General features: G+C 38.0%; 1 protein-coding gene and 2 long non-coding RNA genes across 4 annotated transcripts; 1 reads left to right on the forward strand and 2 right to left on the reverse strand.

The window, feature by feature from the left end:
* The first annotated feature begins 38,932 nt into the window (after positions 1-38,932).
* Positions 38,933-40,621, forward strand: LOC140975838 (uncharacterized). The gene is made up of 5 exons (XM_073439768.1): positions 38,933-39,100; positions 39,177-39,617; positions 39,706-39,960; positions 40,048-40,292; positions 40,417-40,621. The coding sequence occupies exons 2-5, from the start codon at positions 39,366-39,368 to the stop codon at positions 40,619-40,621; spliced, it is 957 nt and encodes a 318-aa protein (XP_073295869.1). The 5' UTR covers positions 38,933-39,100; positions 39,177-39,365.
* Positions 40,622-44,302: 3,681 nt separating this feature from the next.
* Positions 44,303-45,803, reverse strand: LOC140975930 (uncharacterized). 2 transcript variants are annotated; one of them, XR_012175077.1, is made up of 6 exons: positions 45,692-45,803; positions 45,492-45,614; positions 45,015-45,403; positions 44,809-44,932; positions 44,674-44,726; positions 44,303-44,572 (listed from the first exon to the last, which is right to left on the reverse strand). It is a non-coding gene; the product is annotated as an uncharacterized lncRNA (long non-coding RNA). The 2 variants fall into 2 exon arrangements; XR_012175078.1 differs by having other exon boundaries at positions 45,486-45,614.
* A 1,040-nt stretch (positions 45,804-46,843) lies between these two features.
* On the reverse strand, positions 46,844-48,390 carry LOC140975931 (uncharacterized). The gene is made up of 3 exons (XR_012175079.1): positions 47,680-48,390; positions 47,484-47,589; positions 46,844-47,389 (listed from the first exon to the last, which is right to left on the reverse strand). It is a non-coding gene; the product is annotated as an uncharacterized lncRNA (long non-coding RNA).
* Between the last annotated feature and the right edge of the window lie 23,699 nt (positions 48,391-72,089).

Below are 72,089 nucleotides of genomic sequence, written 5' to 3' on the forward strand. Positions count from 1 at the left end.
CATCCGCTACAACATTCGCCTTCCCTGGGTGGTAACTAATAGTCACATAATAGTCTTTGACAAGCTCTAACCACCGTCTCTGTCGCATATTAAGTTCTTTCTGTGAAAACAAATACTTTAAACTCTTGTGGTCTGTGAAAATTTCACACTTTTCGCCATACAAATAATGTCTCCAGATTTTCAGGGCGAAAACCACAGCTGCCAGCTCCAAATCATGCGTAGGATAATTCTTCTCGTAATCCTTCAACTGGCGAGAAGCATACGCTATAACTTTACCTCGTTGCATCAACATTGCACCGTGGCCCTTCTTCGACGCATCGGTATAAACAAAAAAGTCCTCTGAACCACTGGGCAACGCAAGTACTGGAGCTGTCGTCAACTTATCTTTCAGCTCCTGGAATCCTCTTTGGCATTCATTGGACCACTCAAACTTCACAGTCTTCCTCGTCAGATTGGTTAACGGCAGGGCAATCTTGGAAAAGTCTGAAATAAAACGACGATAAAAACCCGCCAAACCAAGAAAATTGCGTACTTCTGGTACAGTGGTAGGAATAGACCACTTCTGAATCGCCTCTATTTTCACTGGATCAACAGCTATACCATCCTTCGAGACAACATGGCCTAAGAAAGAAATCTGCTCTAACTAGAACTCACACTTCTTCAACTTAGCATACAACCTCTTCTCTCTCAGCAACTGAAGAACAACTCTGAGGTGCTCTGAATGAAGCTCTCTGGTCTTGGAGTAAATCAAAATGTCATCGATAAAAACAATGACAAAGCTATCCAAATACGGCTTGAACACACGGTTCATAAGATCCATGAAAACTGAAGGAGCATTAGTCAAACCAAACGACATCACAAGAAATTCGTAATGACCGTACCTGGTCCGGAACGCCGTCTTTGGGATATCAGACTCCCTAACCTTCAACTGATAATAACCAGATCGCAGATCGATCTTCGAAAACACGGTATCCCCCTGCAGTTGATCAAAAAGATCGTCTATTCGCGGCAACGGATATTTATTCTTGATAGTTACTTTGTTGATCTCTCTGTAATCAATGCACAGTCGCAACGACCCATCTTTCTTCTTAACAAAAAGAACCGGAGCTCCCCAACGCGAATAACTCGGCCGAATAAAACCCTTATCTAATAAATCCTGCAATTGCGTCTTCAACTCTTTCATCTCTGAAGGTGCCATTCTGTACGGAGCCTTAGAAATAGGAACCGTACCTGGAACTAGATCAATCACAAACTCTACATCTCTGTCCGACGGTAAACCCGGCACATCATCCTCAAATACATCAGAAAACTCTCTCACAACATCAATATCATCAATATTCAACTTCACAATTCTATCCATATCCACAATCGAAACCAAAAACCCATCACAACCTCTAAACAACAACTTCATAGCCTCAAGACACGAAATAAAAGGAAGGACAGCGAAGTACCTGCACTGGCGAGCATACCTTCCTTATTTCCATCATCTGCAAATTTCACCGTCTTAGCAACGCAATCAATCACTGCACGGTAAGTCGATAGCCAATCCATGCCAAGAATAATATCAAACGCAACCATCGGAATAACAATCAAGTCGGCATAAACAACTCTCCCATCAATTTGAACAGAGCACGCATACACAATAGATGTTGGGCACAACACATCTCCCGAAGGCAAAACAACATTAAACTGGAGGGGAATAAAAGAAGAAACTATACCCAAAGATCTCAAAAATAGTTCAGACATAAAAGAATGAGTAGCACATGTATCAATCAATGTCATAGCTACTCTGCCTGAAATTAACATAGTGCTAGAGATCACAGAAGAATCATGGTTTATACCTTCCTTTGTCATGGTAAAGATACGACCCTGCACATTCTCTTTACTCGAGCCTCTTGGACAATCCTTGGCTATATGGCCTGCAGTGCCACAACGGTAACAAGTATGAGTACCACATCTGCACTCTCCCCGATGATGTCTACTGCACTTGGGACACAATGGCTTCTCAGGATCAGATGGAACTGTCGGTGGTTTAGGACTCGGCTCCAACTTGCCTTTCCCTTTAAAATGGTCCTTTCTTCTTTGGCTCGAACCTTGACCTCTTTGAGCAACAAACTGCTGCATCGCCTGTCTCTCTCTGGCAATGTCTTTCTCATCTTGTTCGGCCAACAAAGGCTTAGACACAATCTCTTTGAATGTCACCGCCTTCGACATATTGATGTCCCTTCTGATTTTTGCTCGAAGGCCTCTAATGAAATGAGCACCCTTGTCTTTGTCATTGGAGGCAATATACGGAGCAAACAGACAGCCCTCTTCAAACTTCTGAATATACTCATCAACATTCATACCTCCTTGACGAAGCTCTAAAAAATCAGTCACCTTCCGAGCTCGAAGTGCATCTGGGAAATACTTGTCATAAAAAAGATCAGTGAACTCTTGCCACTTCGATGCTGGAACATCAACACTTACCTTGGTAGCATGCCTCCAAATGCGTGCAGCTTTGACTAACATGAACACTGCACAACTGATTCTGTCCTTATCTTCATAGTTGAGATGATCGAAAATCGCCTCAAGAGCTTTGACCCACTCTACAGCCACCAATGGATCAGAGCTTCCTGCAAATTCCGGCGGATCCATTCTCTTGAAAGCAGTAAAGATCCCATCGGTCCCAACTGCCTGAGCAACTTGGCCTCTCCCTTGACCTCTACCTTGGCCTGTTCCTTGCAAACGTAACAACTGTTGGATCTGCTCACTATGGACCTTAGCTTGCTCTTTCAGTAACTTGCCGAACTCATCGACAACTCTAAAAGAAGAACTATCCTCACCCTCTAAAGCCTTTCTCTTAGGAGGCATACTCCTACAATGTGCTCACATAATACATATAAACCAATAATAATAATTAGATGTAGAAGAAGACATATCCGGACTGTTGAAAGTAGACGAAGTCATATGCATTAGTCCGAAGAACGGTGCTCTGATACCACTAAATGTAACCCGTCTGACACGATTTCATAAAATAACAGCGGAATTTAAAATTTTCTTTGAAGGGATGAAGGATTTAAAATACATTACAATATATAAACAAAAGTTAATACATGATCAATCAAATGAGGCAACAAAATACAAAACATCATTTTTGTAATCATGTCAAAATACTTGCAAAATAGTCTTCTTCCTTCCCTCTCTTATGCATATGACCCCGGCTCCAATCCACGTCCCGACTCGTCGTTCTTATCTGCATCACATGATATAACTGAAATGAGTATAAAACTCAGCAAGTGGAACTCTTACATAGCAATGTACATATACCATACTCTGTAAAACGTGGCTTTGAAATCATTAAATACCAACAACTCTGAAACATGAATATCATAGAATGAATAACAATAACGATGGTATTTCTCTTTTCTCTGTTAGATTGATATCTATATAGTATCTCTGTCTCTGTGCCTCTATCCCATCGATATGAATCGATAACTCTGAGGGATATAAGCCTATGGTCGTTGATCAACTTATTGCATGCAATCTCTGACTATGTATCTATCAATCCAATAAAACATTTGAATTCTCTCTTTGGCATTAAAACAAACACTTTGAAGACTCTATTTTCTTTTGTATTCCCTTTAACATAGTTGAGACATAAGAATTTCTCTAATATACAACAAGGTGTATTAATACATAGCATGAATCAAATGGAAAGGAATAACACTTTAAAACCATTGAAACATAATACATATATTATCATGTGAGCTCAAGGAAACGAATTCCACTTACAACACTTGGAACCTTGAATCTATACCCTTGGTACACAACCTACAATAATAAACCATAGTTTGCACCATCAATAGCACAATAATCACAAACTCATACAACTAAATCCATAAAACCAACACAATCAACAAACCCATGATTTCTCCCAACACCAAAACCAAGAATAAACTATACCACAAGCTTACCTTAGTTTTTTGAACCCCAAAAGAACCTTGCTCACACTTCAAAACTCCCCCAAGATACTTGAATCAAAGGAAGGAAAAGAAAGGAAATGGAACCCTAGCTCTCCCAAGGACTGAAGAATCGAGAATGAGGGGAAAGAATGAGAAAAATGAGACCAACTCATCCATTTAAACACTTAAAATCTCGAAACACGCTTCTACTGTTCATGCACCGCGGGTGCGCTACATACCTCACCGCGGGTGCGATGTGCCTTTGGCACCTCAACCAAATTTCTGAAATCGACGACCGCGGGTGCGGTACCTATCCCACCGCGGGTGCGGTGTCTCTTCGGCAATTCCACAAATTCTGCAATAAAGACCGCGGGTGCGCTGCACAAATCACCGCGGGTGCGGTCTGCTCTCAGCCAAAACAACTCTATGCAACAAAATCGAATCGCAACGCTAATACAACACAACTACCCATCAACTAATATCAACAATACCACAAAACAATAATAACCAACAATACTATGACCCATAATCACAACTCTTAACATCTAAATCAAACTTAATCTTAACCAAATAATCCATAAACATACGAAATCTTAAACTGTACCGTTCACCAGGCTTGGATATTGCAATTAAGAAGCTTGGGTAAATGAGAAAAACGCTTCGGTCGACTCGAGACTTTTTAGCTTCTTCAACATTTAATGTCATCTGTCTATAAGAAAGACGATAGAGATACAATGTGAGATAATAACAGTTCAATACGTCGGCTTCAAGTAATTCTGATGCATGCAGCAGTACTCATGTTCAAGTTACTGAACAATTAAGTCCATATTTAGAAGAGTTGAACAAAACAATGGAGGAATATGTCTTCACGAAAGTGATGTCAACATGGTTCAAAATTCATGATGCAGAGGATAAGTAGTAGTGGTGCTGCTCCTTCTCGTTCTTAAGCAGCAACAGCAAGAAAATACATTGATCGTTTGAAGTCAGACATGTTACAGACCTAGTTGATGACAATGTTCTGTTACATGCAATGTTATGGAAGGAATGGCATGTAATTGAGAAGATTTCTACAACTGAATCATTTTCTAGAATCCAAATTTATGAGTTGAATAATTGGATTACACAGTGGCAGGATTCAGTTGGTTCTAAGTTATCTTCTGTAACATGGAATCGATTTTATTGTTAATAAAGTATCATTTCCAATTTGTTGTTGTGTTCTTATTTTCTGCAAATAATTTTATTAGTAAAATAGCATCAATAATAATTTTAAGACAAGTCAATTAAACCAAGAATATTTCGAAAGTAAGAAAACTTAGTCTCGGGTAATGATTTGGTGAAGATGTCAGCTGCTTGTTGCTCAGTTGAGATATATTCCAGTCTGATGTCCTTCTTCAAAGCATGATCTCTAATGAAGTGATGCCTGACATCTATATGTTTGGTCCTTGAGTGAAGAACTGGGTTATACGTGATAGCAATCGTGCTTGTGTTATCACAGAATATGGGCGATTTATTTGTAATTACTCCATAATCTTTCAGTTGTTGCTGGATCCAAATCAGTTGTGCACAACAACTACCAGCAGCAAGGTATTTTGCTTCAGTTGTTGAAGTAGCTATGGATGTCTGTTTTTTGCTGAACCAAGAGATGAGTCTGTCTCCTAGAAACTGACAAGATCCACTTGTACTTTTGCGATCAAACTTACATCCTGCATATTCTGCATCAGAATATCCAACTAAATTGAAAGTAGAGTCTTTAGAATACCATAACCCAACATTTTATGTACCCTTAAGATATTTCAAAATTCTTTTAGCAGCTGAGAAATGTGATTGCTTAGGATTTGCGAGAAATCTAGCACACATACACACAGCAAATACAATATCAAGACGACTGGCAGTTAGGTACAACAATGAACCTATTCAACCTCGATATAATGTCGCCTCAACTGATATTCCCCTTTGATCAGTGTCCAATTTTACTGATGAGCTCATGGGAGTATTTGCAGCTGAACATGATTCCATGCCAAATTTCTTCAGCAGCTCCTTTGTATATTTAGTCTGACTGATGAATATACCATTCTCCAGTTGCTTCACTTGCAGTCCAAGAAAGAATGTCAGTTCACCCATCATCCTCGTTTCAAACTTATCCTGCATTAGCTTAGCAAACTTTTTGCATAATTTGAGGTTCGTTGACCCAAATATGATATCATCAACATAAATTTGAACTAATAAAATGTGATCATTCTTAGCAAATTTGAACAAGGTCTTATCAACTGATCCAAGAGAAAAATCATGATCAGTTAGAAATTTTGAAAGAGTTTCGTACCAAGCTCTGTGAGCTTGTTTCAGACCATATAAGGCTTTGTTCAAATGGTAAACATGATCAGGAAAAACATGATTTATGAAACCTGGAGGTTGTTCAACATATACTTCCTCTTGTAGTTGACCGTTCAAGAATGCACTCTTTACATCCATCTGATATACCTTGAATTTCTTATGTGATGCATAAGCAAGAAAGATTATGATTGCTTCCAGTCTTGCAACTGGAGCATACGTCTCATCATAGTCAATTCCTTCTTCTTGCCTATATCCTTGTGCCACTAATCTTGCTTTATTGCGTACAACTGAACCGTCTTCGTTCAGTTTATTTCTGTATACCCATTTTGTACCTATAATAGTTTTTGAAATTGGTCTTGGAACTAAGTTCCAAACATTGTTATAAGTGAACTGATTTAGCTCTTCTTGCATTGCATTCACCTAGTTAGGATCAGCAAGAGCTTCATCAGTTGTCTTCGGTTTTAGTCATGAAACAAAAGCTGAATAGATAAATAAATTTAGCATTTGATTGCGAGTTCTTACTGGATCAGATGGATTTCCTATTACTAGTTCAGGTGGATGTGATTTTCTCCATCTGTACTCAGTATTTGTTGTATCAGCAATTTCTTCAGTTGGTAACTGAACATAGTTTTCAGTTTCAATTGGTGCTTTGTCAACTGGTATTTGAATGTTATCATTATGCTCTGTCAACTGGTTATCAGCAACGACTTCCTGCACATCTGATTGGTCCAGTACTTCTGGTTCAGGTGTTTGAAGTATGTTTTGATATCCATGACTTTCTTCTGGGTCATCATCTTCCAAACAGATATCTGTAAATCGATCAACTAGCTCAACTTGATCAGTTGGCTTATTAGTTATTTCAGTTTCATCGAAATCAACATGAGCAGATTCTTCAACATTTAGGGTTTTCTTGTTGAAAACTCTATAGGCTATACTAACTGATGAGTATCCTAGAAATATTCCTTCTGCAGATTTAGCATCAAACGTTTTTAAATAATTTTTGCCATTATCAAGAATAAAACATCTACAGCCGAATATTTTGAAATAAGTAATTATACTTTTTCTTCCATGCCAGATCTCATATGGTGTTTTTATATGATTCTTATTAATCATGGATCTGTTCTGAGTATAACACGCAGTGTTTACTGCCTCTGCCCAAAATCTTTGAGAAATACTAGAATCAGCAAGCATTGTTCTGGCAGCTTCTTTAAGAGTCCGATTTCTTCTCTCAGCTACACCATTTTGCTGAGGAGTTCTGGCTGCTGAGAGCCCATACTTAATTCCAGCATTTTCTAGGAAGTTTGAAAGGGTTTGATTGATGAATTCAGTTCCTCGATCAGATCTGATTCGATCAATTCCAACAGATTTTTCATTTAAAAGTCTTTTGAAGAGCTTTATCAGTTGTGCAGCTGTTTAGTCTTTGGATTTGAGAAAAATAACCCAAGTAAATCTTGAAAAATTGTCTATGACCACCAAGGTGTATTTCATTCCCCCTAAGCTCATGATTGGTATTGGACCAAATAGATCCATATGCAGCAGTTCTAAGCATCGGGAAGAAGATTTATATCCCTTGTTTTTAAAAGAGGATCGTACTTGTTTACCAAACTGACATGCTGAGCAAAGTTTTTCTTTTGAAAAATCTATTTTGGGCAAACCAGTTACAAGTTCATGTTTACTCAGATAGGCAATGGATTTAAAGTTTAAATGATTTAGTCTCTTATGCCACAACCAGTTTTTAGATGATTTGGAAGCAATAAAACAAACTGGTTCATAAGTTTGATCATTCCAACTGACTTTATATGTGTTTCCACAACGTTTGCCAGTCAGTATAATTTCATCAGTTGAAGTTTTGACTAAACATGAATTTTTATCAAATTGTACTAAGAGTCCACTGTAGCATAACTGACTGATGCTAATCAAGTTATACTTCAGGTTTTCTACTAATAGAACATCTTTAAAAGTAAAGTTATCATTGATAAGCTTACCCTTACCCACAGTTCTACCTTAGGAATTGTCCCCGAAACTGATGTTTGGACCAGTGTATTTGATCAGTTGGGATAATGCACTTGCATCTCCTGTCATATGTCGCGAGCATCCACTGTCCAACTACCATATTGAGTTCTTGTTTCTACCTGTTACCTGCAATCACACATATAATATAACTTGGTACCCATATCTATTTGGGTCCTGCACTGATTAGTCCCTTAGGAATTCACACTTGGATTAGTCTAACAGACTTTCCAGTAGCTGTATTCCAAATGGTTTTTCTCGGATTTTGTGTGCGTGGTGTGTAGTGTACAGATGATACAATATTTGTTTTAGTTTTATTCAACTGATTGTTCGGTCTATATCTCTTCTGAACTGGCTTGCAGTTATAGTAATTGAAATAGCTATTCGAATAGTTCTTGTGAGACCTCTTTAATGACTGACTTTGTGAATCAGTTGAGAATTTTTGATTATAAGCAATCCCATATCTTCTAGCCTTGTTCATATTCTCAGTAGGTTGCGCAATCATTTTACTAGGCTCAATTTGTTCTTGTATCACTGCTGTTTTGACAAAATGAATATATTTCTCTTTGTCCATTTTTGGCTTAGGTTGAGTATCATTTGGATATATTTCTCCTTGAGTGTTGAACCCTAAACCAGTTTTATCAGAAACTGATTTTTGTGAATTCTGCATCTCAATCAGTGCAATAGATGACTTGTTCCAAGACTGAATGAGCTCAGTCTGTTTTAAGTTTTCAAGAAACAACTTCTGGATTAATGACTGATTTTTATTTCTCTCTGCTTTTAACTAAGCAATTTCCCTTTTTAGACTCAACCCATCAACTGATTCATCAGTTTTGGTTTTATTGTTTGTGAGATCAGTTTGCTTTGCTTTGATATTTTCAAATGATGATGCAAGCTTTTGATACTCATTTACCATGTCATGTAGTGTTAGAATGAGTTCTTCTCGTGTGAAATCAGTTGAGCTGAAATCAAATACCTGTTGGCTAGATGATTCTTCTTATGCATCATTAGCCATTAAGCACTTGACTTCTTCATCATCACTAGAGCTGCATGAGCTTTCTGGTTCTGACTCCTCACTGTCAGTTTCTGCCCATTTAGATTTGTTTTCTTCAGCTAAGAGTACCTCATGTTTCTTTCTGAAGGACTTCTTATCTTCCTTGGGTCTTCTTTTGTGCTCATATGATTTATTTCTTCTATCAGTTGAGCCTTGACTGTCCTTCTTGGGTTTAGGACAATCAGCCATAAAGTGACCTGATTTGCCGCAGTTGTAGCAGGCATTTGATTCATCTTTGGAACTGTTCCTTTGGTATGGCTTCTGGAAGTTTCCTTGATTCTTTCTCATGAACCTTCCAAATTTTTTGATGAACAATGACATAGCATCACTGCTCAACTGATCAGCAGATTTCTCGACTGAACTGATTGGTTCTGTTCTGACAGCAGCTAGAGCAGTTGTGGCTGCAGGGGTAGATGGTTCTCCTTCTCTGGTCTGCAGCTCAAATTCATAAGCCTTTAAATCAGCAAACAGATCATGAAGTTCAATCTGGTTCAGATCTTTGGACTCCCTCATTGCCATGGTCTTGACATCCCATTCCTTGGGAAGACCTCTCATTACCTTTAGTGCAATCTCTTTGTTGGTATACACTTTTCCAAGTGCATTTAACTCATTGATGATACTGCTTACTCTTTCATCATACTCGTGCATTGATTCTCCTGCTTTCATTTTGATGTTATCAAACTTTTGAACAGCAAAATAAAATTTATTTTCTTTGGTTTGATCATTTCTTTCACACAGCTGGATCAGCTTTTTCCAAATTTCTTTGGCTGTCTTACACAGCTTTATTTTTCTGAAGGTTACTTTGTCCAGCGTTTTGTACAGAATGTCTTTAGCCACATTATCAAGATTTGCTTTTCTTTTATCTTCAGTTGTCCATTCATCTCTGGGCTTTTTTACTCTTTGTGTTGCCCCTTCTGTTATGGCAACTGTTGTATTTGTTTTTAGAATCTTCATGGGTCCATCCGTTATGACATACCACATGTCATCATCTTGTGCAGCTAAATGAGCCTGCATTCTGATTTTCCAATCATCAAATTCTTCTCTGGAGAACATAGGAATTTTGTTGAATGAAGTCATGCTAGCAAGTTTATAGATCAAAAGTATTCAAGAACAAGATTCAACTGCTCTGATACCACTTGATAGGATTGATTAACGAAACAAGAGTGTTTAGAAGGGGGGTTGAATAAACACTCACAATTAAAACTGATCTTTCGAGTTTTGAGTTCAGTTTGGTGAGAAACTGATTCTCGGAATCTTGTTAGTCAATGACAATCAGTTAAACTAAAGTAGTTGCGGAAATTAACTGACTGAAAGATAGAATACAAAACTGAAATAAAAGACACAATGATTGTTTCTTGATGTTCGGAGATTTCAATTACTCCTACGTCACACCTTCTATCTCAAGGATAGGATTTCCACTAAAAGACTTTGATCGAATACAAGATTTGTACTGACCCACTTCAGTTTGGACTTATCACTGCCAAAAACTGAAACTCTTAGTATTACAGAATGTTCTCGGTGCGTAACTGATCTTAGCACTATCGAATTTAACGATTATTACAAAGTGCTAGTGAGCTCAAATTGTAGCCTTGACTGCTACAAATAAATCAAGTGAGTGTGAGCTGATATTTTGACAGAGTAACAGCAAGCTTTGAATAGAGAGTTTGTGCGCACCCTTTTTCAGCAGATCTTCTATCATATTTATAATCTTCCCTTTCAACGGTGACTTGAGATATATTTGAATCTTTGTATCCGTTTATTGCCACTTCATCATTCCTTGGGCATTGTTTGCTTCGTTTATTGTAATGCGGCGTCTTAATTGCTTTAGCCGAAATGCGTTGTTCTAAGTTGTATTGATTGAAGTGCGGCGTTTCGTATTTAGTTGCAATCTACTATGTCTTTTTGTTGGTTGAATGTTCTTTCCCAAGACATGTTTAGTTGAAGGAAGCATACGGGTGAATATATCAACTGATCGGTTTCCAACTGATCAGTCAGCTGTCTTCGAGAATTCAATTAAGTTCAACTGAACAGTTTCCAACTGATCAGTTGGTTTTCTTCGAAAGTTCAGTTCAGCTAGGTTCGGTTGCCTTATATAATATGTGCGATACTCTTCAATTAGGCAAGCTGTATATATCGAATATTTGATCAGTTAGTTATAATAAATAATCGGTTTGTCAAACATCCGAAATTAAGTTTCCAACAAAATTTGATAGTCGATCCATTTTATGTTACTTTGTGTGATATCCAAGGAATTCAGTTGGATACTATTTCTATCATCCCCAAGAAACAAAGGTGTTTGTTTCTAGGAATGCAACCTTTTTGGAAAAAGAATTTCTATTGGATAGAAAAGGGAAGATGATAGAACTCGAAGAGGTTCAAGAGACACCCACAATTGTAGAACCCATACCAGAAGAGCCAAGAGAGGAGATACAAGCTCCTAGAAGATCCGAGAGAGTCTCGAGAAGACCTATGAGGTATGGTCTGCTTCTTGAAGAGGGCCATGATGAGCCTATCCATGGATGTGATCCAAGGACCTTCAAGGAAGCATTATCTGATGCTGATTCATCCAAGTGGCTTGGAGCAATCGAATCTGAGATGAATTCCATGCATTAGAACCAAGTGTGGAATCTTGTGGATCCACCTGAGTGAACAGTTCCTGTAGGGTGTAAATGGATTTACAAGAGGAAACTTGAGGCGGATGGGAAGGTATTGACCTTCAAAGCGCGATTGGTGGCAAAAAGATATACTCAAAGACAAGGAGTTGACTTTGAGGAAACCTTTTCTCCAGTTTCATTGTTCAAGTCTATAAGGATATTGCTAGCCATAGCTGCATGGTATGACTATGAGATATGGCAGATGGATGTCAAGACAGCTTTTCTTAATGGGGATATTAAGGAAGAGATTTTCATGTCTCAACCTGAAGGGTTTACATATGTCGGAAGTAAGCATATGGTATGCAAACTTCAGACATATATTTATGGTCTAAAGAAGGCATCTAGGAGTTGGAAGCTCAGATTCGATAGTACAATCAAAGAGTTTGGTTTTACTAAGAATCCTGAGGAACCTTGTGTGTATAAGAAGGTTAGTGGGAGGGCTGTGACATTCCTAATGCTTTATGTTGATGACATTCTACTCATTGGGAATGATGTAGGAATATTGCAAGCAACTAAAATATGGTTAGCAAGTAAGTTCTCGATGCAGGACTTGGGTGAAGCATCTTTTGTATTGGGAATACAGATCTATAGAGATAGATCGAGAAGATTGCTTGGTCTCACCCAGTCCACATACATTGATACCATCATGAAGCGGTTCTCGATGTATGAGTCAAAGAGAGGACATCTACCAATGTGTCATGGCGTGTCCCTATCCAAGTCTATGTCTCCGAAGACTGATGCAGAGATAGCGGCGATGACAAGCATTCCTTATGCATCTGCAATTGGTAGCATCATGTATGGGATGATATCTACACGTTCTAACATGGCTATTGCACTAAGTGTAGTGAGTAGATTTAAATCGAACCCTGGTCTTCTACACTGGAAAGCTGTGAAAGACATCCTCAAGTATTTGAGAAGGACCAATAAGTTGTTCTTGGTCTATGTGGGTGGAGAACTGAAATTGGAAGGCTATACCGACTCTAGCTTCCAAAGCGATATCGATTACTCGAAGTCAACATCTGGTTTGTATTCATGCTCAATGGTGCTACTGTCTCTTGAAAGAGTTCCAAGAAAGACAGTACTGCGGATTCCACCACTGAGGCCGAATACATTGTTGCATCAGCTGTAGCAAAGGAGGCTGTTTGGATAAGGAATTTCGTCTAAGAGTTGAGCGTTATTCCTAATAGAGATGATCCTGTCCCGGTGTTTTGTGACAACACGGGAGCTATAGCTCAAGCAAAGGAGCCAAGGTCTCATCAGAATTCCAAACACGTACTGAGAAAGTACCACATCCTCCGAGAGATTGTGGAAAGAGGAGAAGTGTCGATTGACAAAGTCGGCTCCGCAGATAATGTTGCTGATCCGCTAACAAAGCCTTTACTTGGACCATTATTCGAGAAGCATCGCGAATCGATGAATTTAAAGCATATGGGTAGTTGGTTCTAGTGCAAGTGGGAGATTGTTAGAATAGGTGCACGTCGAGCCAAGTGTTGGCCGAGTGTTAACAATGAAACTCTATGTATAAACAGTCTTTATTTTAATAATATTTGAAATTATTGTTTTGGCACTTCTTTATCTGTATACCCATGCATGTTGCATAGATAATGTCCTTGAATGTGCAAATAGTAGAAAGAATATGAGATGCTCATATGATGAGTATCATAAAACTCATATTTGCAATACTGTATATTCTAAATAGTTCCTAGTCGATTCAGCCGCCGCTAAGAATGATATAGGCCGCTTGAGTTCAAGAATAGTATCTGCGATGTAAGTACCATGTTTCATTGGTAGGGGACATTGTGATGTCCGAGCATGCAGATAGGAGCTCCTGGTAGAGTGCACTGAACAACCCTCCATAAAAGACTTTCCAAGTGGTTCCCACTTATCGAGTGAAAACGTCCTAATTTATGGTTGTACACCATTAGTCCTTATGACCCGGAACAACATTGAGACTCTATGTGATATCATTACACTTTAACTTGTTTACCGACTCATATGGGGTCATCAGGTGGCAAGGTTGGGTGTTTTGTCGAAACATATAAGAGTCGATGCATTGTAGTCGGGGATTCACCGCTTACTTTCGGGTATGGATATCCTATGTGATCTCATGTGTATGTAGTTTGAAATCCCTGATCAGAGTATGGAGGTAATTAAGAAAGGGGTTTCTTAGATTACACCATTGATGCAACTACGACATGACACATAGTATCGATTCATTGACAACTCTCGATATACCAATGGTTGTCGAATCTGTCGGGATATATGAGTTAAAGGGACCATACTGTACGCTAACAATAATTGAATGGTTCTTGCAGACACTATCATTTTATACCTAGGGAATCATGTAAGCGATGCTACTAGGCGTTTAACATGATTGGTTGGGTACTATCAGACTTGAGTTCTAACGTTCTTATTATGAAGGAGTGGATAAGTAAGAATGGAGCAATTGGGGTATGCTCAAATAAGGACATGTTTAGTCCGAATCAAATGGAGATGTGAACTCACGGCTAGTTGTATCAATGAACCATTGAGGGTCACACAAGTGCTAACTTTTTAGATCCCGTTCAGAAGTAAAATAGTTCAATATGTTGAACGGCTTATAAAGGAGTTTATAAGCGCAAAGAAAAATAGAAGTATGACTTCTATAAGGAGAAAGTAACTTTTAATTTGAGGAATTGTTCCTAAAATAAAAGTTGGCCAAATAAATAATGTATTAGAAAATTGTGATTTTCATAAACATTATTATGGACTAAATTAAATTAATTCAAGTGTTGAATTAATAAAACACTAGTGGGTCTAGTAGAGTCCAAATAATTAAATTAATTCAAGTTTTGAATTAATTAAATAATATTAGGTCTTGTAGAGCCTAATAGGAAATAATTGTTTAACTAGTGGGCTTGAGTAAAATCAACTAAAGTTTAAATAGTCTCAAATGTGTTTGAGATAATTAAAATAAAAGTCCATGGGCTTTGTAAATATTACATGCCCAAATAATATAATATGCATGGGGAGGTGAAGAGTTGGGAGACAACCTTTTTCAATTAACAGGGCATGTGTCTCCCATGCTCACTTTAACTTTTGATATACCAAGAAAATGAATTCTTCTCTCCTCCCATCACCATATGGCCGAAACTTCTTGCAAGTTTTCTCTCCAATTTTTTTCCTCAATTTTTGAGGAATTCCTGTAACTCTCAATGAAAAATACTCTAATTTTTCTAGTGCAAAAGTGGAGTGGTTTTACTTTGTTAGTGGTTGACCTTATTTTGAAGGAAAGAAGGAAGCTTGTAGATTGTCATCCTTTGAAGAGCTTAGTTGTTTGACAACTAAGTTGGAGCCATCATCAATCTTTTAAGATTGATAGGTAAAAAATTCTAAACACCCTATGTATGACATATTTTTGTGTTTTTGTATTTGCTACACATTATAGTTGAGGGAGCTCGATTTTTGCCTTGAAAAACATTTTTGAAACTTTCGTTGCGCATTTCAGGCACCTCAATCGACCCTCTTTCACCTTCTTCATTATTTTCGTTTTATGCATTAACATGTGTTTTAAAGTTTTATTTTTGTTCCAAAAACATGATTTATGTTTACACGAAGGGGCTGCCATGATTAAGGATCACGATGGGTTGTTTTTACACAAGTCTAAGAGTCCTAAGAGGCAAGGTAATAGGCTGCACGAATTAAGAACAAGATGGAACCGATTATTCCATGTTTTGTGTCAAGGGTTCGGGTTTGAGGGATCAACCATGTATGGCTCAGCTTTGACTCGACCAGGGCTAGGTTGGGACGTGTTTGTGTCAATAGAGGAGTCCTAGACACGCTAGGGCTAGAGCACAGTGACTGGGAAGGAGTCCTAGCTACCCGAGCCGTATCGCGAGGGGCAGCTGGGTGTGAGGGGTTGTGGCTTGGCCAGGGCGGTCAGGGCTTGTATAGGCTAGGACACAGAGAGGACCAGGGTTGGTCCAGTGGGTGGTAGCCTGGGCACGGTGTCCTAGTGAAGATAGGGGTCTTGGGCGCATGTATGAGCGGATCGCGCAGGTCATTGTCTTCGGGAAGGGGGTTGCAGCGGGCTAAGGGCTTATTCATGGGGTCTTGGCTGGTCAGTAGGGTCCATAGGTTGCTTGGAAATGGGTTGGCTCGGGGTGGCTCGGGTGCGGCTCGAGGGAAAAGGGAGATGGCTCAAGGGTTTGGTTATGGTTCGAATTTAGGGCTTTAAATGGCTAAGGCTGGAACCGTGGGTCCACGGGGGTTGTCCATGGGTCACAAGGGTAGATTAAGTTATTAAAAGTCTATATTTAAAGTTTGAGAATTTTATATTAAAGTTCGAATTTAATTTGTGAATAAAACGCATTACGAATTTCTAATTAAAGAATATATAAAAAGCTATGGATTTAAGCTAAATAAAAATATAATAAATTTGTCTAGAGTCAACAGAAATAAGAAAAAGTCAAAATCGTGAAATTTTACGTCTAGAGGTAAAACGGTCATTTTACACCTGAAAAATAGTAAAAGTCAAGGTAGTGCTCGGAATGCTGCAAAAAATGTTAATATGATTATTTTATATGCTTATGGAATTTTATGATGAAACGTTAACGCTAAAAGTTTTGTTGCATGCTTGGTTAAAAAGAAAATGATTATTTAATGCATGAATTTTTATAAAGTCATGGAAATATGAAATGTTGAAGGAAGTGGAGTAATTGTGACTAATACGATGATACGTAAGGTCAAGGCTCAGTTGACGGGTGAGACTGTCGCTGATGTCCCCGCCGCCCAGTACTGTGGTTACATGTAGATGGATCCATCGACCTTTAATACGAATACGAAAGTCACAATTAACGATTTGAATTCAACGAAAGTAAAAGATATACATATATGATGAAAATGAATATGTTTAAGAAGATATGAAAAATGTTTAAGTTTATGCATGATTATGAAATGTTATTTGAAGTAAAAGTATTTTCACTGTTGTATGTGATTGAATATGTATTACTTGTTATCAAGATTATGGTTTGACGAGTCTTTAGACTCACTAGGTGAGTATGATGTTGATGTTAGTGGAGGTCTTGATGGTTGATTTACTGACTGAAGGTGCACATAACCCGATGATCAACGCTAGTTTTTCCGTACATATGATTTTAAGTTAATGTTAAAGATTTTTACGACTTTTATTTATGCTTTTGAGTGGTTTTTGAAAGGTTATTAGTTTTACCTTTATTGCTAAGTTATGATTTTCAAACGTTTGACGCTTTTATATTTTTAAACTATTTCTTTTGGATTTTCAAATATAGTTTGGTGTTTTATTTTCAAATGGTGTCAAAATATTTTAAGTATATATATATGTATATAAACCGAACTACTGGGATAAAAAAAAATTTCTAGTACTTTTTAATAAAACGAGTAGTGGACGTTTCAGTTGGTATAAGAGCAATGTTCCTACTAAGGGTTGTGCCACTGTCAGTGTAATATCCAAGCCTGGTGAACGATACAGTTTAAGATTTCGTATGTTTATGGATTAAGTTTGATTTAGATGTTAAGAGTTGTGATTATGGGTCATAGTATTGTTGGTTATTATTGTTTTGTGGTATTGTTGATATTAGTTGATGGGTAGTTGTGTTGTATCAGCGTTGTGATTCGATTTTGTTACATAGAGTTGTTTTGGCCGAGAGTAGACCGCACCCACGGTGATTTGTGCAGCGCACCCGCGGTCTTTATTGCAGAATTTGTGGAATTGCCGAAGAGACACCGAACCCGCGGTGGGATAGGTACCGCACCCGCGGTCGTCGATTTCAGAAATTTGGTTGAGGTGCCGAAGGCACACCGCACCCGCGGTGAGGTATGTACCGCACCCGCGGTGCGTGAACAGTAGAAGCGTGTTTCAAGATTTTAAGTGTTTAAATGGATGAGTTTGTCTCATTTTTCTCATTCTTTCCCCTCATTCTCGATTCTTCAGTCCTTGGGAGAGCTAGGGTTCCATTTCCTTTCTTTTCCTTCCTTTGATTCAAGTATCTTGTGGGAGTTTTGAAGTGTGAGCAAGGTTCTTTTGGAGTTCAAGGAGCTAAGGTAAGCTTGTGGTATAGTTTATTCTTGGTTTTGGTGTTGGGAGAAATCATGGGTTTGTTGATGGTGTTGGTTTTATGGATTTAGTGGTATGAGTTTGTGATTATTGAGTTATTGATGGTGCAAACTATGGTTTATTGTTGTAGGTTGTGTACCAAGGGTATAGATTCAAGGTTCCAAGTGTTGTAAGTGGAATTTCATTTCTTGTGCTCACATGATAATATATGTATTGTGTTTCAATGGTTTTAAAGTGTTATTCCCTTCTATTTGATTCATACTATGTATTAATACACCTTGTTGTATATTAGAGACATTCTTATGTCTCAATTATGTTAAAGGGAATACAAAAGAAAATAGAGTCTTCAAAGTGTTTGTTTTAATGCCAAATAGAGAATTCAAATGTTTTATTGGATTGATAGATACATAGTCAGATATTGCATGCAATAAGTTGATCAACGACCATAGGCTTATATCCCTCAGAGTTATCGATTCATATTGATGGGATAGAGGCACAGAGACAGAGATACTATATAGATATCAATCCAACAGAGAAAAGAGAAATACCATCGTTATTGTTATTCATTCTATGATATTCTTGTTTCAGAGTTGATGGTATTTAATGTTTTCAAAGCCACGTTTTACAGAGTATGGTATATGTACATTGCTATGTAAGAGTTCCACTTGCTGAGTTTCATACTCATTTCAGTTATTCATGTGATGCAGATAAGAGTGACGGGCTTGGACGTTGATTGGAGCTGGGGTCATATGCATAAGAGAGGGAAGGAAGAAGACTATTTTGCAAGTATTATGACATGATCACAAAAATGATGTTTTGTATTTTGTTGTCTCATTTGATTGATCCTGTATTAACTTTTGTTTATATATTGTAATATATTTTAAATCCTTCCTCCCTTCAAAGAAAATTTTAAATTCCGCTGTTATTTTATGAAATCGGGTCAGAGGGTTACATCCTTTTATTGTAACGACCCTTTACAGGCCCAGTGGAACGCCCATACAGCCCACTACCCCGATCGACCCAAGGCTATCCCGATCTTGGGCTCCCTCAATGGGGCCTTTTCCCTCATGGGCTTTCCATAGGCGTCGTATGGGTTACTCATAGGATATCCCCCTCCCTACCAAGGGGTTTCTTTCGCCTCCGCAGGACTCGATCCCATGACCTATAGGATAAGTACATTGATATCAAGAGTCCTGGTACCAATTGAGCTAGCGCTCAATTGGTACCAGACTTGTGCTGAGTATCTCTATATCCATGTGATCTCAGGTTCGCGTCTGGGAAGGCACAGACTCCAGTGCATGGGCTGGAGAGTTCTATGAGTAACCCGTACGACGCCTATGGAAAGCCCGTGAGGGAAAAAGCCCCTTTGAGGGAGCCCAAGATCGGGATAGCCTTGGGTCGATAGGGGCAGTGGGCCGTATGGGCGGTCCATTGGGCCTGTAATGGGTCGTTACAGTTAGTGCTGGGAAGCTTAGTTATTAAGCCTCAATCTGTATGTTTAAATGCTTCATATGAAATTTTTTTTTATGATACCTGCATGATTACATGAATTATATGTTCACGTCAAATGTTTAGTAGCTTTTTGAGAATATATTTTTTATATACTTAAAATTTTTTAAATGGATTAGTATATGCTGCATGATTAGAAAACTTAGATTTAAATGCATTTTGATTACATTTAGGATTTGAAATAAGTTCAGATACAATGCCTCCTAGACGTGCACCTAATATTGATAATCAAGCCGGGAATACTGTAGAACGTCAAAAGAATGCACCCCCACCTCCTAATGGGTATGCTGCTACTCGTGCATTAGTGGGTATGGCACATTTTTTCGAGTAGCAGTTTCAGCATGCTCCTAGACAAAAATATGATATCTACGATCAGTTTTGGAGGCTCGGTCCGAGTGAGTTTTGTAAGGTCCAAGAAATTTAATTTACGTAACTTGAATGCATGCAATCTAAGATTTTATTTAAATTATGTGTTTATTTATTTTTATGTATTTAATGCATGATTATTGCATTATAGGGTTCATTTCATGATTATTTTAAAAGTTCACGCATTAGGGTTTTTATATGCATTTCGCGCTCGATCGAGGAACAAAGACAGTGGAAATATCAGGAAAATCATTTTTATTACATGTTTAATTTTTATTAATTAATACCAGGTGTTTTAAGTGTATTTTTTCAAGAAATGAACTTTATTGGGTATTTTTATCTGCGGGAGCATATTTTTTATCGGTTCACAAATTTTATCTAATCATAGCACTTTTTGAGGGTTCGGACAATGTTTTCAAAAATTTACCCAAACAAAATAATTTTTGGGAGTGTGTTTGGGTTTGATGAGCCTATTTTTAGGCTTAGTGGGCTCAAGACCCATTTTAAACTTTTCAAAATACAATTAAGGGCCCATTAGTGATTGATATTCTATTTAATTAATCCTTAAGCTACCCTAAACCTAATCCCCTCATATTAGCCACCCACCCCACACTCTAACAGACTCCTTCACATGATTCCCAGCAGCAATTTGCTGAAGAATTTCGGTCTTCCATTTTATTTCAAGAAGAGTTCACTCCCCACTCCTCCGACGCTTCCTCGACGCGTGTTACTCCAAGTTTTCGTTCATAAAACATCAAGGCATGCCATGTACTTTTATTTTTGCATCATACACGCTACATACTTGCTGATATGTGTTTACTTGCATAAGTATTTCTCGATCCAGCATAAAACATGGAGATTTTTCGGTTTTTGTTCAAGTTCATTCATTCCTTTTCTCACCTCTCACACTTTCATGTATTTACGTGCAAATGGCTGCTGGTTGTCGAGTTAAGGGGCTGTGTTTGATGGTAAGGGTCGTTTTAAGGGAGGAAATCCAGGGTGTGCTCGGTTTTGTGTTGATGGCCGAGAGGTTATGTTGATGCGTGCCTTGTTTTGGGTTGTAGTGCGAGCCAAGGGTGAAGCCGACGGCGTGAGGGATAGTCTAGGCCTTGGACTTGTCTCTGATGGGTGTGAGCCACGATCTGGAAGAGCTTGAACAACGTTGGTCTTGACTCTAGGGCCGCACGAGAGAGACGAACCAAAGGGAGGTCACACTTGAGTATTTTGGGTGGCTAGAGAAGGGATGCTATTTTCGGCGTGCATGGGGCTTAGTCCTCGGGTTGGTTCGGTCCAGTATGGCCCTAGGGTTGTCTAGGAGAGGTTGGTTAGGATCTGGTCCATTCAGTCTCGAGTTAGGGGCAAAATTATGGAGGGTAGTGCACCTATGGTTTTCGATTGGGACTTGGTTGAAAATTCTAGTAGCTGGTGTCCTCGTTTTCGTGGGTTTTGGTGGGCTGGAAAATGTGGTTCAGAGGCTAGTAGGATGTATTTTAGGCATTGTTTGAGTTTGGAAATATTTGATTAAGCTTCTGGTAGATTCGGGTTCAAACCGAGACTCCGGTTCAAGTTTTAAAACGAATCGGCTAAATTTTGAAACGAGCTCGAGTTTACGTCTAAGAAACACTTTTAATTTTTCCCAATTTTCAAACATAACCTTTTTATTACCTAATCTACCCTATTGAGCCATGAACCACACCCGTGGACCCATGGTTCCAATTTTAGTTCATTAAATTCGAAATATGACCCTCAATCGAACACAGCGAACCATCTCCTTATTTACTCGAACCATGGTCGAGCAACCTCAAGCCAAAACTGAGCCAACCCATCCAGGCACCCTCCTAACCCGCCCTGACCCTAGCACCTAGCCCCTAACTCACGAAAAATTACAGCAACCGAAGGCACAAAGCTGTACGCAAGCTTCCTTCTTCACTTATGACTCTTGATCGAACTAGGACTCTTTTACCCACTTAACCAGCGACCACCTCGGACCCTCACTGACCCTGGATCATGCTCAGCTTCGTCCCAGACCAGCCCAAGACCTCGGACCATCCCCTAACCCAATAAACCCCCCCTACGCACCAAGACCCACGCGACTGCTGCTAACTCATGCTTAAAGACTCCTAGCCAACCTAGGACACTTCCAAACGAGTCACCACCGCGGTAAGACCCGAGATTATATTATTGTAATCTGATATTATTTAATTGATGAATTGATGTGATCATGGAAGGACAAGCTCCGAGGAAGACATGGGAAGGCATGGGATAAGTGTGGAGGCCAGAAGAGGTCGCGCACATGCGCGGAGACGAGACACGCATATGCGCGAGCAGGTGGATTTCCAAGCACCGAGACAGAGAGTCTCGCGCATATGCGCGAATGTTGGGCGCGCATATGCGCGAGAAGTGCTGAATGAAAAAAAAATGACACATGTCTTGCCATGCATATTAACATGTAAACCCCTCCATCCACTTCAGAATTTGAGCATCAGTTCCTTGAGACAAACTCCATGGAAATCCTCAAGCTTCCTTTGATTCGAGCATAGTTCCGTGCTTCTCTCGTCAAGAGCTTCGAAGGGATGTAAGTTTCCTTATTTTCCTGCATGGTTCGAAAATTTGGTGTTGGATAAATCATAATTTGATTGATATTATGTGTTCTTGAGATTATGATAAACATGTAATCGAAACCGGATAGAAGAACGGACAACGTATGCAATTGTTATTTTCCAGCTTATGTTTGAATGGGGCTGTGCAGATTTTTGAAATTGTGGGTTGCAATTGTTATTGGTTATGAGTTGTGGTTTGTATCGATTGATGTTTGAGTTGCCGGGTATCTCGAGATTGCGCCGTTATGCCGTCGAAATTTAACTAGATTGAGTATTGATCAAATCAAATCTTTCTTTGATTTGTATGATGATATTATGCTTCTCGAATGTCATTTCCAGAATTAGTATTGAAGGCTTCGAACTCAAGAATTCCGAAACCGGTAGAACAAAGATCAAAGTTTCCGAGCTTTCGTACCTTAAAGAGTGAAAGGTGTTGAACAAGACTTAGATCGGTTTGACACAACCAAGAACTACGAAAAGAAAGGTATAAATCAATGTTAAACCGGGATAAATAACTCGAGTAAGATATAACTTGAGTTCCCAAAACCACATACTAAATTGTTATTGCTTTGAGTCTTTGGTAGAGGTGCCAAGTCGCTGGACGTTTGGTTTATATCGATGCGCTTAGGAGAAAGATCGACTCCTATCGTAGACACTCGATATAGTGGGCCGAAGTCCGGGAATAGGGACGTACCACCGCCTTGAATGGGAGAGTATGTGGGAGACATGTTACGTTCTTATTCAAACCGAGATCCCTAGATAAGATGCGAGTCAAAGATTAAGAGTTAAAGAGTTTGATTTAAAACTTTCTATCGATGTATATTTTCTTAGACTATGATACATGTTGTTTGACAAAGGGTTTATGCTTTTGTATATGCTTGTATGAAATGCATGTCTACATTGTTTATACTGGGAAATATATTTCTCACCGAAGTTATCCGGCTGTTGTTGTGTTATTATGTGTGCATGACAACTGGTGGGACAGGATCAGGGTCGAAAAGAGGATGAAAGATCGAGATTAGAGTGGTGATCCGGGCATAGATATAGATCTAGTTGTTCACCACTTGCTATGTGGTTGAGAAACACTAGTTTGTTATGACTTTATTTTGAACAAGTTGTGTACCTTTGATCATGTTGTAGATATTGAACTTGATCTTGTAAATTGAATAAGATGGAGCATAACTTGTTGTAGTATTTTCGACACTTGTATATGAGGTGCTCAAATATTTAAAAAAAAATAAAATTTCGACCTAGTTTATTTAATTGATCCATTTAATCTCAATGATGAATTGAAGAAAATGTGTTAGCGTCCGGGTCCCACAACAGGTGGTATCAGAGCTGAAGGTTCCTTAGACTGAAATAGAAGTGAGTAAGCGGGATACATTGAGTCATCTTTCTTGCTTCTGTGGTACTAGCATGCGATTGATTAAAACGTTATATGCTAGTATAACGGCCTGTTTTAATTCTTTAGAAAGTACATGTTTATCTAATTATCTGATTTGATTGAAAACGTGTATTATTGGAGAATGAATTAGAAACGATTCTTGATCAGAAGTGTGACGATCAGAGGAGGACTGAGACAAATTTGCTTGATTTGATTACTAACCATTTTGCTAATCAGCTATGCTTCCTCGAAGAGCCCCAGAACAGAGTAGTACTTCAAATAATCCGATGGATGTTACAGCGAAATCCATGGAAACATTGTTAAAGATATTTCAGTCATTCAAACCGCCGACTTTGAAAGGCACTGAGACGTCTATCGACTGCGAGAACTTGCTTGATGATATGGAGATGTTGTTTGATTCACTTGATTATACAGATGAGCATAGAGTCAGACTGATTGGGCACCAGTTACACGAGGTTGCGAAGAGTTGGTGGCTCACAAGCAAGATAGCTTTGGAGCATCGAGGTACGGTTATTACTGGGAGGATCTTTAAAGCTGAATTTTATCAATGATTTTTCCCCGTATCGTACAGAAAGGACAAGGGTGCAAAGTTTGCTAACCTGAACAGGGTCATTTGAATATTGAAGAATACGTGGCCAAATTCTCTACCTTGCTATGTTTTGCTCCTCATGTTGCTGATAATGATGAAGCCATGGCTGATCAGTTCATTAATGGGCTGAATCCTAATATTTTACACTAGTAAATACGGGGCGACCAAATAATTTTGCTGATGCCTTAAACAGAGCAAAAAGAGCTGAAGCAGGCTTGATCAAGCAGCGAAGAACTTCGTAGGTTGCTCAAACACAGAAACAGCAACAACCTCCAGCCCAGTTCCACCAACCACCTCCCAGATTTGATAGTGGCGGTAGCAGCAGTGGGAAGAAGGATAATCTAAAAGCCCGAGGGAATTAGTTTAAGAAATTTGGAAGTATTTCATCTAGCTCCAGTGGCTCACGACAGACTGGTTCTGGCCAGAGTTCCAATTATACAGGGGTTTATTGTAGAACATGTGGAGGAAGACATCCAACAGAACAATGCCAAGGAGTTTTTGGTAGTTGCAACATCTGTCGACAACCAGGACACTTTACCAAAGTCTGTCCGCAGCGAGGTTCTCAACGATCCTAGGGAGCAGGATCATCTGGATCAGTGGCTCAGGATAATAGACGACCATCTTCTGTTCAATCTTTCAAGCCACAACCTACCCAGTCACAGCTGAGGCCAGGAGGAAGCCAGACTGTTAGCCAGCATCCGAGACAGCAGGCCAGAGTGTTTGCCTTGACCGAGGAACAGGCCCAAGAAGCACTTGATGATGTGATTACAGGTAACTGTTCTCTATGCGGTTATCCTGCTTATGTGTTGATAGATACTGGTGCATCCTATACTTTTATCTTTGACCGATTTACATTGATACATGCTTTGGCTATTGAGTCTTTATCTACTGTAGTATTTGTCTCTTCACTTTTAGGGAGAGGTCTTATATTAGTGAATTCTATTAGACATTGTATGTTGCAGTATGACGGTAATGATATAGAGTTAGATTGTATTGTACTCGGTTTGTCTGATTTTGACTGTATTATTGGTATTGATATGCTGACCAAGTACAGAGCTACCGTAGACTGTTTTCAGAAAATTGTAAGATTCAAGCCTGAGATGGTTGATGAATGGAAATTTTACGGTAAGGGTTCCAGAGCTCGAATTCCTTTAGTATCTGCTTTGTCTATGACTCGATTATTGCAAAAGTGAGTAGAGGGATTCCTTGTGTATTCAGTAGATGTACTGAAGTCGAGCCCTTCATTGGCAGATTTGCCAGTGGTATGTGAGTTTGCTGACGTCTTCCAGATGAGATTACGGGTTTGCCTCCAGTCCGAGAAATAGACTTCAGCATTGAACTGATATCAGGTACAATACCTATTTTAAATCTCCATACAGAATGGCACCAGTTGAACTGAAAGAATTGAAAGATCAGCTAGAGGATTTACTAGCCAAGGGTTACATCAGACCGAGTGTTTCTCCTTGGAGCGCTCCAGTACTGTTTGTCAGAAAGAAAGACGGTTCAATGAGACTCTGCATTGACTATCGGCAATTGAACAAAGCTACGATAAAGAATAAATACCCTTTGCCTCGTATTAATGACTTATTTGATCAGTTATAAGGTTCTTCTGTTTATTCCATGATCGTTCTGAGATCTGGATATCATCAGTTGAGAGTCAGAGATTCTGATATATCGAAGACAACTTTCAGAACCAGGTATGGCCACTATGAGTTTATAGTCATGTCATTTGGTTTAACAAATGCTCCACCTGTATTTATGGGTTTGATAAATAATAAATTTAAGAAATATCTTGATGTTTTGTGATTATCTTTATTGAAGATATTCTTATTTATTCAAAGAATCTGATTGATCATGCTGAGCATCTGAGAATTGTATTAAAGACTCTGAGAGCTGAGAAACTATATGCAAATCTATCGAAATGTGAATTTTGGCTGAAACAAGTTTTATTTCTGGGGCACATTATAACAAGATATGGTATTTCTGTAGATCGTAGCAAAGTTGAGGCTGTGATGAATTGGCCTAGACCGACATTAGTGCCAGAGATACGAATTTTTATGGGTTTAGCGGGCTATTATCGTCGATTCATCAAAGATTTCTCTAGTATCGCCAAGCCGATTACCCAGCTAACCCAGAAGAATGCCTCTTTTGTTTGGTCAGAGGTGTGTTTATCCAGTTTCCTTGAGTTGAAAAAGAGATTAACTAGTGCTCTGGTGTTGACTATCCTGTGAGGTACTGGTTATTTTGTTGTTTATTGTGATGCTTCTCACAGGAGACTAGGTTGTGTTTTGATGCAACGAGAACATGTTATTGTCTATGCCTCGAGACAATTAAAACCACATGAGACGCGCTATCCGATTCGTGATCTTGAATTAGCTGCCATCGTGTTTACATTGAAAATCTTGCGACACTATCTATATGGTGAGAAGTTTGAAATTTATTCTGATCACAAGAGTTTGAAATATCTATTTTCACAGTCTGAACTGAATATGAGACAACGGAGGTGGCTTGATTTGCTGAAAGATTTTGATTGTGAAATCAAATATTACCCAGAAAAATCAAATGCAGCAGCTGATGCACTGAGTCGAAATGTATGTTCTTTATCCCTATCGACGATTGGTGTCTCGAATTTGATTGAAGATTGTTATCTTTCTGGATTAATATTTGAGACAGATTGTAAACCTCTGAGACTTTGCACCATTCAAATTGAACCAGAGCTGATTTTAAAAATCAAAGAAACACAGAAAATTGATCAGAATATTCAGAATTTGATTGCGATGGTCATATTAGGGCATCAATTAGAATATCAGATTCGTGATAATGTGTCATATATGAATAATCATCTTGTTGTGCCAGATGTTTCAGACTTGAGACAACAGATTTTGACAGAAGCACACTGTAGTCGTTTTAGTATTAATCCTGGTGGCAGAAAGATGTATAATGATCTGAAGAAACAGTTTTGGTGGAAACAGATGAAATAAGATATCGCCGATTTTATGTCCAGATGTTTGAATTGCAAACAGGTGAAAGTCGAAAAGAAGAAAACAGGAGGTCTACTGCATAGTTTATCTATTCCAGAATGGAAATTGGATCACATTTCCATGGATTTTGTTACGAAGCTACCACAATCTTTCCGAGGTTGTGATGCGATTTGGGTCATTATTGACAGATTAACCAAATCAACGTGTTTCATTCCATACCGAATGACGTACAGACACGATTAGATGGTAGAAATTTATGTCAGAGAAGTTGTTAGATTGCATGGCATGCCAAAGTCCATCGTATCAGATCGTGACCCTCGATTTACTTCTCACTTTTGGCAGAGTTTGCAACAAGCTCTAGGTACGAAATTACACCTGAGTACTGTATATCATCCTCAGACAGACGGACAATCAGAAAGAACTATCCAGACATTGGAGGATATGCTAAGAGATGTAGTGCTAGACTTTGGCACTAATTGGAAAGATTCCTTACCACTTTGTGAATTCTCATACAACAACAGCTATCAGATGAGTATAGAGATGGCACCGTTTTAAGCATTCTACGGCAAGAATTGCAGATCTCCTCTTTACTAGGATGATATCTCAGAGGTACCTGAATTTGGGCCTGACATGATTCGAGATATGACTGAAAAAGTAAATTTGATTCAGCAAAGAATGAAGATAGCTCAGGATAGACTGACCAAATATGCAAATATTCGACGTCGACCTTTAGTATTTGAGCAAGGAGACAAAGTATTTCTGAAGATTTTTCCTTTCAGAGGTGTTGTCAGATTTGGCAAGCGAGGGAAGTTTTCTCCACGTTATATCGGTCCGTATGAGATTCTTGAGAAGATAAGCAATCGTGCATATCGACTCGCTCTTCCTCCGTCTCTATCTGGAATACATGACATCTTTCATGTATCTATGCTGCGGAAATATCTTCTTGATGCTTCTCATGTTCTTCAGCCTGATGAGGCCGAACTCGATGAAACTCTGCGTTATTTTGAGAAACCAATTCAGATTCTCGATCGAAAAGAAAAACAGCTAAGAACGAAGACTATTCCACTTGTAAAAGTTCTGTGAAGTCGTCATGGCATCGAAGAAGCTACCTGGGAGACTGAATCAGACATGAGACAGAAATTTCCAGAATTGTTTCAATGATGTGAGTTTCTTATGTAGCTTCTGTTATATTTCTTAACTTTTGTGATTTAATTGCCTGCGATTTCTAGGACGAAATCACGTCTCAGAGGGGGAGAATTTTAAGGCCCGAGATTATATTATTGTAATCCGATATTATTTAATTGATGAATTGATGTGATCATGGAAGGACAAGCTCCAAGGAAGACATGAGAAGGCATGGGTTAAGTGTGGAGGCCAGAAGATGTTCCGCACATTCGCGTGTGCGCGGAGACGAGATGCGCGTATGCGCGAGCAGCCAAACGCCGAGACAGAAAGTCTCGCGCATATGCGCGAGACGAGGCGAGCATATGCGCGAGCAGGTGGATTTCCAAGCGCCGGGACAGAGAGTCTCGTGCATATGCGCGAGTGTTGGGCGCACATATGCGTGAGAAGTGCTGGATGAAAAAAAAATGACACATGTCTTGCCATGCATATTAACGTGTAAACCCCTCCATCCACTTCAAAATTTGAGCATCAATTCCCTGAGACAAACTCCATGGAAATCCTCAAGCTTCCTTGGATCTTAGAAATTCGAATGTGCAAGATCCGGCCATCCGATTTTCGATCCGAGCATAGTTTCGTGGTTCTCTCGTCAAGAGCTTCGAAGGGATGTAAGTTTTCTTATTTTCCTCCATGGTTCTAAAATTTGGTGTTGGAGAAATCATAATTTGATTGATATTATGTTTTATTGAGATTATGGTAAACATGTAATCGAAACCGGATTGAAGAACGGACAACGTATGGAATTGTTATTTTCCAGCTTCTGTTCGAATGGGGTTGTGCAGATTTTTGAAATTGTGGGTTGTAATTGTTATTGGTTATGAGTTGTAGTTTGTATCTATTGATGTTTGAGTTGCCGGTTATCTCGAGATTGCGCTGTTATGCCGTCGAAATTTAACTAGATTGAGTATTGATCAAATCAAATCTTGCTTTGAATTGTATGTTCTCGAATGTCATTTCCAGAATTAGTATTGAAGTCTTCGAACTCAAGAATTCCGAAACCGGTAGAAGAAAGATCAAAGTTTCAAAGCTTTTGTACCTTAAAGAGTGAGAGGTGTTGAACAAGACTTAGATCGGTTTGACACAACCAAGAACTACGAAAAGAAAGATATAAATCAATGTTAAACCGGGATAAATAACTCGAGTAAGATATAACTTGAGTTCCCAAAACCACATACTAAATTGTTATTCCTTTGATGTGTTTAAAATTCTTGAGATTAATATGCTTAGCCTATTGAGTTATAGAAAAGCATTTATTATGAGATAGACATTTTAGATGAGTCTTTGGTAGAGGTGCCAAGTCATCGGACGTTTGGTTTATATCGATTTGCTTAGGAGAAAGATCGACTCCTATCGTAGACACTCGATATAGTGGGCCGAAGTCTGGGAATAGGGACGTACCACTACCTCGAATGGGAGAGTAGGTGAGAGACTGGTTACGTTCTTATTCAAACCGGGATCCCTAGATAAGAGGCGACTCAAAGATTAAGAGTTAAAGAGTTTGATTTAAAACTTTGTATCGATGTATGTTTTCTTACACTATGATACATGTTGTTTGACAAAAGGTTTATGCTTTTGTATATGCTTGTATGAAATGCATGTATACATTGTTTATACTGGGAAATATATTTCTCACAAGAGTTATCCGACTGTTGTTGTGTTTGTATGTGTGCATGACAACAGGTGGGACATGATCAGGGTCGAGAAGAGGATGAAAGATCGAAACTAGAGTGGTTATCTGGCTTAGATATAGATCTAGTTGTTCACCACTTGCTATGTGGTTGAGAAACACTAGTTTTTTATGACTTTATTTTGAACAAGTTGTGTACCTTTGATTATGTTGTAGATATTGAACTTGATCATGTAAATTGATTAAGATGGAGCATAACTTCTTGTAGTATTTTCGACACTTGATCTCGTAAATAAAATAAAATTCGACCCAGTTTATTTAATTGATCTATTTAATCCCAATGATGAATTGAAGAAAATGAGTTAGTGTCCGGGTCCCCACAACCGAGCCCACTTGAACCTAACCAACCTTGGACCACACCCAGACCCAAGCAAGCCCAGCCCAGCCTAGGCCGTTGAACCTCTGCATCGAACAACCTGAAACCGGAACAAGTTGCGCCCCTCTCAACTTTCAGTGCTGCTGCCAAATTTGCGTGGTGGCTTCTACCCATGCCACCACCGAGCCCAGCCCTTCCTAGCCCTCACTGGACCATCCTTGGCCACGGTCCATACCACCTAGCCTAGCCCTCTCTCAATCTTCCCTCTGAAACCTCTCGGTCAACAAGAACATCCTACGTGAAGAGTCCTATCAACCGAGGACTCTTCTACAGCCTTGCTGCGCGAGTCCTAGCCCTGCTAGGACCTTCCTAGGACCTAACCACATCCCATACGAGCCCTACTCAAGACCTAGCACTACAAGAAATTTTACTTCCAACGACACTCAAAAGACAACGGTTTTATCAAAAACCGTTGTCTTCGTTAATTTTTTCTTTGTCAAAGACAACGGTTTTTTGGGTGGACGACAACGGTTTTAGAAAACCGTTGTCAATGGGCGTGCTATTTGGTTGCTAAGACAACGGTTTTAAAAACCGTTGTCTTTGTGCTGTTTTATTTATTTTTATAAGACAACAGTTTTGTTTAAAACCGTTGTCCTTTATGGGTTACAACAACGGGTTTTATACCGTTGTCTATGAGCGGGTTTTTTAGTAGCTACAACAACGGTTCTTAATACCGTTGCCTATGAGCGCGTTTTTATGTAGCTAAGACAACAGTGTTAAAAACCGTTGTTTTATTAACGTCAGTGAAAGACAACGTTTTTTTTAGTAGCTACCACAACGGTTTTATAAACTTTTGTCTAATGTACAAATTTAGACAACGGTTTAAATAAACCGTTGTCGTATTACAAAAAAAAAACTTTTAAATCAACACTCTTAACTACTTTAACAACATTGTTTAAAAAAATGTTGTTAAAAAAACAAAAATCCCTACTAATTCCTCACACTTATATATCGCATAACACACACTCACCTTATAATTAAAGTATTGAGACGCACACCCCCCCCCCCAAACCCACTCCCGTCGCCCTCCTTTCTCTCAGCCGAATCAAAGCCGCCGCCCGTCCGTTCTCTGTCACCGAGGACCGGCAAAGGTAGCCCATGTCCGGTCGACCTTGATTGCAACGGTAATCGGTAGTTTTGAGCAAGGCAAGGTCGTGAATCTTAGTCCTATTTTGCGCGCGATTTGTCATCCGTTTGGGTAAGAATTTCACTCGATTATTTGGGTCATTTGAGGTTGTTTGAGATGTATTATAGTAGTTTTAAGTAGCTGATGGATCAGGCACTCGATAAGAACACGCGAAGAGTGTGAAGGTGTCGTGCGCGGCAGCTGGGGTTGCTTTTGTTGTGATTTCTTATGTTATGAGTATGCTCTTTATTCGCATTAAGAACGTTGCTTACCTTCGCTGATTGCTTGATTATTCTTTACAGTTTTATTATAAGAAAAATTAGCTTCTTTTAATTTTGGGGTTTTATAATGTAATGCGCTGAGAATTGGATGATTGTGGAATCCTTTTGTTTTCACTGTTATTTTTTAGCTGTATTACGATTTAGAAGTAAAAGAAAGGCCTAATGGAAATTCATTAGCTACATTGTCCATCTTCTAGGCACTTCGCAATTCAGTGTTGCTGCTTGATTTTATTATCAATTATGTTCCTCCTTGAAAGTTTTGAATGGTTGGGAACCTGTGTGTGGTTTTCCATTTACTTCTTAAAGTAAAGTTAGTACAAATCTTGTTATCGGTGCACCCTATTTTATTTGTGGTTGTTGCTTGTCATTGAAAGAAAATGATTTGTATTTGAAGCAGAAATGATTAATGTGGTTTTTTTGTGTAATGTAGATTAGATGCAGAGCGTGTTTGTGTGAAATGTGAACTATTTCCAACGCCTTTAGGTGTATGTTGATCTGGGAAGTTCGCAAGAGTCTTACTAGCTTACTTTGGGTAAGGAGTAGCTACATGAATTCAACCATTAACCAACTTATATCATTTAAATATAAAGTTTAAAACAATTTTTGTTGTTTGTAACAAAATTCTCTTTTTGTATACATGTGTGTGTGTATATATATTAAAAAGATAGTCTATCAATAAAAGATTTTTTAATATTATTTCAAATTGTTTTGAAGGGGTTGGGCTTATTGTTAGCTGAGTAGTTGTACCAAGTATGGACAAAGAATGGATGTCAAAAGATAGGCTATCACATGAATTTGATGTTGGAGTAGAGTCTTTCTTGCAGTTTGCGCTAAAAAATGCTATCCATTCTGATGCAATACCTTGTCCATGTGCAAGATGTGGTAATCTATGGAAGAAAAATGTTGAAACTATCAGGGCACATTTGTATTGTAATGGTATGGATTTGACATATCATACATGGATATGGCATGGGGAAAGATCTACGAAAGGGAACTCAATGAATGATAATGATCGAGTAGGACAAGATGAACACAAATCATTTAGTGAGGAACCTATAGATATGGTGCATTGTGTATATGAAAGTTATGCTGAGAATCCAAGCCAATTCAATAAGCTACTTGAAGACGCAGATAAACCTTTATATCCTGGATGTGCTAAATTCACAAAGTTATCTGCAGTTGTGAAATTATTTAACTTGAAGGCAAAATATAGTTGGAGTGATAAAATTTTCACTGATCTACTTATTTTGTTTGGATAAATGCTTCAAGATCACAATGAATTGCCTTCATCTCTGTGTGATGCAAAGAAAAGCTTACTCGCATTAGGGATGGACTATGTGAAAATTCATGCTTCTCCTAATGATTGTATCTTATACCGGAAGGAGTACGAAGATTTTGCAAATCGCCCTACTTGCGGGACGTCAAGGTGGAAGTTGGGCAACAAATCGAAGGTAAAGGAAGGAATTCCTGCAAAGGTCTTGTGGTATTTCCCACCTATTCAAAGATTTCAAAGAATGTTTCGGAATAAGGCGATATCCAAGGAGTTAACTTGGCATGTTGATAAAAGAATTTGTGACGGATACTTGCGTCATCTAGCTGATTCTCCCTCTTGGAAATTAGTTGATCGCATGTGGCCAGATTTTGCTTATGTGCCAAGAAATCTTAGATTGGCTATATCAGCAGACGAGATAAATCCTCATAGTTTGATGAGTTCTGCATATAGTTGTTGGCCTGTTTTAATGATCACATACAATCTTTCACCATGGTTGTGTATGAAGAGAAAATTTTTGATGCTCACTTTGTTGATATCTGGTCCCAGACAACCGGGTAATGATAATGATGTATACTTAGCACCTCTTATTGACGACTTAAAATGCTTATGGGATAAAGGTGTTGAAGCATATGATGCATATCGAGAAGAAATTTTCTCTTTTAGAGCTGTTATATTATGGACAATCAATGATTTTCCTGCATATGGGAACATGTCTGGATGCGTTGTGAAATGATAGCATGCATGTCCTATTTGTGCAGAAGAAACATATTCGACAAGGTTGAAACATTGTAGAAAAATGTCATATACATGCCATAAAAGGTTTCTACCTTTAAGTCATCCTTATCGAAGGCAAAAGAAGGCATTTAATGGGAAGCAATAATTTAATCTCGAACCAAAACCATTGAGTGGCAATGAAATTTTAGAAAGAGTTCAAAGAATTAATTATCATTGTGGAAAATTCAGCGGAAAGCTTCAGTCAAAGAACGATGACGGGATAACATGCTGGAAAAAGAAATCGATATTCTTTGAACTTGAGTATTGGAAAGATCTACATGTTGGACATGTTTTTGATGTGATGCACATTGAAAAAAATGTTTGTGAAAGTCTCATCGGTACATTACTTGATGTTCCAGGAAAAACAAAGGATGGAGTAGCATCAAGATTAGATCTTCTGGAAATGAATTTAAGGACTGAATTGGCACCAAGTATTGGGGAGAAGAAAACATTTTTGCCAGCAGCATGTTACACACTAAGTAAGGATGAGAAAAGAAGTATTTGCAAATCTTTGTCGGGAGTAAAGGTACCTGTAGGTTACTCATCAAATGTTAGAAACCTTGTGTCGATGAAGGATTTGAAACTTGTTGGCCTGAAGTCACACGACTAACACACTTTAATGCAACAATTGCTTCCAGTGGCCATCCGCAGTGTCTTGCCAAAACATGTCAGAGATACTATAACCCGGTTGTGTTTCTTCTTCAATGTGTTGTATAGTAAAGTGGTAGACGTCTTAAAGTTGGATGACTTGCAAAGAGTGATTGTGTTGATATTGTGTTCACTTGAAAAGTACTTTCCCCCTTCATTTTTTGATATAATGATTCATTTAACTGTTCATCTTGTCCGGGAGGTCAAATTGTGTGGACCGGTTTGGTATAGGCACATGTACCCATTTGAAAGATTCATGAAGATTTTGAAAGGTTATGTGCGCAATCGTAATCGACCTGAAGGGTGTATAGCCGAATGTTACATTGCTGAAGAGGTTGTCGAATTTTGCTCAGATTATCTATCTAATGTCCACACAATTTGGATACCATCAAGGCATCGAGAAGTAGAACTTACTAAGCCTTTATCGGGAGGAGTTGTGCACTTCACTAGTCATGATGAGCTTCAACAAGCACATCTTTATGTATTGACAAATGATGTTGAGATTGATCGTTATGTGGAGTAAGATCTCCAACCTATCAATTCTTTCATGCACTTTGCATACATTCTATTGGTTTATCTATTAAAAAATTATTTCATTAGGGAACACATGGTGGATTTGAAATAAAGATTTACTCATAAAGCCAAGTCCAAAAAGTTGTTACAAGATGAGCATAACCGAAGGTTTACTAACTGGTTGCGTGATACTGTAAGTTCCAAAATACTAGATATTAACATGCATACAACTCTTGGTATCTTACATAAATCTAAATTTATGGCATTCTGAAATATAGGTTGCACATTTAGTTGACCGTTCCACCCATCAAATATCAGAAAGATTGAAGTGGTTGGCACATGGACCTAGCAACAAAGTGTTAAAGTATTCTAGTTATCTGATTGATGAGGTTACATATGCTACAAAAGAACGTGATGATATACGAGTTACTCAAAACTTTGGAGTAAGCTTAGTCGCAAAGACAATGCAAGTTGCCAGTGCCAAGGATAAAAACCCAATTGTTTCAGACATGGTTTTTTATGGAGTTATTGAATAAATATGGGAACTCGATTACCACAAATTTCAAATTCCTATGTTCAAATGTAATTGGGTGGACAATAATAATGGTATTAAAGTAGATGATCTTTGTTTCACATTGGTAAATTTGAGAAGAATTGGATTCAAATCCGACTCTTTTATCTTGGGAAGACAAGCAAAGCAAGTATTTTACATTGAAGATCCTGAATGGAGTATTGTACTTGCAACTCCTACTAGAGAGTCATTTGAACACGTTGATGATGATGAATTGGAAGACACTTTAATTGACTATCAATCTTTTACCAGAGGGTTACCATCAATTAGTGTTGACAGAGCATATGACAATAAACTATCATGGCTTCGTGAAGATTTTGATGGGACTTGGGTCGACAATGTTTAACTGAAGATATTTTACTTTTGAAGATGTATTTGTAGACAATATTGATATGTATTTTGCTTTTGAGTAGGAGTTTGTAGACAATATTGAAGTTATACTTTTTTTTTATCTTTGTATCTGTTCAATTTCTATTGAAGATGAATTTCTTATCCTATTTTTTGTTGTATATATTGTGTATTTATTTCTATATTGATATGTTTTTTTCAATTTTTTGTTGAACATGTTAAATCTGGATTCTATGACATATTTTAGAAAGCTTAAAATTGGGTCTCATGATGATGATACAATTCATGAATCGAGCAAGAGATTAGGACATCACTACAACAAAAATGGCTTTTCGCAGCGCGCAAATTCGCTTTTCGCAGCGCACATTGCACACTACAAAGTTGCAAGCTGTTGAAAGTTCAAGATTATCCGCGGCGTGCATAAGCACGCCGTTAATACAAACTATTATTCGCGGCGCACCTACGCGCGCTGTTGATAGTCATAGCATAACCGTCGCTAATTAGCGACGGTTTTAACATTCCATCGCTAAAATTAGCGACAGATTTTATTAGGAATATTTTAAAAGCCTGTCGCTACATTGCGACGGTGTAACAAAAATCCCGTCGCTAAATTCTGTCGCTAATTAGCGACAGAATTAAAATAAAATCCGTCGCTAATCTTGTTATTACAATAAAAAAAATTACGTTTATAATTTAATAAATCTTAAAAAAAAAGTACAATATATTAACAATATTCATCTTAACTAACACTTAAAAATTTACAAAAAATTGAAACAAAAAAACGTATCTTAAATCGAAATTTTAAAAAAAATTGAAACAAAAAAACGTACCTTAAATCGAAATATAAATTGCTTGAGAGAGAAAAATTTTAAGTGTTATGAAGTGGAGTGGAAGGATATGGTTCGACTGGTGATATTTAAAGACAATTTGCGAAGATTTTGGTTTTAGCGTCGCTTTTAGCAACGGTTTTTGTGGGGACCCGGACGCTAATCATGTTCTTAATCGTCATTGGGACTAATTAATCAATTATAATAAACAGGGTCTAAATTTTTTTTTTTAAATGCGGAACGTAATGGAATCACTCTACTATACATATCAGTATAAAAGTAAAGTACAAGTCTTGTAATATATACAATCATTTACAAACTAAGGTTCAACTACTAAATATCAAGTGTTCAACCCTATCTCAGATCAAGTCCGTAGTCTCCACTCTAATCACGATCTCTCTCTTCATCTCCTCGACCCTGAACCTGTCCCACCTGTTGTCATGCACACATACAAACACGACAACAGCCAGATAACTCCGGTGAGAATAAATCCCAGTATAAATCAACGAAACATGCAATCATATAATTAATATAAAGCATGAAGCAGATATCAGATATATATCAAAATCTGAAACATAAAAAATATCAACTATCAATCATACTCGTGACTCCACGACTCAGACTAGACTCAATCCTAGTCTAGGGATCTCGGTTTCCAGACGTTGGTATTCTTATATCGACCAACAGTAATAGAAGGAACTCCGATTCTATCCACGTCGATATAACCAAACATCCAGTGTCTTGACCTATCCGTCACAGACTGTGGCACTATCGCCAATACACTATCTTGTGACATCGTGCCATGTGCCCGTGGCGATCCCGCCACTATCAGGTACTTCTATCACAAGATCACTCCTCTCATATTCGTCTAACACATGCTCTCTATACATCAATAGAACAAGAATATCAAATCAAATCAATGCAAATAATAACAAATAGTATGTGATTTAGGGAAACACAAGTATATCCTACTTGTGTCGATCTCCCAATACCACATTGACTTATACCTTTCGTTTGTAGTCTCGGTATGAAGAAACGGAAGTTCTGAACTCAAGATTGTCTCTGTAAATTTGAAAGGATATATCGAGAATAATAATATCACCCGTCCATTCTCAATTCAATACTGAATCTGATCAATCTGAATTTAATTCAAAATCAACGGCATAACGATACAATCTCAATATCCCCGTCAACTCAAACAGCAATAGATATCAATTACAAATCATGACCAATATCCAATATAATCCATAATCCAACCATAATCCAAATTTGTCCAATACCACTCAATATACTCTGAAAAATCATAACAATTTCATAATCAAGATGTTTCTTAATCTGATTTCGATTCTACGATGGTTAACATATCAATAACATCATATATCAATCATATCTGATTCTGACAATATCATAATTTCAAATCATGTCAAAACGTAACAAAACTTACGTCCAGTTGGAGCCTGCGTCGATAAGAACACAGTACTGAAGTCGAATTCAAAACGTTAAAGTATCTTTTTTTAAAAAAAAAAAATAAGTCCACCATTAAGTATTTGACGAATAAAAAAAAATTTGATATGTGTAATTCTTCACTTGAGTAGGAACTAAGTGATCAACAAAAGGAAAGAAGGAAGAAGAATATATACCCTTATCGCCTTGCTCGTAAGGGATATGCACGATTTGCTGAAGAAATAATATATTTCAACAATTGTGCCGTTCAAGAAGTGACTATTTCTTTCCTTCGCGTGAATACTTGTAACATGGGTGGCTGTTTTTTTTCCTAGCATGTGATATATATCATTGCATTTGCTTTTTTTTCAACATTTAACTTATTTGACAAATATCATTTGATTGTTCTTGTATGTAGGCAAGTGAATTGTGTGACGATGATGATATCAACAGAGCTATTATTTGGAAAAAAGGGCGATTGAATAAAGAAAGAGATTTTGATGGCCAGGAGTTGCAAATAACAGTAGAAAAGATTGTGAGCAAACTAATAAAAAATTATTTTATTTTAATGAAACCTTTTGAAATAATTAATATTTTCAAGTGGATGACAGGATGATTACATACAACAAAAGCGTGAGGGAAAACTTCAAATAACAGGGACAAAAAAGGATATTCTCACGAAAGCACTCAATTCAGATGAACATGGTGGACGTGTGAGAGCTGTTGGAGGTCACATCACCCCAACATTATATTTCAATGTTGGTAGAAGTTGGAAGACTGAGGATGTTGACAGAGAGCTAATGATTGAGCAAAAAAAAGAGTTGATAGAGGCTAGAAAATTAATTCAAGAGCAAGATACACGCATTCAAAAACTTGAAGCAATTGTATACAAAAAAAGAGCATGGGACAGTGAGATTCATGACAAAGGAAGTTGCTCGATTCAATTGCATCAAGTGAATGAAAATGAAATGAAAATCGACAAGTTTTTCCCCAGTTATGAAGATTTGAATGATGTTGAAATGAAAGTTGTGGAAAAATATGTTGCTTTACAGGTATATAATTTGTTGTTGTTATATAGTACTTAATATTTTTTAACTAAAGAGTTAGTACAATTCATTGACCTAACTATTTATCTTTTAGGGGAAACAGGTTATTTTGACATTGGATTCTAGCGCAGACATTGTTGCATATGGAACAGTTGTCGAGGTCAATGGAGCTAATAACTTGCTTCATGGTGTTCCATTACCTCAAAATTGCATGCGTGTATCCATTGATGAAGCAATGCAAAAAACGGCCCTTTTGCCATTTCCGATTCCCAATGAATGTGAAAATGTTGGTGATGCCATAGGAACACATGTGGCTTGGCCAAATCATTTGATAATGCTACGACAAGAGGTACAGGTATGCTTATATTTCAAAGTAAATGTCTGTCAAATTCTCCAGTATTGCACCTATCTAACATGTTTACAATACAATTATCAGAAGCGTCAAAGGAACAAAACTGTCAGTGTCGAAAGAAACCAGACTTTGTCATCTAATGTGCGAAGAGCAGTGCGCATGGTGTATTGTTATTGTAAGATAGCCCTTGAAAATGGAAGGAGATTAGCATTTCTTTTAGATCATGAAGTATTTGCAGATGATTATGAAGTTAACTTGCACTTTGAGGACATCAGCCCTTTGTATCACTTGGAACCAATTTCAGGAAATTGTGTAGTTGTCTACATTTGGTAAGTCTTCGATTAACTTAAAGTTTGTTTGTTCTTTTCTTACATTATTATATTATATAAGATGCATATAATTTGTTAGTTTAGTATGTTGTGTAGTTTTGATTTTCTTTACTTGAAATGACAGGCATCTTTATAAAAAGATGGTGAAAGAAAACAAGATAGACAAATTCAGATTCGTTAATCCACACAGCATCCCAAATTTGCAACATAATGCACACGACAAAACAGGTAAAACTGAAAGGTTGAACAAGAGGGCGAGTTCTTTAGCGGATAGGCTAAGTGGTGCAGCAATGAATCAAATTGTTTTGGTTCCAAGTTGTTCTGGGTAAGTAAGATCCTAATATAATTTTCAATTGTTTTTTTTAGTGAATTGCATACGCTTATTATGTTCACGTGTAGTTTTCATTGGACTTTCACTATCATCGAGCCTTATAAGGAGATTGTTTATTTGGTGGATTCCTTAAGTCATCGCATTCGTGGTGAGGATTGGAAATATGTTGTGGAAATGTGAGTTCATATTCCATTTTAATGATGCATTTCATTTAATGAATAAACACTCATATATCAACTATGGTCAATGTTAATGAAGGGCGTTGACATTGTTTAACTCAACTAAAGAAAGGAAAAGAAAAAAACGTGTACAATGGGAAGTCATAAAGGTATGTGTATTTCTCATTCAAGCTAATTTTTTAATGTGTAAATTTGTCATTAACAATTTGACATTTTTTAACATAGGCTCCTAAGCAACCGGATGTAAAACAATGTGGTTATTACGTGATGAGATTCATGAGGCAGATTACTGAAGAAGTTGCAACTTTTGAGGGGGATTCACTACGATCTATAGTAATATTATCTTGCTTATATAAAATAATTACAAGTTATGTAGCTACTTATCATTTTGAAAATTCATTAAGTTGTGTTTTTTTAATAATATACTTTTTGTGTGTGTTCATAGTTCACAAAAACGGAGTATTCCATGGAAGAACTTGATGAGATTCGCAATGAGCTAGCCGAATGCATACAGGATCATATTTATGAATAGGTAGGAGATGTGATTTTTTTTGTTGCACGTTTGTTGGTTCATGACATGTAGATCTCTTCATGGCTTTCGGGATATGTTGACAGAATGTGATAATTTTGGGTGATAGGTGTGATGTATGGTCTGGCTGTGTAGGTGATAGGTGTGGTGTATGGTCGTATTTAAATTTATTTCGAATATATATTGTTGTTGTGTGTTTTTAAATTTTCTGTTATATCCTACTTGTGGGGAGGTTATGCTAAAATTTTTCTAGGCCCTGATTAAAATTATGTGGTTTTTATTTTCACTGGCACTGTAATGATGTTTCGGAAGATGCACGGGCAGAGAAAATCATTCCAACAAGCTACAGAAGATATTTTGGAGTTGATATGTGGAAGTCTTGGTTGTAGGGTATTTTTATTTTTGTGAACTTGACTAAAAGTTTTTGGAATATGGTTACATACTTTTTTTAATTGTTTGTTTGGTAAATTACAAGTCTATGAATGACATATTTCCGTTGTAATTCATGCATGTAGTTCTTGATCAAGTATATATGTTGATGTTTGAATTGATTTTATATAAGGGTTTAACTGATATATTATTTTACATCCAATTTTTTTAATTAATTAATTTATTTATTTATGGTTTAAATATATTATTATATATAAGAAAACAGTTTTAAAATGATGTAAATCAAATCTAAAGACAACAGTTTTAAAATGATGTAAATCAAATCAAAAGACAACAGATTTAAAATGTTGTAAAACTGTTGTATATTGCAGCGAAAGACATCGGTTTAAAAACATTGATTAACTGTAGTCGAATACGATAAAAGACAACGGTTAAAAACCGTTGTCGTTGTTATAAGACAACGGTTTTTAAGAGCTACGACAACGATTTATCAACGTTGTCTTTATACATCTACAACAACGGTTTATTACCGTTGTCTATGAGCGCACCTTTAAACCACAAGGCTTTTAACAACGGTTTTACAGACCTACAACAACGGTTTTTCACCGTTGTATTTCAGCACACTTTTTAACCACAGGGATTTTAACAACGGTTGTAGAAGACCTACGACAAGGGTGTTTAACCGTTGTTATTGGCCTTTTACGACAACGGTTTTTCACAGTTGTATTTGAGCGCAACTTATAACCACAAGGCCTTTAACAACGGTTTTAAATGACCAACGACAACGGGTTTCCACCGTTGTCTTTGGCCTTTTTTCTTGTAGTGTAGTCGAGCCTTTTCGCCCCATGCACCCTAGCCGAGTCATACAAATCAAGAAAAACCCAAAAAACTCTTGGCTTCTCTCCACACCTGAATCCCACAGTTTCGAGCTTGTTTTACCTTTAATTTTATCATATTTTAACCCTAATTCATTCATATAACATCCTACGTTTGCAGCGTACTCGATGGATTCAAAACGTTTTTCATATAAACGTAAAAACAACGTATTTTTGAAAATAAACGTTCCACCATAAATACATTCAAACACTCATATTTTTCATGCATAAACAATTAAAGTATGAACAATATGATTCGTATGATGTTATAAAAGATTTATAAAACGTGCATTTGCATTTAAAACGCTCGAATGCTCAATCGTCGGCGAGGGTGCAAAGTTGGACGACCGGACGATGAAGAACACAAGCTTTTCTTCCCAACCTTAAATCTCAAAAATCCTAGTGTGTTTGAGTGTGTTTTTTGGCTGAAACATGTAAATTATGGGGTGGAAGAAGCCCTAGGTTCTTATTTATAGATTTAATCACATGCTAGTGGGCTTTGGTTTTGGGATTGGAAGCTTAAGGGTAATTGGGCCTTCTTTAAATAATTAAATTGGGCCCAATAAAACTTATTTAATTAAAACATAACATTTTATAAAATAAGTTTTCACAAAATAATATTTTTGATCTTTTAAAAACTTCTTGTTTGCCCAAAACAGGCTTTCCGAGAAAAATCGAGCTCGACTCGTAAAATAATTCGAACTCCAAAATTTTTAGGAAAATTAAATCTTTTTTAATCATATTAGGTAGCCTTGAAAATATTTATTGAAGAATAAATATTCTTGTCTTGGTCGTCTCCGTTGTCCTTTCCCCAGCATATTATCGAATATTCGGGTAAAATCTTTTAATTTCATGAAAACATGTCACATTATCATTTAATCAAGCAATCATACATTTAATCATATAATAAATATCACGCTTGCATTTAAAATCAATTAAATAAAACAATTAAGAAATTAAAACAATTTGCATTCATGTGGTTTACGTAGGTTGGTTTTTCGGACGTTACATTTCCAGACGCGTTATGAGCACTATGAGATTATGGTGATGACATTCGGTTTGACGAACGCGTAAGAGATCTTTATGGATCTCATGAATCGCGTGTTTCAGCGGTACTTGGATCAGTTTGTCATAGTTTTCAATGACGACATCCTGATCTACTCGAGGAGCAGAAAGGAGCATAGCCAGCATCTGAGGACTGTACTACAGACTTTACAGGACAAATAGCTGTATGCCAAGTTCAGTAAGTGGGAGTTCTGGCTTTACATGGTGGCATTTTTGGGCCACATTGTATCTCAGGATGGTATTGAGGTTGACCCCAGTAAGGTCCAAGCAGAGATCCGCAGCTTCTTAGGATTGGTTGGGTACTACAGGAAATTCATTCAAGGCTTCTCTTCTATCGCGGTGCCTATGACCGCCATGACGAAGAAGAATTCCAAGTTTATCTGGGGATCTGAGTGTCAGGAGAGCTTTGACAAACTGAAGCAATCATTGACCACTGCACTCGTTTTAGCTATGCGATCAGGGCAGGGAGAGTTTGTGGTTTACACAGATGCACCGAAGCTCGGGTTGGGCGTGGTTCTGAAGAAGCATGAAAGAGTTATAGCATACGTGTCCAAACAGCTGAAGGTCCATGAGAAGGATTATCCGACTCATGACCTCGAGCTAGCAGCAGTGGTGTTTGTTCAGCATATTTGTCACATAATATACCCCATGTAAACCAAAATTTGTCTGGCGCCTATCTCTCTCATCTCCATAAAGCGTAAGATATCTTCTCTTAGCAACCGTATGTTTTTAGGACGTCCAAACATAGCACCATCAAACTCTATGTATATGGTCTCCGATTCATTCATCAATCTTACAGCATCCGAGTAGATATACTTGCATGTCATGGGTAATGTTTTTTCAATATCCTTGAACTTGTCTAGCTGACCGAGAACATCCGAAAGCTCAAATATTTGAGGTTTCCCCTTCTTCTACAATTTAGACTATTCATACAAATATTCTAAATTAAACCATTGTCCAAGCAACATATATGACAATTGAAAACAAAAAATCAAGAGAAAACTTAAAGTACCTGTGTCGTTGGAAATATTAACAACTACGTAGGCCAACCAACAATGGCTCCAACTGCATCTTTGACGATTCTTGGTCCATATTTAATTGGGATTGGAAGTTCTGCTACTTTAGCTAAGACAACATCAATAGATACCTTGAAGTTTTGTTCCCCAAGTCGAACATGGTGAATCATGATATTTGGACCTCCTTCTGATATTATTGTGCCATACGCCACCACGTTTTCACGTTGTTTTACAGTCATGTGGCATTTTTTTTCCCTTTTAAGAACAATAAGATATTATATATAAATATATGATTGTGAAAACAAATAATTTGACTTGAAATCCAAAAACATAGAACCTTCATATTTGAAGTGTCGCATTCATAAACTTCTTCCACATCATCTAAAATTTTTGGGTCTTTCATGTCTGAGCACTTGTTTGATGCTACAGTCTCAGAAGTTCGATCATTGATGACGGGCATAACACTAGCAAGTTGACCCTTCAATTTCTCCAATTCTGCATTTAAACTCTTAGTCTCTTCCAATTGTTCTTTGAAGTTTTTGACCATAGCTTTTGGGACTAATTCCCTCTTCTTTCTTGAAGTTTTAAAGAAGACTTGATGCTTTACAAACCTTCCCACACCTCGAACCATACCATAGCGTTCTTGGCTACCTAATGTAGTGGTTAGCACATCATTCATTCCAGAAGATTTGAACAATCTTTTGAGTTTTTTTCCAACAAGTCATCCTGCAATTAGAGACATAACAAACCAATCCACAAACCACAGTTTTATTTATCTAGGCAATATGGAGATTGAATAAAACAAAACATTTACCATTTTTTGGGCGACTTCTGATGTCTCCACATTTGTTATGTTGCCAGATTTGTCTTCCTTGGCTTTACGCCAAAGCACCGATCTATCAACTTCTTCATCTTCAGCAATTATGTTTTTCTCTCTCTACAATTCAAAAGTTTATCATCTTAAGAACATGAAAAACTTGATCAAAATGAAAAATAGAATGCTCTATAGCTTACCATTTCAGCCTCCAAGCCGATGTAACCCTTGCGAGACATTTTGTGGTGATATTTACAATGCATAGTCCGTTTTTTTTTTGTTTTTCGTAAGTAACCTACATCATTGTGTTCTTCAGTTAAGTATGAAAATTACTAATTCTTAAAGAAAACATGAAAATTATTAAAGTACCTCCCATGATGGATCTAGTCTCGCATCCTCAAATTCTTTCCAATCTGCTATTGGGAGCTGATACTGACTTAATGGAGAAATCAACTTTTCAGGATTTTTTCTATTCGGCCAAGCAAATCTGCTAATCAATTTTTTTTTGAAATCTCACCACTTTTGTGCTATTGAACTCATCACAGCATACTCACTTTGTGGCGCTAGTTCGAAGACATTCTGCAACAAAAAGTATTAGTTGGTACTATTCCATATCTTATATACATTTGTGTTCAAATTAAAATACATACATGTTCAAATTAATATGTACATAACAGCGTATTACTCTAATCAACAAAGTTCATCAAAATAGCACGAAGTATAGTAAAAAATATTGATCAAGGTAGCAAATTCTGAAATGACAAATTATTGTATATGTAATCAATTCTTGGTTAACAAATTCAAATGAACAACAAAATTATATTTGCATTGTATGTTGGCCTCCCCATGTCATCATAATCAATCTTCGTTTTTTCCCCATCTTGCAGCTGCAGTTAGTTTACAACTCAATGTAGGTCCTCTCTTGTTCTTCTACGCATCTACAAGACGTTCTTGTTCATCAGTAAGTCCATGCAGCTCCGCATCAGTAACTCCAAGCAGCTTATCATTATTTAATTCTTGTAGCTCCTCAAATTCAATTTTTTTCTCCTCTTTTTTGCTACCCATTATGCTCTCTTCTGCATTAGAACATGAATGAAACCAATATTAAAATCTACACAATAACATGGATAATTAAAATATCACAAACATAACATAAATAGATAATAACAATAAAAAACATGATAAAAGTGCATAACATAATTTTTTAAAGTAGATAACATGTCTTTTATTGTCCCTAAATAAACATGACATAAAAGTACAAATCATCATTTTTTCTTGTTCGTTTCCCAGACACCCTCGTTTTCTGATCTAAATTATCTTTCATGAACAGGAATACAATGAGTATCAACATCATCAATTGGTCGAGACTCGGGAATAGTAGTCCAAGCATCATCCTCTCTTTCATAACATCTATTTGGCACTGGGAGCACAATTGACCATCCTTTTTTTAATGGGTCGTCAATGTAAAAGATTTGATTGACTTGACTTGGAAGGACAAATTCATCATTCTTGTGCCCTCTTTTGTTCATATTGACCAAAGTGAAGCCACATTCATCATTGTTGATCACTCCTTTGTCGTTTGAAATCCACGCACAACTAAAAAGAGGAACTTGAACTTGATGATAGTCTGATTCCCATATTTCTTTAATCATTCCATAGAAAGACACATCAGCGATTAGAGGATTCTTATTTTTGGCACTATAGACAAGCATTGTGCTGGCAACAAGAGAAACCCCACTGTTTTGGCACTCTCTCTCATCATCCCGCACCTTTGTTTTGTATAAATTACAATTTATCACATAAATACTATACTTAATGACATGTGAACGTGGTCCATTAGCCAGCCATGTCATTGTCGATGTTGTTCAACCATTGCATCTGTCTATTTCACCAACGACCTCACATGCTTTCAATTTGAATAGGGTGATAAAAATAGTAGTTACAACTTGTTCAGCGCAAAATGCATGAAAAATATTTTTGCATCCACCTAACCTTTGCACGAAACCAATCAATGAACCTCTTGTTGTGAGCATCTTGTATCAACCTTTTGTCTGTGTTTTTTTTCGGAAACATTGACTTCAAGAAGGTTTTATGTTCACTATGGAAATATTTATATATAAATTTGTGTCAGATAGTAGATATTGACAATAACAGTGTGAAAAATAATAAATTAACGCAGTACACTTACATTATGTAGGGAGATACTTCTTTTGTATTTTCCAACACAATCAAATGTGCTTGTTGTAGATCAACTTGTTGCACTATAATTGGTGATTTGCATGCTAAGAATCCAGGAACGTTTGTTTTGGGATCTCGATTTGATTGAGGGACCCCAACAGGATCAAGATCATTGAGGTACTCCGAACAAAACTCAACTGCTTCTTCGGCTGAATATCTCTGAACAAAGCAACCTTCAGGATGTTTTCGACTGCCTACATAACTCTTAAGAACTTTCGTGTATCTTTCGAATGGATACATATACCGGAAATAACCCGGTCCACATTATCGGACTTCTCGAACAAGATGAAATGTTATGTGAAGCATGACATCGAACAAAGAAGGGGGAAAATACTGCTCCAATAAGCAGAGCGTAACAACCAAGTCAAATTGCAGGTTATCTAACTTGGCTACATCTATAACCTTGCAAAAAATATCTTTTAAGAAGAAGCATAATCTTATGATGGCAAATCTAACATGTTTTGGTAGTGCATCACGAATAAGTATTGGTAGGAAATACTGCATTAAGACATGACAATCATGAGATTTCAAGCTTGTCAACTACAGCTCAGACATGCACACAAGATTCTTCATGTTCGATGAGAAACCTTAAGGAACTTTTATATCCATTAACGTCTGATAGACTTGTAACTTTTCTTTTTTGTGAATGAGCATGCGGCAGGAGGAAGATATGTTCTTTTTCACCAAATTTAGGGGCCAATCCAGGCCTAGCTCCCATTTTAACCATATCAAACTTAGCTGCCACATTGTCCTTAGTTTTTCTTTTAACATTCATCAAATTATTAATGAGGGATACGAAGACAATTTTCTCAATGTGCATCACATCGAGACAATGCTTAACATGCAAGTGTCTCCAATACGGAAGATTCAAAAAAATTGACTTCTTTTTCCAACATTTTCTGAAATTTGTTGCTCTGAAATCTTTTTCTTCTTTACTGCCTTCCACATTATTCTCCTTTGCATTCATTTTCCTTTTACCATTCCCACTAATCTTCTTTACAAACTTACACCTTATGCCCGAAAGCTTTTCAAACAAGGTAACTCCAGATAATGGTGCAGATGCTTCTCCATGTTATTCCATGCCATTGAACTCTTTGTTTTGCCTTCGATAAGGATGAAGCCATGGTAGGAATCGTCTATGACCAAAAAAATGACATTTTATTCCCATTTTCCAAATACTTTTCCACAAAATAATATTTTTGATCTTTTAAAAACTTCTTGTTTGCCCAAACAAGGCTTTTTAGGAAAAATCGAGCTCGACTCGTAAAATAATTCAAACTCCAACATTTTTAGGAATATTAATTTTTTTAATAATATTAGGAAGCCTTGAAAATATTTAATGAAGAATAAATATTCTTGTATTCGTCGTCTCCGGTCTCCTTGCCCCCGCATATTATCGAATATTCGGGTAAAATCTTTCAATTTCATGAAAACATGTCACATTATCATTTAATCATGCAATCATACATTTAATCATATCATAAATATCACGCTTGCATTTAGCAATTAAAACAATTTGAATGCATGTGGTTTACGTAGGTTGGTTTTTCGGACGTTACATTTCCAGAAGCGTTATGGGTACTATGAGTTTATGGTGATGCCCTTCGGTTAGACGAACGCGCCAACGATCTTCATGGATCTCATGAATCCCGTGTTCCAACGATACTTGGATCAGTTCATCATAGTTTTCATTGACGACATCCTGATCTACTCGAGGAGCAAAGAGGAGTAAAGCCAGCATCTGAGGACTGTACTACATACTTTACAGGACAGACAGCTGTATGCCAAGTTTAGTAAATGCAAGTTCTAGCTTGACATGGTGACATTCTTGGGCCACATTGTATCTCAAGATGGTATTGAGGTTAACCCCAGTAAGGTCGAAGCAGTCAGAGATTGGCCAGTGCCTAAGAGCGTGAAAGAGATCCGCAGCTTCTTGGGATTGAATGGGTACTACAGAAAATTCATTCAGGGCTTCTCTTCTATCGCGCTGCCTATGACCGCCTTGACGAAGAAGAATGCCAACTTTATATAGGGATCTGAGTGTCAGGAGAGCTTTGACAAACTGAAGCAATCATTGACCACTGCACCCGTTTTAGCTATGCCATCAGGGCAGGGAAAGTTTGTGGTTTACACACATGCACCGAAGCTAAAGTTGGGCGTGGTTGTGAAGCAGCATGACAGAGTTATAGCATACGCGTCCAAACAGCTGAAGGTCCATGAGAAGAATTATCCGACTCATTACCTTGAGCTAGCAACAATGGTGTTTGTTCTGAAGATTTGGAGACAATATCTGTATGGAGAGAAGTGCAGGATTTTCACCGATCTTAAGACCCTGAAGTACTTCTTCACACAGAAAGAGATGAACATGAGGTAGAGGAGATGGCTAGAGCTAGTGAAGGATTATTACTGTGATATTAGCTACCATCCGGGTAAGGCTAATGTGGTTGCAGACGCTTTGAGCAGGAAGCACGCAGTGATTGCTCATTTGTCGGTTTAGAAACAACTACAGGTGGAGATTCAGAGATTTAAGCTTTCAGTTTATGCCAGGGGATATGCCCCAAATCTTGCTACTCTGACAGTACAGCCGACATTGAGGGACAAAATTCAGGCAGGGAAGACTTCTGACGAGCAGCTGTAGAAGTGGAGACAGAGAGACCAGGCTAAGGGCCAGAGACTATATGCAGTTGTGGACGGCATAGTCAGATATAGTGATCGTCAATGGGTTCCTGACAGTGATTCCTCGAGAACAGATATCTTGACCGAGGCCCACAGCACCCCATGCTCCATCCATCCAAGGATTACGAAAATGTATAAAGATTTGCAGACTCTTTATTGGTGGCCGGGCATGAAGAGGGATATTTTGCGATTTGTCTCCGAGTGTTTGACATGTCAGCAAGTCAAGGTAGAGCATCAGAAACCTTCAGGGAAACTGAGAGCACTCCCAATTCTAGAGTGGAAATGGGAAAACATCACCATGGACTTTGTGACAGGGCTTTCGAGGAATACTAGAGGATTTAATGCCATCTGGGTTATTGTTGATCGGCTCACTAAATCAGCCCATTTTCTACCGATCAAGAATTCCTTCACCATGATTCAATACGCAGAGTTCTACATCAGAGAGATAGTCAGACTGCCTGGGATTCTAGTGTCCATTGTGTCAGACATGTATCTGAGGTTCACGTGTACATTCTTGAAGAGTCTACACCAGGCATTTGGTACTAAGCTGCTATTCAAGATTCTCTTCCATCCTCAGAAAGACGGACAGTCAGAGAAGGTGATTCAGATTCTGGAAAACCTACTCCGAGCTTGCATTATCGACTTCCAGGGCAGCTAGGAGCCGAAGTTACCTCTTGTGGAGTTCTCATACAACAACAGTTATCAGGCATTGATTTGTATGGCTCCATATGAGGCACTGTACGGGAGGAATTGTAGGTCGTCCATGTATTGGGAAGAGGTAGGAGTGAGAATAGAGTTTGGTCCGGATATTGTCAGGTAGTCAATAGAGTTAGTGGGCAAGATTCGAGACAAGATGAGGACTGCTCAGAGGCGTCAGAAAAGTTATGCAGATCAGAGACGCAGGGATCTCGAGTTCGCAGTATGGGATCATGTGTTTGTGAAGGTCATCCCGGTGAAGGGTGTGATGAGGTTCAGGAAGAAGGACAAGCTTAGCCCTAAATTCATCTGACCATTCGAGATCCTGTAGAGAGTTGGGACACTTGCATACAGAGTTGCGTTACCGCCGAATCTGGCAGGAGTTCATAATGTGTTCCACGTCTCTATGTTGCGGAGTACATGTCGAATCCTTCGCATGTGCTGAACTATGAGCCACCACAGCTGACACCGCACCTGTCATTTGAGGAGAAACCCACACAGATACTAAACAGACAGGAGAAGAGGATCCTGAACAAGTTGGTCCACATGGTAAAAGTCAAGTGGTTGAATCATTCCGAGGAGAAAGCCACTTGGGAGATGGAGACCGAGATGAGGAGTCGCTACCCGGAGTTATTCGGTATGTTCTAAATTTCGAGAAAAAAATTTTATTTTAAGGGAGGGAGAGTTGTAAAGTCCATGAAATTTAATTTATGTAACCTGAATGCATGCAATCTAGTATTTTATTTAAATTATGTGTTTATTTATTTTTATGCATTTAATGCATAATTTTTGCATGATAGGGTTCATTTCACCATTATTTTAAAAGTTCACGCATTAGGGTTTCTAGATGCAATTCGCACTCGATCGAGGAACGTAAACTGGTGAAATATTAGCAAAATTATGTTTATTACATATTAATTTTTATTAATTAATACGAGGTGTTTTAAGTGTTTTTTTTCAAGAAATGAGCTTTGTTGGGTATTTTTATCCATCAGAGCATATTTTTAATCGGTACGCTAATTTTATCGAATTGGAGGACTTTTTGAGTGTTCGGGAAATATTATAAAAAACTTACCAAAACGAAATATTTTTCAGGAGCTTTTTGGGCTTGATGGGCCTATTTTTAAGCTTAGTGGGTTCAAGACTCATTTTAAACTTTTTAAAATACAATTAAGGGCCCATTAGTGATTGATATTCTATTTAATTAATCTTTAAGCTACCCTAAACCTAATCCCCTCATATCAGCCGCCCACCCCACACTCCAGCAGACTCCTTCATGTGATTTCTAGCAGCACTTTGCTGAAGAATTTTGGTCCTCCATTTTCTTTCAAGAAGAGTTCACTCCCCGCTCCTCCAGCGCTTCCCCGACGCGTGTTACTCCAAGTTTTCGTTCATAAAACATCAAGGCATGCTATGTACTTTTATTTTTGCATCATACACGCTACATACTTGCTGATACGTGTTTACTTGCATAAGGATTTCTCTATCCAACATAAAACATGGAGATTTTTCAGGTTTTGGTTCAGCTTCATGCATTCCTTTGCTCACCACCCACGGTTTCATGTATTTTGGTGCAAGGGGCTGCTGGTAGCCAATTTAAGTGGTTTTGTTTGATGGTAAGGGTCGTTTTAAGGGAGGAAGTCGAGCGTGTGCTCGGTTTTGTGTTGATGGCCGAGAGGTTATGTTGATGTGTGCTTTGTTTTGGGTTGTGGTGCGAGCCAAGGGTGAAGCCGACGGTGTGAGGGCGACTACAGGCCTTGACCTTGTCTCTGATGGGTCTGAGCCATGATCTGGAAGAGCTTGAACACCGCTGGTCTTGACTCTAGGGCTGCACGAGACAGACGAACCAAAAAGAGGTCATGGTTGAGTGTTTTGGGTGGCTAGTGAGAGGATGCGATTTACAACGTGCATGGGGCTCAGTCCTAGGGTTGGTTCTGTCCAGTAGGGCCCTAGGTTGGTCTAGGAGAGGTTGGTTAGGAGCTGGTCCGTTCGATCTTGAGTTAGGGGCTAAATTATGGAGGGTAGTGGACCTAGGGTTTTCGATTGGGATTTGGCTGAAAATTCCAGCAGCTTGTGGCCTCATTTTCTTTGGTTTTGGTGCGTTGTAAAATGTGATTTAGAGGCCGGTAGGATGTATTTTAGGCGTGGTTTGAGTTTGGAAAAATTTGATCAAGTTTCGGGTCGATTCGGGTTAAAAAAATGAGTCTGGTTCAAGTTTTAAAACGAATGGGTTAAGTTTTGAAACAGGCTCGAGTTTACGTCTAAGAAAAACTTTTAATATGTTTTGGGATGTTTTAAGGAGTTTGGTAAGCTTCGGGTCTAAATTTATAGGTCTAGGGGTAAAATGGTCATTTTGGGTTTCCAAGGGCAAAATTGTCATTTTTCACTCGGGTTAGATTTTAGTCCTAGCAGAGCCCTGAGGATATGTTATATCATGTTTTATATGTTTATTCATTATGTTTATTATTTTATGTATTTAAGAAAAATACTTTGCATGCTTGGTTTCAAGGAAAGTTTACGTATATGCATGTATTTATTAAGTACTGAACATGATGACACAGTTGAATGATGAGATTTGGTTGTGACTAACATGATTATATGAGATATTATGAGCTGAGGCCAAGGCTCAGTGGACGGGTAATGCTGTCGCTGATGTCCCCGCCGCAGGGTACCACAGTTTATAGATGGATCCATCGAATAGACCTGATACGATTGAGCTGATTCGAGAGTCACAACTAATGAACTGAATTCAATTAAAAGAAAATGTATGCGTATATGATGATATGATAAGACATGTTTTGACAGGTTATGATTTATTACGACATGTTTATGCTCATACTATTAAATTCATGAAATATATGTTGATTACGGTATTTTTCACTGCTGTGTGATATGTATATGTATTTGCTATTAACAGTGCAGGTTTGTTGAGTCTTTAGACTCACTAGGCGTGTTTGATGCAGTGAGCATTTAGACGAGTATACTGGAGGTGCCGAACTCTGAGTAGGCAGGGCTAGATGTGCGAACACGACCCGAGGACCACACTTTTTGCACATCACGATTTTATGAGCTTTGAGTAGACATGATTGATTTTATACGTTTTTATGTTACGCTGTTGATTTTCAAGATTTTGATTGTTTTTTTTTATTCATGCATGAACGAGTGACGAGTTGGCAATTTTTACATCACAGTATTTTCTTTGTCGATTGTTTACGATAAATTTTTAAATGGCATATTTCTCAGCAGGGTTGCATGCATGCAAAATATTTAAAGGTTTATTTTCAAAAATGTGAGCTTTTAAAAAAAATATTTCCGCATTTTCAATTAGTACGTGTTTCAAGTTTGCTGGCTCTACCGACTCTTTTGTTGCTGATGGATGGATTTAATCTCTCGAGATTCACTTTCGCAATTTGAATATGGGAGACGCTGACAATAAGCTTCCCTTTGTTGGGAAGGTGCGGAGCTTGAGATTGACTTGGATACGCTTACTTGGGTTCGCTTCAAGGAGATTTTCTATGAGAATGTTCGAGTGCCATTAAAGAGGGATTTTATGAGTCTCCATCAGGGGGACGCGACTGTGGCTGAGTATGTGAGGAAGTTTGAGAGGGGTTGTCACTTTGTGCCCCTCATTGCTGGGGATCTTGCAGAAAAGATGAGGCAGTTCATGGATGGACTTCGACCTGCCATCCGTCGCGATGTGATAATGATGCGTGCAGTGGATTATGCTGCTGCCACTACCTATGCATATCAAGCCGAGCAAGCATTGAAAGATATTGATTTTGACATGCAACACAAAAGACAGCAACACCAGCAGAATTCTCAGCCGAATAAGAAGCCATACATGGGGCCTCTTTGAAACGTCCGACTTTCTTTTCCTTAAAAAGTACTAGAATTTTTTTAAAAAAAAAAACTTCTACCCTTCGGCCGATTTACTCCAATATTTATATAAAATATTTTTCACCATTTTAAAATAATAAATCCCATTAGTATTTGAATATCAAAAAATTGTCAAATCGTCTAACATTTTACCAAACATATAAAGCAATAAATTTGAAAAGTATCATCCTCTCAAAACCCCTCAAAAGCATAAATAAAAAGTCTTAAAATATTTTAACGTAAATCATAAGCTTAAAATCATGAGTGCGGAAAAAGTAAAAGCGCTGGTCCTCGGGTTATGTGCACCTCCAGTCCAGTCAAATCAGGCATCCAAGCCTCCCTCATTGTTATTATCATACACACATGCATCAATCACACCTAGTGAGTCTAAAGACTCAACACATCATATTCATGATACCAAATAATACGTATAAAACCACATGCAACAGTGAAAAATATTTATACGTAAAAAAAACATTTCCATGTCATGGATGAACTTTAAAACATAAACATTTTTCGTAAACATTTTAGTGATGCATAAGCTTTTAAAAATATTTTCATATCATCTTCAACATATTCATATACATATTATCATCAACATATACGTGTTTCTTTTTCCTTTCGTTGAATTCAGAACGTTAATTGTGACTTTCGTGTTCATCTACGTCTACGTCTACGTGTTGGGCGATGGATTCATCTATATGTAACCACAGTACGGGGCGGCGGGGACACCAGCAACACTCTCACCGGTCAACTGGGCCTTGGCCTATCCTCATAATATGGAAATACGATCGTCGGGGCTCCCTCGAGTGCCTTCTCCCATAGACGGGCTCCCTCTGGGGCCTTTTCCCACGCATGGGCTCCCTCTGGGGCCTTTTCCCATCACGTTATCCCAAAGCATATCATCATATACATATACATATACATATCCGTATCCAAGGAAACACGATTGTCGGGCTCTCACTGGGACCATAACCCTCACGACATTTCCAAAATATCATCGTATTAGTCACAATTACTTCACTTCCTTAAACGTTTCATATTATCATCACTTTATAAAAATCATGCATTTAATATCCTTTTCTTTTTAAAAACAAGCATGCGACATATCTTTTAACGTTATCGTTTCCTCATAATAATCCATAAACATTTTAAAAGAAACCTTTCAACATATAAAAATCCATAAATCTTTTAATTAAACATTTCCACATCATAAACATTTAAAATATGCATTTAAATCTTAAACATTTAAAATAAACATTTCAACATATTAAATCATAACCTTATAAAATAACATTTTGACATAATAAGTCGTAAACATTTAAAATCCATGTCATAAAACTTCATAAACATTTGAAATAATCATATTAGCACATAAAACAGCATTCAGGGCACTACCATGACGTTTACTAATTTCTAGGTGTAAAAAGACTGTTTTACCCCTGAACCTAAATTTTCACGTCTTTGACTTTTTCTTAATTCCGTTGAATCTAATATATCCCAAATAATTACTTAAGTTTACATGAATTTTTACATATTTTTATATAGCTTAAATCGTGGACTTTTAATTTAATATTTAAATAAGACGTATTACTGCATTTTAATCTCGAATTAAACCAAACCTTAATATAAAATTCCCAAATTAAAAACTTATACTTTTAATAATTATTTGAGCTTAAATATAATTTTTCATAATTTTATAAAGCTTAAAACTAGGCTTTTAAAATACTTCGTTAATTATCGTTTCGTGCGGCGATTAAATCCCGAATAAATCAAAAACTCAATAATTTGATCCCAAATTTTAAACACAGCATTTTTAATATTTATTCTACCCTTCCAAGTCATTAGCCACCCCCGTGGACCCATGGATTATATTTTTGTTCTTAAAATCTCGAAATATGACACCTAAGCGAACCACCCGAGCCATCTCCCAAAATACTCGAGCCACACCCAAGCCACCTTGAGCCAAAACCTAGCCAATCAACCTAGGGACCATACTGACCAAGCCCAGCCCGAAAAACTAGCCTTGGCTTGCTCAAAAACCTTCCGGAAACTCACCCAAAATCTGTATGTGTGTTGTGTGAGACTCCTAAGCAAATAAGGACTCCTAGCCAACCTGAGACACCTCTAGCCGAGCCACCATCGAGCCCATCTCTCCCTGACCTTCCCTGGACCATGCCCATACCCTGCCCAGACCAGCCCAAGCCCAGAGCCATCGCACAAGCCACCTGAAGAAGGCACACCTGTGCGTGACTCTATGATGCACTTCCCTATGTTTTCTGTTGCTAGCCCTCTAACCATCAAGCCACCCCTTGAACCAGCCCCTCAAGAACAATTCTAGTACCCTAAGGACCCAGCCTAGCCCCGCCAAAATCCCCTGGCCGAGCCCTTTCTCCTTGGACCAACTTCTGAAACCTGCGTGTGACTTGCTCTCTCTTGGGTGGAGTCCTTGTTAGCAAGGACTCCTCCCAGCCCCTAGTATTCGAGTCCTAGCGTGGCCAGGACTCTTCCCTGACTCATACCATGTCCCAGCCACGTCTCAAACCAAGCCATGCAATGCCCAGCCCCTTAAACACGAACCTTGGCCCCAAAACACAAGCCACGTTTCCAGCTTCACGTTTCTGTTTTTGTGCAGCGTTTGTTGCTTTTGTGTGTGATTATAGACCTTTAAACTTGTGGAAATACATGCCTATTCATATCCTAATTCATGGCAGCCCATTAAACATCATGTAAACATGATTTGAATCCAATAACAAAGGTTTAAACACAAGCATGAGCGTAGTTACGAAATTGTGAATTGTGTGACTTGTTTTCATGCAAAAATTCATTAAATAAAATAATATGGTGTGATAGATGTTTTAAAGAAAGAAATATGGCGTGCCTTTGCGTATTTAACGCACGATTATTCGTTGACGATTGAAGAACGACGATGAGAAAACGACGGCTTGAATATCCTAGCAATTTTTGAAACTTTCTTCCTTGAAATCCTTGTGTGTGTGTCGTGTATTCGGAGGAAAGAAAAGTTTTGTTAATTATTGGGGAGGTGGGCGTGCATATGGTAGGGTAGAGGGTGGGTTTTTAGTTTAAATAATGCTTAAAATCCTAATTAAACTCTAATTGCTAGCTTAGGCCCATTAACCATGTTAATTAGGCCTATTTAGCCCATTAGTGTTTATTTAAAAATATTAAAATAATTTTGTTTAAATAAGTTTGTGAATTTATTAGCCGGGTCGCCAAAACGTTCGTATTTTTGTTGAAAATCCAACACCGATAAAAATTACGTCCCGACGTATAAATTCACCTCAAAACTCCTTATTTTCAAAAATAAGAAAAAGCATTAACCAAATTTTAAACCATTAAAAATAATTATTTAATAAAAACATTTTAAGTTTTTCAGACCTCAGTCTCCGTTCCTCGATCGCAACTCGAATAACCTTTAAAAATACATTTTAATGCAATAATGTAGAAAGGTATATTTTTAAACATGTCAATATGCACCACATAATTAATTCATGCAATCAAAACATTTAATTAAAATGAAAAGGAATTTAATAAGTCGTGCATGTGGTTCGCGTAGACTTTTTAAATTTTCGGGGCGTTACACTCTTAGACCTCAAGGACAGCAAAAGCCCCAAGGTCAAGTAAAGAAGCGAGGACCACCAAAACCACCACAACCTGGAGCACCAAAACCTACAGAGAGGTTGCAATGCAAGGAGTGCAATCGTTTACATTATGACGAGTGCATGTGGGGATCTTTTAGATGCTTCATATGCTAGAAGGAAGGACATAAGGTTGTTGATTGCCCAAAGAAGAATGCACCCACCGTGGGCAGAGCTTATGACATGCATGCCGATGAGGCTGACGAGGAGCCAGACACGACTTTCATTACCAGTAACCTAGTTAGTTAACGTTTTTATATTCTTTTTATTGCATGAAATGTTAAATTAGTTATTAGAATTGATTTGGGAGTATGGATAACCTAGTGGAAATTAGGTTGCATGCTCTACCTTAGTTGGAATTAAAGAATGATGATGGAAACTATAGAAATTGGACATGATTTTTGAGCTTTAATTTATTTAAATGATGTAATAATTCCAAATAAAAGTTTTATGGCCAAAAATTGAGAAAAATCATAACCAAGGGCATGATTAGGAAGTTTCAAAAATGTGGAGGGACTAATATGCAATTTCCAAACTTTTGGGTCTTAAATGCAAACTTTCGGAAATATGAGGACCGATTTGTAATTTTCAAAAACTAAGAGGACTAAATTGCAATTAACCAAAAATTAAGTGGCTGATTGTAAATTCTGAAAATGTAAGGATCAAAAGAGCAATTTACGAAATTTAAAGGACCCAAATTGAAATTTCCAAAAATTTTAGAGGTCATTTTGTAATTTTTGAAAAAATTTGGTGTCTAAAATGCAAATTTCGAAAAATTGAGAGGTTAAAATGCAATTTTTCGAAAAATGCTAAGGCTCAACGCGTAATATTCATATAACTTTGGGGAAATAATGATAGAAATTCCTTAAGTTTCGACATTAAAAGATTTAAAAGATGTTTTCGCAGTAGGGAGAATAATCATTCTAGGTGTTGCTACCTATGCACTGCTAAATTCGGGAGCTACAAACTTTTTAAAATCTGAAACCTTTATCAAGCGACTTAATATTACTCCTTAAGATATGGGATTTGGTTTCAAAGTTACTATTCCTTTCGGCGATCAAATTATCACGTATAGTATTATGAAGAATATGGAGCTTCGTTTATATAAAGATGTGGTTTGGACTGATTTTTTCGTACTCCCTATGCCTTAATTTGACATCATGCTTGGTATGGATTGGTTATCAGCGAATGGAACTTCAATATATTTTCGTTAGAGATCAGTGTCTATTCGACCGCCTAGTGGGAAATTTTTTTTTTGAGGTGGCAAGGAACAAGCAAATGCAGCACATTATCTCTTGTCTGTGTGCGAGGAATCTTATGAGACGAGGATACCAAGCTTTTCTAGCATGTGTCACTACCGCACATGCTCCTATCAGTCAGAGGTTGGAGGATGTTGAGATTGTCAGAGTCTTTCCTAGTGTCTTTCCTGAGGATGTTTCTGGCATTCCAACGGACCGTGAGGTAGAATTTTCTATTGAGTTGATGCGGGGTACAATACCCATTTCTAAAGCACCTTGTCGTCTAGCACCCGCTGAAATGAAAGAATTAAAAAATCAAATTCAAGAATTGCTATACAAGGGTGTTATTCGCCCTAGTTATTCTCCGTGGTATGCGACTCTGTATTGATTATCTAGAGCTGAATAGAGTCACTATCAAGAATAAGTATCATCTAGCGAGAATTGTAGATTTATTTGATCAATTGCAAGGAGCATCGATATTCTCGAAGATTGATCTTCGTTCTGGATACCATCAATTGAAAGTGAAAGAGTCTGATGTTCATAAGACAGCGTTTCGGACTAGATATGGGCACTACGAGTTTATGGTCATGACATTTTGGTTGAGCAATGCGCCAGCGATCTTCATGGATCTCATGAATCGCGTATTTCAGCCGTATCTGGATCAATTCGTTATAGTCTTCTATGATGATATTTTGATCTATTCAAAGAAAAAATATGAGCATAGTCGTCATTTGAAGACAGCACTGCAAGTACTGCAATATAAGAAGTTGTTTGCAAAAAATTCAGCAAGTGCGAGTTTTGGCTTGATAGAGTGGCGTTCTTAGGCCACATCATTTCTAGAGATGGAGTCGAAGTTGATCCAAGTAAAGTTGAGGCAGTGAAAGAATGGCCAATACCGAAGAGTGTACCCGAGATCCGAAATTTCTTTGGACTAGCTGGCATTTATCGAAAGTTTACTCAGGGATTTTCACCTATTGCGGTACCCATGACCGCCTTGATGAAGAAGAATGCAAAGTTTGTATGGGGATCCGAGTCCCAAGACAGTTTCGATAAGTTGAAGCAAGTTCTGATTTCAGCGCCAGTGTTGTCAATGCCATCAGGGCATGGAGAGTATGTCCTTTATAACGACGCCTCTGAACTTGGTTTGGGTGCAGTTCTGATGCAAAATGACCGAGTTATAGCCTCTATGCGTCGAGACAATAGAATATTCACAAGAAAAACTACCCCACTCATAATCTTGAGCTACCAACGGTAGTTTTTGCATTGAAGATTTCGAAACGTTACTTGTATGGGGAGAAGTGCAATATTTTCACCGACCATAAAAGTTTGAAATACTTCTTCACCCAAAAAGAGTTGAATATGAGACATCGAAGATGGCTTGAATTAGTGAAAGGCTTTGACTATGACATTAGCTACCATCCAGGAAAAGCTAATGTAGTGGCGAACGCCTTAAGTCGAAAGGCGGCATTTATTACTCATTTATCATTCGAAAGACCACTGTAGTCCGAGATGCAGCGGTTTGAGCTTACAGTGTATGCTAGGGCGAGGCACCTAGTCTTTCCACCTTGACAGCACAGCCAGGGCGGGGCTGGGGCTGGGGCTCGGTGAGGATCCTGGTTAGGGGGTTGGAAGGGTCCTAGCGCGCTAGGGAAGAACCCATGGTCTCATAGACTCTTCCCAAGCAAGTTTGTTGCGGGCGCGATGGGGCGGTAGCATGGAGGGTTCATGCGAAGGAAAGTTGGTCTCGGCTAGGTCACTCAGAGGTCCAGGGGTGGTCCAAAGGTTTAGGGCACGGGTGGTGGCTTTGGCGAGGAGTCCTAGTTAAGGGGGAAGAGTCCTATGCTTGTAGGGGGATCGTGCGGCTCGTGTTCTCTGTCTTGCGGGCTGCAGCAAGTTAGGTTCAGTCCTAGGGGTCCAGTAGGGTCCATGGAAGGTCAAGGAAGGGGTTGGCTCGGGGTGTCTCAGGTGTTGCTCGAGGGAAACGAGTTATGGCTCGAGGGTTTTTTTTAATGGTTCGGTTTTAGGGTTCAAAAGCTAAGGGGTTGAACCGTGGGTCCACGGGGGTGGCTCATGGCTCAAAAGGGTGTTTTAGGCAATAAAACATCTGTGGTTAAAATTTGGGAATTTAATAATCAAGTTTGAATTAATTCGGAATTAAAATGCCTCACGAATTAATAATTACAAAATAAATCAAAAGCCTCGATTTTAAGCTAAATAAAAATATCAGAAAATTATTTTAAGCTTAAATAATTATTTAGGATGGTGTAGAGTCAATGAAAGTAAGAAAAAGTCAAAATCGAGAAATTTTATGTCGAGGGGTAAAACGGTCATTTTACACTGAAAAATGGTTAGAAGGCATGGCAGTGCCCCGAATGCGATAACAAATGATAAAATGGTAATTTTAAATGTTTATGAAATTTAATGATAAAATGGTAATTTTAAATGTTTATGAAATTTTATGATAAAATGTTAAAGCTAAAAGGTATGTTGCATGCTTGGTTTGAACGAAAAATGGTATTTATATGCATGATTTTTATAAAGTGATGAATATATGAAACATTGGAGGAGGTGAAGTAATTGTGACTATTACGATGTTATGATGTTATGATTGGGGATATCGTGAGGGAAAAGGCCCTAGACGGAGCCCATTTATGGGAGAAGGCCGCAGAGGGAGCCCATTCGTGGGAGAAGGCCCCTAAGGGATCCCGTCTATGGGATAAGGCCCCAGAGAGAGCCCGACGATCATATTTCCTTATTTTGATGATAGGCCAAGGCTCAGTTAACGGGTGAGAGTGTCGCTGATGTCCCTGCCGCCCAGTACTGTGGTTACATGATAGATAGATCCATCGACCTTATGATGAAACGAAAGTCACAATTAACGATCTGAATTCAATAAAAGAAACGTATACGATTATGATGAAATGATATATGCCATGAAATGATGTAAGAAAAAATGTTTATGTTTATGCATCTTCATGGAAGATATTTTAAGTAAAGGTATTTTCACTGTTGCATGCGATTTTATATGTATTACTTGTTATCAAGATTATGGTTTGCTGAGTTATTAGACTCACTAGAGGTGATGGATGCCGGTGAGCTTGATATGAATGATAATGGAGGTTTTGATGGTTGATCTTGCTGGACTGAATGTGCACACAACCCGAGGACCAGCGCTAGATTTTCCGCACTATAATTTATGATTTATGTTTATGATTACGGATAAATATTTTTATAACTTTTATATGATTTTGAGTGGTTTTGGAGAGGATGTGAAGTTTAGAATGCTTTTGATAAATACTACGTTTAGGTTTGGTAAACGAGTGACGACTTTATGTTTCAATTACTTTCTTTTGAAATTTCAAATCTAGTTTGTATTTGTCATTTTAAAATGGTGTCAAAATATTTTATACATATAATGGAATGGATTCGGCCGAGTAGTGGAAGTTTTAAAGAAAAACGAGTAATGGATGTTTCAGTTGATATCAGAGCAATGTTATTACATAGGGTTGTGCCACCGCAGTTCCAGAAAGCTCAGATTTGTAAGTTTAAATGTTTTATATGATTTTATGCCTAGTACCTGCATGATAGAATGATTTATATGTTTAAGATGCAAGCTTATTACCATTTTATGATATACATGTTTAGAGCTTAAGGATAAATGAAATTTTATGTTGCATGATTAGAAAAACTTAGATTTAAATGCATGTTGGTTACGTTAGTGTAGTGCCCAAAATCAGTACACGTAAATTCAATACGATTATTTAATAGTTAAATCATTTATTTAATTTTAAATTGATTTTTAGTGATGCATTATTTATTTAAATTGCATTATTTTAATGTTTATGTGATGCACATTAAAATATTTTCTCGAGTTTCATGTTCCATGCGATTATTCGAACGGAACCGAGGAATAGAGACCGGCGACGACTGTGGCAATTTTTACTGTGGTATTTTATTTTAAGTTAAGGATGGGGCATTTTAATTAATTTATGAGGTGTAAGTATTTTAAAGCCTAATTTAATTATTAGGTAATTTTATGATTTTAAACTTTTAAATATATGGTACTTGGACATTTTATTGTGTTAATTAGGGGATTTGTAAAGTTAAGGATTTGGTTAAATTTTTTTATTAAGTTGTTAATTATCTATTTAGCAATTTTCTCCCCTAATTAAACTCACTCACCCACGTTTACTCCCTAACACACGCACACACCCACTAAAACACACAACACACACATACACATGTTATTTTCAATTGTTTTTCAAAAAGAAAACCTAGGGTTCTCATTCCCAAGAGCAGCCTCCCACTCTTTTGTATAATTCACAGCAATTTTCGTGAGTTTATCTCAAGATAATCGAGCCACGTTCGTCCCGGATCAAGCCTCACTCCGTTTCCGCTTCGGTATCGCCGGTTCGGTAAAATTTTCATATCCAAAGGCACATATAATATTTTTTCCTGCTTCGATCATGTCATAGTATGCGTTGCGATGTATTTTGGATGAAAATCATGTGAATGTTGTGTAGAAGTTTGAGCAATCATGTTTAGATCACTTTTGAAACCATTTTTTGATCTAAAATCACGTTTTGCTGTCTTTTTAAATACTGAGATTTGTCAGTCGTGATTCTGAGAAAACGTTAAACATTAAAATCATATAACTTTTTGATACCTTCGATTTGATATAAAATTAGAAATTTTGGGACAAAATTGAGTGAGTTATGAACGTTTTCATGAGACTGCTCAAACTGTGTTTCTGAAAATATGTTATTGATATGTTCTCGAAGTTTTATTGTTGCAGGCCTCGTTGGGGATCGACGGTTGATTGTTGCTGCGTTTAGGTATATCTAAATTGATGTTGGGGGAGATTATTGGTGTTCGTTCCGTGCCGTTCGGTATTTGATTGAATTAAAAGTCGTAAAACTTGTTTCGGTGTCGAATGTCGTATTCACGGATTTGGGTTGCGTTGTTTGTAAGACGTTGTTGTTTTGGGGTGTTTTTGGGGGCTTGAGTCATTGCCATAGCGTCCTAGGATGGGTCTCGAAGAGTCGTTTCATGGTCGGGATGATCGAGTTAGGAAGATAAGTCACAAGCATGGGATTTCTCGTTAGTGCGTTTCTCCCGTAGGTACACGGAATCGAGGTCGGACCCTCACACGGGGTCCGTGCCTTGACACGGACCCCCGTGCCTGGGTCCTTGTGAGGGTCCGTGTAGACTCTGCAAATTGACACTCCGAAAAAAACAAGTATATTGATTGTTTTGGGATTCTATGTCTTGGTTTAGCACGATGATTAAAAGAGGTCAAGTCCCGAGCGAAATAGAATGTCATAAGCTATTTATACACTTCGGTGGTGAGCACGGATACTTACGTCTAAGTTATGGAAGTTAAGTATTGAATCCACGTTAGTATGTTGCAGCAGCGGCCTCAAACGAGATCCAACGAATCCCTCAACGCCATGTAAGTATGTACGACGTGCAAAAGAAATTTCTTTTAGGTTTTTTGAGGTATGCTAAATATCTTGTGACCAAACTATGAACGGGTTTGGAAGCCGGAGAACGTGTCCGGGGACCTCTCCAACTATGAATGGGTTTGGAAGTCGATGAACGTGGCTGTGGACCTCTCCACCCCGTTAAAGCATGAACGGGTTTAGATCAGGATTTGAAAGCCTTAAAGCATGAACGTTTACCAATCCACCCGTTAAAGCATGAACGGGGATCTCATGTATGTGACAGTGTATTCGTCCCTGTCAGCCCAGTACTGTGGTTTAGTCTGATCAGGCGTATTTATGTATGGGTCACTTGCTTTGAAACATGCCTCTACGCAAAATTATGTTATGTATGCTCATGTATGTGCAAATCAATCATGTTTATGAAAGGTTCTATGTTGAAAACACTCTGGATTTTTATGTTACGATTTTGAGGTTCAAGCAAATACTTTTGGCAGACATTGTATTGAGACGTACCGTTTATTTTACCAAACTTTGAAAGTTCATTAACAAATCAAGAAAATTTTTAATTCTTCCGCAAATTTTAAGTCGCAAAAAGTACGGTACGTTATAATCAAAATTTGAAAAACGTTAAGAAATAATGCCTCCTAGACGCGCACCTATGGATAGACAGACAGAGACCACTGAGGAACATAACGTTAATGCACCCCCGCCTCCTAATGGGGATGATGCTGCACGTGCATTTGAGGGGATGGCTCGTGTCTTCGAGCAGCAGTTACAACAGAAACCTAGGCCACAGCATGATGTGTATGATCAGTTCCGAAGGCTAGGGACGAAGGAATTTCCTGGCACCACAGACCCGTTTGCAGCGGAGGCATGGATTCGATCACTTGAGGTTCATTTTCGCTACTTAAATATGGGGGATGCTGATCGTGTGAGGTGTGCTATTCACATGTTCAGGGATGAGGCTTCTTTGTGGTGGGAAGGAGCCGAGCATGGTATTAATCTTGCTACACTTACTTGGGCTCGATTCAAGGAGAACTTCTATGAGAAGTATTCTACTGCGGATGTGCGAAGGCGATTAAAGATGGAATTTATGAGCCTCCGTTAGGGAGACTCGAATGTTGCTTTGTTTGTGAGAAAATTTGATAGGGGTTGTAACTTTGTGCCCCTTATTGCGAGGGATTCTTCGGAAAAGCTTAGACACTCCATGGATGGTCTACGACCTACCATACAAAATAACATGACGATGATGCGTCCCTAGGATTATGCTACTACTACTACTTATGCATTTCAATATGAGCAATCTTTGAAAGAAATCGATTTTGAAATGCAGCGCAAGAGACAGCAACACCAAAATAATTCGCAGCCAAATAAGAAGCCGTACATGGGTCCTCCTAGAGCTCAAGGGCCACAAAAGCAGCAAGGTCAAGTCATGAAGCAAAGACCACCAAAGCCACCACAACCTGGAGCACCAAGGCCTGCTGAGAGTCCCCTATGCAAGGAGTGCAATCGCCCACATCTTGGCAAATGCATGTGGGGGACATACAAGTGTTTTGTATGCAAGGGAGATGAGCATAAAGCTGCTGATTGTCCAAAGAAAAGAGCACCCATGGTGGGAAGATCTTATGTTATGCATGCAGAAGAAGTAGAGGAGGAGCCAGACACTATGCTCATTACAGGTAACCTAGTCATTTAACATTTTTATACTGCTTTTAAGCGCAAGAAATGGTAAATTTGTTATTAGAATTGAAATGGGATCAAGATTAACCTAGTAGAAATTGGGTTGCATGCTCTACCTTAGTTGAAAATTAATGTATGATTTTAGAAACCATAGAATTGATATTGATTTTTGAGCCTTAATTTACGTAAAGGGTGAAATAATTCCAAATATGAGTTTTATGGCCAAAAATTAAAAAAAAAATCATAATCAAGGGCATAACTAAGGGTTTCGAATTTTCTTGAGGGGTCTAAGTGCAATTTTCGAAATTTAAAGGGCTCAAATGAAATTTTGGAAAAAGATAAGGGACTTAATTGTAATTATAGAGAAATTAAAGATCGAAATGCAATTTAGGAATTTTTAAGGACCAAAAGATTAATTTTCGAAATTTAAGGGACCAACATGTAAATTTCTTAAAATTTAAGGGGAAAATTGCAAATATTCAAAAATTTTGGGGACTAAAATGCAAATTTCAAAAAATTGAAGGGCTAAAATGCAATTTTAAAAAAATGCTTAAGTTCAATGCGTAATCATCACATAACTTTGGGAGAATAATGATAAAAATTCTTTAAGTTTCAACACGAAAAGATTTAAAAGACGTTTTCGCCGCAAGGAGGATTATAAGGCGTAGCTACCTATGCACTGCTAGATTCAGGAGCTACACATTCTTTCATATCTGAAAACCTTCATCAAACGACTGAATATTTTTCCTGAGGATATGTGAAACTTCTACTCGTTTTAAAATGCAGGAATTATTTTATTATTTTTTTATAAAAGCTCGCATCTTCGAATTAACATTTAAAATAATCTTAATTACTTGAAAGTATAAATGTCGCTGTTTAAAATAACCAACATCAAATGTAGACATAATATAGTAAAACCGTAACATCCTTAGCATAAATAAAATGTTTAACTCTTCTCATAACTCATAAATAAATACGCGGAAAAATCGTGCGGTCCTCGGGTCGTGTCACCGCACTAGTGCTACATGCTCAGAGTCCAGCACCTCCAGTCTCCTCAGAATCTAACTCACCTACATCACACACGCCTAATGAGTCTGAAGACTCAAAACGCGTGTACCAGGAATAACGAGTACATATACAGGCACACAGCAGTGAAAAATATCATACTCAATATAACTTTCAGGAACTTAAAAACATGAACATTAGCATCTCGTGAAAAATCATGTCGTTTCAAAGTATGTCATCACATATCATCATATACGTAAACATTTTCTTTTTAATTGAATTCAGTTCATTAGTTGTGACTTTCATATCAGCTTTATCGATGGATCCATCATCAGCAACACTCTCACCTGTCAACTGAGCCCGGGCCTATCACATCATCATATCATGTCAATGGAAATACGATCGTCGGGCTCTCTCTGGGGCCTTCTCCCGTAAACGGGCTCCCTCTCAGGCCTTTTCCCTCACGATATCTCCAATCATATCATCGTGTCATCGTGTTAGTCGCAACTAAATCACTTCCTTCAAAACGTGTCATCATATTCATCACTTAATAAAAGCATGCATATACGTAATTTTTTTCCTTTAAACCAAGCATGCAACGTTTTTATCATAATTGCGAAAAAAATCATAAATATGATGCATAAACATTTAAAATATCATGGATCTGTGCTCAGAGCGCTGCGAGGACCAAAATCTCACCCCGGGTGTAAAATGGCCATTTTGATCCTGGAACCCAAAATTATCATTTCACCGCTGGACTTCTAAAATTGACCCGAAGCTTACCAAACTCTTTAAAATGTCCCAAAAGCATATTTAAAAGTGTTCTTAGACGTAAACCCAAGCCAAAATCAGAACTTACCCGACTTGTTTTAAAACTTGGAACAGGGTCCTGGTTTTAAACTAAATCGACTCAAAGCTCTACCAAATTCTTCCCAATTTTCTACCATATCTTAAAAACACTAAAATGAACTTAAAATTATCACACCCAGCTCAAAACTCTCGGCACAAAAATCTCCATCCTACCAAAAACTCTCGGCCCTACCCTCAACCACTCTTTTGTGCACTCATTTCCCAACACATCACCAACCTCTTAAATACTTTGGTTCACTACTATCCTCACATGTCCCTTACTTAGTCACCTAAGAATGAGCCACCACCGAAACCAAGAAACTCCTCTACCACCCACTTAACCGATCCTACTGCTATTCCAACCCCATGCTACATAACCCAACCCTCAGCCACTCACTTCCTTCGCTCCACCACAGCACCAGCAACTCACGGCTCACTACAGGACATGTCACGGACCCATGTGGGTTAGCTCCAAGGCCAAGGACGAGCCATGCACCGTTGTGACTCACATTCTCTCGATCTACAACCCAAACGTACGCCTGCACGGAGCCTCGCCACTCCTTCGCTCACCTGCGCTGCACCGAGCCTGGCAGCCTTCTCCTCTCCAGCAACTCGGCGCCTACAGACCCTAACAACACCTCATAACCGCCATTTGCACAGATCACAACCAAAACGTGAGTGATGATAGATGAAAATGCACAACAAAAGCAAAACCGATAAATCTTTATATACAATTGATAGATCGAAAACTTTAACATGATATAACACACATTTACTGAAACTTCTGCCTTTATTTAGCTTAAAAAATACTAGAAATTTTTTATTTTTATTTTTTAAACCTCCCTAGCATCGGCCGAACCACAAAAGTTACATAACATATTTTGGAACCATTTTAAAAGTAAAACAACCAACTATATATTTGAGAAATACAGCCCATACTATAATCTCTCAAAAATCTCTCAAACCATAAATGTCAGTCATAAAAATATCCTTAACATAATTTAAAATCATAAATCATAAACTAGTGCGGAAAAATAGCGTCGGTCCTCGGGTTATGTGCACCTTCAGTCCAGTCAAGTCAACCATCAAGACCTCCATAAACATTATTATCATAATCACCTGCATCAATCACACCTAGTGAGTCTAAAGACTCAACACGTCATATTTTTGATAACACGTAATACGTATAAAACCACAAGCAACAGTGAAAAATACTTGAACTTAAAATATCGTTTTCATGAAGATGCATAAACTTCAAACATGAACTTTAATGATGCATGAACTTTAAATAAAAACATTTTCATAATGATGTATCAACTTTAAACATAAACATTTTCATGACATGCGAACATAAACCTCAACTTTTCCCTTTTTCCTCAACATGACATAACATAAAGCATTTTTCATGAACATAAACATTTTTCCTTTTTCCTTTTCCTTTTCCTTTTCCTTTTCTTTTTTTGAATTCAGGTCGTTAATTGTTACTTTACTTAAACCTTAAAAAGTTGATGGATCCATCTACATGAAACCGCAGTACTGGGCGGCGGGGACATCAGCGACACTCTCACGGGTCAACTGAGCCTTGGCCTATCCTTTTTCGATTAGAAATACGATCGTCGGGTTTCCTCTGGGGCCTTTCCCTATCACGATATTCCCATTCATACCGTTACCTCATACCGTTACCACATATTCGTAATAATGGAAATACGATCGTCGGGCTTCCACTGGGACCGTCACCCTCACGATACCTCCAACATTATCGAATTAATCATAATTACTTCACTTCCTTCAACGTTTTACATTCACATCACTTTATAAAATCATGCATAACGAGTAATTTTAATTTTTAAACCAAACATGCAACATGTCTTTTAAATGTCTTCGTTAATTCATAAAAATTTCATAGACATTTAAAAATCATAATTTAATCATGAACATTTTATAAACATTTATAAATAATCATAATATCTAAAAATTAGCATTCAGAACACTGCCATGACGTTTACTAATTTTTAGGTGTAAAAAGACCGTTTTACCCCTAGACGTAAAATTTCCCATTTTTTACTTTTTCTTAATTTCATTGACTTTAACATGTCCCAAATAATTATTTAAGTTTACATGAATTTTCACATAATTTTATTTGGCTTAAATCAATGACTTTTAAATTAATCTTTAAATGTGACGTATTAATGCGTTTTAATCACGAATTACCCAAAACTTAATATAAAATTCCCAAATTAAAAAATTAGACTTTTAATAATTATTTAAGCTTAAATATAATTTTCCATAATTTTATGAAGCGTAAAACTAGGCGTTTCAATTAACTCGTTAATTAGCGTTTCGTGCGGCGATTAAATCCCGAATAAATCCAAAACTTGTTATTTTGATCGCAAATTTTAAACATAGCATTTTTAAGATTTTTTCTACCCTTTCAAGTCATGAGCCACCCCCGTGGACCCATGGATTCATTTTTTGCCTTTTAATTTTAGAAATAGACACCTTATCGAACCACCCGAGCCATCTCCCAATTTACTCGAGCCATGCCCGAGCCATCTTGAACCAAAACCTAGCCAACCCATTTAGGGACCCTTTTGACCAAGCCCAGCCCGTAAAACCACCCATGGCCCGACCAAACAACCTGCTGGAACTTGACTACAGAACCTGCGCTCATGGAGATTCTCGCGCCTATATCTTCCTAGTGCCACTAGGACTCTTCCAGCTCCTTAACCAGCGACCACCTTGGACCATCACTGACCCTGGACCACGCCCAGACTCGACCCAGACCAGCCCAAGCCCTGAACCCAAGCAGCGAAGCACCTGAACCAAAGGACAGCAGCCTCGCCCCCAAGCTTCCCTGACGTTCTGCTGCTATATTTTCGTGGAGGTTCTTACCCAGGCTACCACCGAGCCCCACCCTTCCTAACCCTCACTGGACCATCCTAAGGCACCATCTAGACCACCTAGCTTGCCCTAGACCGAGCCATGGCCCCTGGAACTCTCGGCCACCCTAAACCTGCGCGTGAAGAATCCACTCACGCTAGGACTCTCCCAGCCTACCTAGCGTGAGCCCTAGCCCTCCTAGGACTATACCTAGGACCTAACCGTGACCCTTAGGACCCAACGACCAGACCTGGTCAAGCCCTCTTGCCCCATACACCACAACCGAACCTTGCACCTTACAAAACCCAAACAACTTCACGGCCCTTTTCCCATGCTCCAGCTTTGTTCTCCTTTTTT

The sequence above is a fragment of the Primulina huaijiensis genome, chromosome 4, assembly GCF_012295235.1.
Source record: "Primulina huaijiensis isolate GDHJ02 chromosome 4, ASM1229523v2, whole genome shotgun sequence".
Classification (NCBI taxonomy): Eukaryota; Viridiplantae; Streptophyta; class Magnoliopsida; order Lamiales; family Gesneriaceae; genus Primulina; species Primulina huaijiensis.

Excerpts from the sequence above, each read along its gene's own strand:
- LOC140975838 (XM_073439768.1), top strand. The coding sequence starts at position 39,366 with ATGATTGAGCAAAAAAAAGAGTTGATAGAGGCTAGAAAATTAATTCAA. Across the intron at positions 39,618-39,705 it reads AAAAATATGTTGCTTTACAG|GGGAAACAGGTTATTTTGAC; the intron begins GTATATAATTTG and ends TTTATCTTTTAG. Across the intron at positions 39,961-40,047 it reads TGATAATGCTACGACAAGAG|AAGCGTCAAAGGAACAAAAC; the intron begins GTACAGGTATGC and ends TACAATTATCAG.